At 36.8% G+C, this 60,948-nt stretch overlaps 1 protein-coding gene across 2 annotated transcripts; it reads left to right on the forward strand.

Annotated features, from left to right (window-relative positions):
* The first annotated feature begins 33,191 nt into the window (after nt 1-33,191).
* LOC134528822 (uncharacterized) lies at nt 33,192-58,348 on the forward strand. 2 transcript variants are annotated; one of them, XM_063362487.1, is made up of 2 exons: nt 33,192-33,409; nt 54,243-58,348. In XM_063362487.1, the coding sequence occupies exon 2, from the start codon at nt 54,367-54,369 to the stop codon at nt 57,817-57,819; it is 3,453 nt and encodes a 1,150-aa protein (XP_063218557.1). In that variant the 5' UTR covers nt 33,192-33,409; nt 54,243-54,366; the 3' UTR covers nt 57,820-58,348. The 2 variants fall into 2 exon arrangements, with proteins under 2 accessions (XP_063218557.1, XP_063218558.1); XM_063362488.1 differs by having other exon boundaries at nt 33,209-33,377.
* Nucleotides 58,349-60,948: the final 2,600 nt, after the last annotated feature.

Below are 60,948 nucleotides of genomic sequence, written 5' to 3' on the forward strand. Positions count from 1 at the left end.
GATGAATATTATTTTTATACATTTTTTGGAAGTAAAAATCGTTGTCCTATTATGATACGGGTATGATTCAAATCAGTGAAAAGGAAATGAGGATAGCCTCAATCAATTAAAAAAAAATTTTTTTTGAGAATATTTTTTATAAGTAATATTTATAAAGAAATATGTGATATTTATGTGATATAAAACTCAAGCTGACGTTAACTTTTCATTAACACATTCTTTATTTAGTTAAAAACATTCATTTAATTCATTATGCTCACCATTATATTTAAATATTTTTTCCCTAAAAATGTGAGGTTTTTAAAAGTGTCTTGTGTTCGTCTTCAATTATCAGCTAACACGATTGTGCAACCAATTAGGTGCGTGATAAAATTTGGGGTGCGGAAGACTGCAATACTGGAGGAAAAAAGAGGATAAGTACCATAACGGATAACTGCCATAACGACACGGAATTCTGCCCTATTTCCTTATACACTCCGTGGAATGAGTAGCTACAGCAGCATTGCTCTCGAAGTAGTTTATAGAATACTCGGAAGGTAGCGCTGCCAACCCACTAGCTGTTTCTCAGGTTAACTTTAAAGCCTACAGATACCTAATGCTTCTGACTGTCAAAGATACAATCACAAATCACTAGATAGATCGGGCACTAGTTTCCAACAATGTGTTATAAGTAGCAGCACTGTATTCTTATTATGATGATTTGTAAAAAACAACCAAAATTTGTAGTTTTCCCATTATTGCTCTTTTCCTCCAGTTTTCCGCGACGGAAAAGTACCATAATGGAAAACTGCCATAACTTTAAGGACAAAGGGGAATTATGCCAAAATTTCTTATACATTTTACGGAATGCAGAAAACGGCCTTACTCGTAAAATCGTAATGTAACTAGTTTCATAGAATTTACATTTTTCCACACTGGAATAATTGTAGATCATTATTTAATGAGTGCAAATCCAACACAAATATGCAAGGGTTTTCTTATGTAATGTTTTCATTATTAGGGTGATAGAAAACAAAAATGTTTTTAATATCCATATAAAATTATTTAAAATCTACAAAATGTATTTTTAAGATGCTGAAATGCGAGGAAAATATTTTTGTGTAGTGTAGAAGCAGCACAGGCACTCTAGGGGAGACATAGGCTCTTACATCGAATGTTGGTGGGCTTTGCACAAGCTTGCAGTCTTTAAAAAATAAACTCTGCTAAATTTTAAGTATTTTTTCTGTTAGGAAATAAAAAATTATTATTATGCTTAGCTTCTTTAAAACTGTCAGATCATATTGAAATTCAGTATTTTGTGCCTTACAGCAGCTGTCGCAGGTTACACTAGAGGAATTAGTAGAGACCGGAAATATTCGCGGATTCGTTTCACGATATGCTAGAATCCAAACAACTGTACATTTATATTGTTCTGTGATTGGTTTACAGTTTATCTGAAGGACCTATGCCAATGGGAAACATTCAACCAAAAAAGTATCGAATCGCAAGCGTCCCAGTTGACAAGTGTCGCGAATCAATAGCCAATGAGCAAGTGGCATTTGCCTGAGTATGTAGAGGGTTGCAGTAGCGGATCCAGAGGAATCACTACAAGGCTCTGAAGATGAGAAAAGATACACTATCGAAGTTTATGTACCGAGTCGTATGACACTATAATCGTATTTCAGAGAACATAGGTTCAAATCTCGACTGGTAATTGTCACATAATTTTGACGTGAAACGTCTTAAAAATCACAGCAAAACACATTGTACCAGAAAAGTCTGACGAAAAGATCTGTATCATCTTGCTTTAACATTTTTCTAAATATAAAGGCTTCGGCCTGAGACCCACTTAAGTCTTCCTTACCTAGACCTCCCAAATACACTTAGTTTTAATTTAGGTTCGGAAAAAATTTCTGTTCAGTGTAGCTCACGACTCAGATGTGATAGCGCGGTGATTCGTGTGATTGTGTATAGAGAACTGACAACACTGGGCAATACAGATTCTACGTTCACCAAAAAACATTAATTTTGATATTATGCCTTCGGTATCTCACAGGCCAATGTTAAACAGAAGTTTCGTTGAATATTAATTTAAATGAATATTAAACCACAATTTAGTGTCTGTTTTGAATTAAAATATTTAGTACGTAGTCAATGTCTCGTTTTTATTGTTTTTATTTTAAACCATTACACTAAAAGCGACTCGCTTACATAGAAGTTTCACTTGAAACCAACAGCCGTGTGTCTCGATACAGCCCCACCGATTTTTTTAATAGAAAATTTGTAAGATGGTTCTTTACTGTAGGTCATGGCTAATTCATTTGACATTGTCGCTCTACTGTGGTGTTGTGTTTTGCCGTCTATTAATCTGTTTACGGACTGGCAATCATTTCAGAATAAGAAGAAAAATGATATCGGAAATAGACTATTCCCCTGGTAAACATACATAAAAATGATTTAAAGGCTTTCATAAATTAATATTCTGAAATGTTTTCACTTAAACAGCTCATTACAGTATTTCTAAGTTATTTCTTAGTCATTGAGGCAGTTAAAATATAGGTCTAATTTCACAACTACTTAATCAATAAAACTTAAACAGCAAACGCAAATCGTTCTCAAGTAACGTATAACAAATATTCTGTATTCGCAGTTCACAGGTTGGAAATGCTGTGATTGTTTTTATCTATTCTTAATCGCAATTGTTTTTTATGTACATCTATATGTTAAAATACTCTTCTAATGGTGTTCACAGCACATGCTAAAAACATAATGCTGTAATTACAATACCCTGTAACCAGTAGCGGATCCAAAGGGGGGGCTAAGGCCTAAGGGGCTCAAGCCCCCTCCAAAAGCATCTGGGTCCACTATTGTTTTAGTGTTTGCCTTGATAAAGCCTAGCCTGAACTGGGTCAAGCCCCTCCCAAACCAAAATCCTAGATCCACCACTGGAGGGTTGTGTAGTCTATCCTAGAGGTCATCGAAAGCGCGAATTTTTCCGGTCTCTAGGAATAGGAAACCCTAACAAGGCAGGAAAGAACGGATGCGAGTGTGTCAGAATTAGGTGCCCAGAGGATTTCGTAAAAACAACATTTTATTAACAGCAAGGTTCTAACAAACAAATAGCTCATCTCGTTCTCGAACTGACATTGATCTTTTGAAGCGGCACCCCTGAGTGGTGGGCTTGAATACTCGTCGTGGACGGCTATAACACAAAACACACAAAAATTAACAATCTGATAAATTATCAAAGCAAAGTCGCCTGACTCGGCTCAAACTACGCCGCATACTTCGTCAATCACAAAAAAGTTTGCCTTAGATTTACTGGGTGAGCTTTACATAAAGATTATAAACAATTGAAAAAATAGAACAAAGACAATATTGCTGATCATGTACATAACTTATGTAATATCCGTAGAAGTTGGTTTAAAGTTTTAATTATGCCCATAAAAAGTTTCGCCGTCATCCAAATCATACGTATTCCCCGTTGTTATTCTTATCCCCGTCGTGACATGTGTTCATACAGCCACTTATCTTGTGAGGGTGGTACGTTTGCGGGTGTTCGTTACGTAGGGAGCTCTCTGTCGACGTCAGTGTTTGCATTTACGTGTGTGTTCTGTTAATTTTTCTGTAGCCCCCGCTCGCTCGCCTTCCTGGAAGTTGCCTTTGCACTCGCCTATTACGACTTCTAACTTGAGACTTGAATTCAGAGTTTTATGCTTCTAAAGCGACACTATCTTCCTTTTCTTGTCTCTATCAATGTTTATGCCATGTGGAGGTCTCACCAAGATGAAGTCCGTCGGGGTCACTAGGCGGCGACTCCACGATGTTGACAGCGTAGGGCGGTGAGCGGTGTCCGGGCAGCGCGGCGGCCTGCCTCGGTGAAGTCCCAGTTGATCTGCTCACTGTTGACTCGAAGCATTGCCCTTTTATACTCGCTGGTCTCCTTCCCAGGCTAGAGCAGAATAGTCTCGTACGTTCGGGGGAACGATGGCCGACTTCTCGTGGCCGTGCGAGTAGCATCGCTGATAACCAATCCAAATTCCTTTTCCGAATTTTTTAGTGTATTTTGGAGGGGTCCGGGTTAGGGAGGGACCTAGGTGCGTCTCAGGCCGAAGCCTATACGCCTAGTCATGCTGGGATTAGCCATGCAGGGAGAGGGTCGCATGCATCATGTGCTAGGAGGGGATTGGCCAGCCATGGCAGCGATTGGCGCCATGACTAACTCCCCTCACTCTTAAATCTAGACTATAACTAGAGATAGGTTGGGCCCAGGTAAAACCTGCATAGACACAGGGAAAACCCTGGGCACATTCATGCGGGATGCAAATTGGCATGCATTACGTGTAGGAATTTACAGGAGACAGAGGATGGTCTGGATGAAGTGTTGGACAGAGTAGAAAAGAGTCTACCATGCGGGGGTTGGGCACTTGGACTCGTGGTCCGCTTTTCCAGTTGTCCAGTACTGGATTTAGTGACCAGGGACGCAAGCGCCCCTGGTGGTGAGTGGTTGCACTGACCACTCACTCCGCCGCCAGTCAGCACCTAAAAAACTAAGAAACTAAAACAGAAAAAAGATAAATGACTTACAAACTAGGCATTTCGTTACGAAATATGCAAACACCCAACTCAGGGATGGACGTGCAGTGCTTAAGATAAAACTAAAATAAGAACTAAAAATATTTTCTTTTAATTTTTATTTTTAGATTTTTTATTATTATTTTAGAAATATATATTTTTGATGACTATTACTTAGTATCTAGGACTTATTACTAATTTACAAATCTCTAATATCTACTACTATACTACTAGTTAAATATAGAGTAACTGTCGGTGTATAAAGTTACAGGTGAATTAAGTCAAGACCTATTCCCATTCTGGCATTTGTTGCAAGCTTGCAATTCAAAATCCCATGTCTTTCAGAAACACAACCGGCACTGGAGGTGAAGCCTGCCAGGCGGGCCATGCCCATCGGACATATGGAGTCAGCCCTAACACAACAGGCAGTGAGCTCCCGGGAGACAAACCTACACCTGCGTGCTTCGGACCATTTTGAATTAGCTAATTATTCATTAATGTCTATAACTAATGTATAGTGTCCTTTTCCAGCAAAGCGGCGCACAACCGATGACGCCCGACCGCTTCCGAAGAAGCCCGACCACCAGCCGCAGCGTTCAAAGCCCCCCCCCCCCCCCCTCCTTGCTCCTGCGCGCTCTTGTGTTGCGCGGGCGGCGTCCACAGACGGTTAGGGGCACTGTCGATTCTGAGTGTGTACGACGGTACACACGTTACACAGCTACAACAAAAACACATGACATACCTACACTGATAGACAAAACACGAAACAAAACAACACACAGATAGATAAAATGTTCATGTTAAATAATATTGGTTACTTTGGTGTTCACAAAAATCATAAACAGAACTTTTTGCTTAAGTTTTTTACCAATGAATGTTTCTAGATTATTAATAACACATTTTTTAGTTACCTACTAATGGTTTTAAAAGTATCACTAATACTGTATTTGCAAGTTGGAATTCCTAATCCAAACCGCGATATTGTGTCTGATCCAACAATAATGGTAATAAAATGTATATAATAAAAAGTGAAAAATAATTGAACGTCTAATAAATAGAAAACGTAAATTTTAAAATAATTTAAATGCCTGAAATTTTATAAATATTAATATCAGAACCTTTTTCCGCATACTTTCAATTCTTTTCCTAATCAAAATTAGTTGATGCAGAGAAAGTTATAAATTTAATAAGACCTAAAGATCTTCATGTGTTGCTAATAGTATTATCTACATGTTGGTGGAAAAAAAGCTCGGCATCCAATATAATTCGAAGGTCTTAAAAGAGGACACCACGTTTAATGTCATTACTTACTATGTGATAATTCTGATTGATTAATTAATTAATGCTATCGTAATTGAGAGACGTTTCTTAACTTGAAAATCAGATCCGGACAGCTGAAATATCTTACTGAATAGTTTCACAAACATATTTCCCAATTATATATTTTTTTCATCAGCATCTTTTGATGATCAATTCTGATTACAGTTGGAATATCATTTATTAAATATTAAAGAGTAGTTGAGATAAACTACTACTTTGCGGAACACCTAATTCCATGAAATTGCATTTGCAAATTTGACTGTAAAGCGTCTATTTGTAAGATAATTAAAACATATATACCACGCATTGCTTGACGAGGCCAAAAATTGACAATTTTTTAATCATAAGATTATGTTGGAAAGTATCAAAGGCGGTGCTCATGTTGAAATAAATAGAATATTTTATTTACATCTGGATTTATACTGGTACACACACATACAGTATATATATAGTAAGCGCGTGTTAAAGACGATATTCCTGATTGAAAACAATGTGGATTTACAGGAATATGTGGTTTTTTACACTACAAAACAAAGGTTTCTGACTAGAATTTAACCGTCAATAATACTTCAAGAAAATATATACCGATAAATGGTTGAACACGCAAAATTTTTTAAATGTTTGTTTCAGCTTTATTTATAACATGTTGGGATGAAAATGCTACAGTTACTAAAAAATAAAACGCTACAAAACTAAAAAAAATATTTTTGCAAAACTCCGTTCCCCCGGAGAAACCCCCGGAATGGCCACCGCATGGGGAGCCCAAGAAAAGAAACGGGCTCCCCATTTGGAAGCCACCTGGAAGGTTTTTTTCTGTTCCACCCACCGTTTCTTTTGGTAGCCTGACTTGTTGCAAGGGATTGTATTAATAATTACCAGAGAAAATGCCACCATTTTGTCTGGGCAATCCGCCTTGGAGGAGCCGGGGCGCGAACCCGGGTCCTACAAGTCACAAGGCAGGCGCTCTACCCCAGAACCAGAGTGGTAGAGCGGATACTTGCAGTTTTCTTAACACTGACATGATGTTATTCGACGTGTTTACTGTAGTTTCGTGTGTCATTAACACGCGCAGTAACATCTAACCTCGGTAACGAACAAATTTATGTGTTCTTATGTTGTTCGTTCAGCGTGAATTGAGTAATTTCATAACAGTGAAATATAATTTATATAACTAGTCTGGCAATTTTTTAGTTGATTTCCTGCAAACAATTATACAGTCCCGCTGTACAATAATTATATAGAAATATAGATTAATAACACACAGACTAACACAGTATATGATTCCTAAGAGTACAGTTGCGACGTTTCGGGAAATATATTTATTCCCTTCTTAAGGCACAACAGACTGAGGTTTGTAATGACACACAGTTTAATAAGTATGGCGTTTGTACGAAACTACATTCTGAATTAATTTACCTATTATTTAAAATGTTGTTTGTCAGTGGAAATTTTATTTTATGAACTATACTTAATTTGTTGATATTCACATAGATACTGACTTTCTTTAAACAGATTTGTGTTTTATTTGTTTTATGTGTATATTTGTTTACACTTCTGTTAACAAGAAACAGGTATTAGTGCAGAGAAGCTTATTCAAATGAGGAACCTGTTTCTGTAACAATAAGTGTCAAGAGCGGAGTAAAAAAAGGGGGAAAGTAGGGTTGCCAGATTTATTTAGACAAAGATTTTTTTTTACAAAAATTACAATGGCAGGAATTTCAAAAAGTACTTAAGGGATCGTCGACTAACCTAAAATGTATTTTCAAACATTATATTTTTATAAGAGTTTCCGGAGGAGGGACTGGCTTCTGCCCTCCCCTTCCACAAATACTGTCTACACCCATGGTAAATGTGTAAACACAATCACATGTAGTTACACGCACTAGTACAGGATATACTCAAAAGACGTGAATTAAAATTTAGGAGACCGTAATATTTGATAGTTGTACTTATAATATTAGATGTCAATATTTTTCAAGACATGTGATAGTCTACATGGAGTACAATAGTCTGAAACTATGTATTTGTACTGTTATGCAATAATCGTACACTCACGCCTGTAGCATAAGGAATCACTACAAGGCAATCTGAAGATGAGAAAAGATGCACTATCGAAGTTTATGTACCGAGTCGTATGACACTATAATCGTATTCCAGAGAACACCGGGTTCAAATCCCTGCTGCCCATTGTCATATCATCTTAAAGTCTTAAAATTAACAGCGAAACATATAGGTACCAGAACAGACGAAAAGGTCTGGTTCATCTTACTTTAATATTTTTCTAACTATATATGCTGCGGCCTGAGACGCACTTAAGAGTCTTTCCTACCTAGTCCTCCCAAATAGGTAGGCCTACACTTAGTTTTAATTTAGGTTAGGATAAAAATTCTGTTCAGTGTAGCTCACGACTCAGACGTGATAGCGCGGTGATTCGTGTTTGTGTATAGAGAACCGACAACACTTGGCAGTACAGATTGTACGTCCCCCAAAAAAACATTAATGTTGATATTATACCTTCGATATCTCATTTCACAGGCCAATGTTAAATAAAATTTTCGTCGAATATCATTTGAAATGAATAGTAAGCTACCATTTAGTGAATGTTTTAAATTAAAATTTTTAGTACGTAGTCACTGTCTCGATTTTATTGTTTTCATTTTAAACCATTAAGTACACTAAAAGCGACTCGTTGACATATACGTTTCACACGAAACCAACGGCCATGAGTCCCGATACAGCCCCTCCGATTTTTTCTGTTGATTCCTGAAATAATTATAGAAAATTGGTAGGATGCTTCTTTACTTTAGGTAATGGCTAATTCCTTTCACATTGTCGCCCTACTGTGGCGTTGTGTTTGGCCGTCTGCATTGACCTCGCTATTAATCTGTTCACGGACAAGCAAGCATTTCAGAACAAGAAGAAATATAATATCGTAAATAGGCTATTCCTTTAGTAAACATACATAAAAACGATTTCAAGGCTTTCATAAATTAATATTCGGAAATGTTTTCACTTAACCAGCTCATCACAGTATTTCTAAATGATTTCGTAGTCACTGACGCAGTAAAAATATAGACCTAATTTCACAACTACTTAATCAATAAAACTTAAACAACAAACGTGAATTGTTCTCATGTAAAGTGTAACAAATATTCCGTATTCACAGTTCTCAGGTTGGAAACGTTGTGATTGTTTTTATATATTCTTAATAGCAATTGTTTTTCTTTAGATCTATATGTTAAAATACTCTTCTGGTGGTTTTCTCAGCACATGCTAAAAACATAATGCTGGAATAACAATATCCTGTGACAGCCCCGAAACGACAAAAACAACATCACAGTAAGGTCGTACCTAGTGAAGTTAGCCCACAAAAATTGAACCCCAACAGCCCATCAGAAACATTATGTGGGTATTAAAGATGTAGTAACGTAAACATATTTTTCTGTGAAATCATTCATGCTTAAGTTTATTTTATCGTTCTTTTGATAGACATGACGTAAAATAAAATTAATTGAATTGCCACATCAGTACTACACCTGATGGTGATAATCTGTCATAGAATTTCAAACATATGGTATAAATCATGCAATATTTTACTTACTTAACCGTTGGTGTCAGGGAATTGTGATTTTCGGTCACTAGACTGCATTTCATTTCAACTAGTGACCTGAGTTAACACATGAATTAGAATCACAAGACTTTGTATGCTGCTTATTTCTACTAATTCTTTCTAAGATAACATACATAAGTAATTTACTCATGTCGTTCGAGTACATACTAGGATTGTATGGTTGCGTTTTAACTTATGGTAGTTCTCTATAATGGCAGTCTTCCGTCGCCCCATAAAATTTTGTTTTAGAAGTTAATCGCCCCAAATTATTTCGGTTAAAGCTAAGCAACGCTTATCCATGTTAACCGCGAGCAAATATTTGGTGAAATTTGATTTATTATTAAAAAAAAGGCTTAAGTTTTGCTAAACTCTGTTTAAAATCATAAACGATAGTTGTGAAATTGGCCCTAAGAGAATATTTTATTGAAATATTGACAAAATACCACAATTACTGTTTGCATTGAAATTCTGATATTAAAAATGCAGTGAAATTTTCATTTCTTCAAAAATTCTCTCACTGCGTACGCAATCCCACACATTTCTGATAGTTCTATTCGGAATTTCGCCGTTCAGTATTGGGACTAAACGTAATTTTGACCTGCATCTTGCTTGCTCGCCATATCTCGTTATTTATCGTACGGTTCGCTCGCCTGCTACTAGTGCTGCCATCTAGTATGCGCAGTGTGAGTCTTCACGCAACTAGCGTCGCACAGCGGCTACGCACGCGACTTTAGCTGCAGGCGAGCAAACCTGTGGCGGGAAGCATATGATTAAACGGGATAGTAACTAGGGCAAGTAACAGGATCGATTACATGGGTAGAGTAAACGTGATAGCATCACTGGCCCTGGTTGCTATCCTGTTTACTCTACCATTATAAACGCTCCTTAAAAGATGAATTTTTATTTACACTGATGAAAAATATGAAAAATTTGCGTTATAAATGCGTAAATTTCTTCTCTCAGGAAACAAGAATCGGATTACTCGTAAGTATAAATATACTTGCTTACCATAGCGCATTGTTTGTTTGTTTGTTTGTTTGTTTGTTTGTTTGATTGCTTAGTTTTTAAACCAAGAATATTCAGTTTTCCTGTAACACTTATCTGTATTTATTCATTTTTAATTCTTTGTAAATAATAGTAAATGTAATAATGTGTGCATTTCCCAGTGATGTGAAGACATTGAGCCCAATGGCTTCAAAGGCAAAGACAAAAGGTTTTTTTAAAGTTTCCTTTTATTATATGTATATATTCTGTGCCATGTAAAAATTGAAGTGTAAATATGTAAAATTTTGGCAAAAGAGCAGGAAACTGCTGGTATGTCTAAATAACCATGCAAACCATGTATTGTGACAATTACGAAAAATAAAAACCTATTAATTGTTAATTGTTAATTGTTGTTGCTTACATATCTTACTAGATAATCTCTGATAGGCCAAGTGATCACACAATCACGACAATTCACCTGCAGTTCTGTTGTGCAACTGAATGCATAGCATATTTTGAACTGCAGTGCAAATATAGGTACATGTTACAATCGGATGCATTAAAATAAATATTATAAAATGAATGCATTTAAGTCTTCATTCACCTGTATTTATTTTTACGTGCACACTTTGCAATATAATAAAGAGCATGATTGTACATAGCGTAGAAAAATACCTTCTAATAATGTGTGCACCCATATGGAAGGTACTATAGGAATAAGACTTAGCATTGCTTATTATAATCTTATAGTCATAAAACATACACGAAAATACAAAAAAAAAACCTTTTAGTTATTGAGTTAAGGATAGTCCAAGGCATGTACGGCCTCGCAAAAATAATAAGCAAAACGGACTCCGAACCGAAGATGTGATCTTTGCAGGGCGAACTGCAGTGTAAAATATATAAATTAAGTGCCTATTTTAAAAGTGATTTGTTTTCGACGTGATAACGTCTAATAAATCGATGAACGCCGGCTACACGCATGAAAAAGTGTCCCGTAACGCACATTGTCCCGTTAAGCTGTGTCCCGTTACGCTCGTTGTACGCTTGCGCCACATCTATTTCTCTTCGACTCGATTGGAACAACCATCGATTTGACTTTTTCGAGGAACATTAAACTTGAAACACTCCCATTCGTTTCCTACTTTTCCTAAAATCGTCCTATCCTTAACAGAATAACACAGATTGGAAGAAGTTAAATATCAAACACGTATAAAATTTATAGTTAAAATAATCTCTTCGTTAAAGTAATAAACATATTTGAATTAATGAGTGCAAATAAAAGTAAATTTATCAATTAAATTATATATTTAATTTCACTCCTTCTTTGTATCCATACAAAATAGTGATAATTCAATAAAAATGATTCAATTTTATTCATAAAAGTATGCAATGATTTCATCAATGTTTTGTTATGACGTTGTCACGTTAAACTATCGTCCGCAAACCGACTTTACAGACAACCAATTTCTTCTTCTTCTTTCCTTAGATTTTGGGTGCTGCTGTGGTCGGCAGGTGGAGAGTGCAGCTACCTACCACCAGGGGCGCCTGCGTCTCTGGTGACAAGACACCAGAACTGTGATATGTGTATTTAATCATGATATTGTTTATAACTTTTATCTTACTATGTTATGGATTTAATTTTTATTTTGTATTGTATTGTATATACTGACATGTTCTACACCATTGAGCAATTGCTCATTCATGGTCGACGGAACGCAACTATAAATAAAAATAAATAAAATAAAATATGAAAGCGGACCAAGCGTCCAAGCGCCCAACGGGAAGCCTTCATTTCACAGACGAGAGAGCCACACCCGAAGCTACCCGAAGTTCATGCTCGCTTTTTTTTTCCCGTTCTATATCATATCTTTACATTGGCGTAGCTGTGTTCATAAAGTTTTTTTTTGGGGGGGGGGGGGACAAATAATGATTTTGATGTCATGTAAACCCGTTCCGCTTTTACTAAGACGGGGGGTCCGGGGGTCCTCCACCGGAAAATTTTTATTTTAAAAGTGCAAAATAGCGCTTTTTAAGCAGTTTTTGTATCTAACCAGTGGATACATCGAAGTTAAAATTATTATTGTTTCCTTAAGATAAAATTTGATGAGTGAAGAAATTACAAATAAAGTTGGGCAGAATAATATTATAAAATAAAAATATCACGGTCTAGAAAGTTGGGGGGGGGGGGGGGGCAGTCCCCTCCACCCAAAAAGTTCAGGGGGACACGTCCCCCCTGTCCCCCCCCCCCGGTTCCTACGCCCCTGTATCTTTAATGTAGCTATCCTAACCAAATCAACCGTCCACAATGTTTTAAAGTATTTATAATGTAGCTAACCTAACCTAATTGACCATTAGTTATCATGAGTTACAATGAACAAAAAAAAAACCGAAGATGCACTATCGGGCATTTGGCTCTCTCGTCTGTGAAAAGAAGGCTTCCCGTGCCCAATCCCCAACATGGTAGACGATTTTCCGCCCCGACCAACACTTCATCCATACCACATTTCTGTATCCTGTTGTTTTCTCCTGCACTATTGATACATGCCCATTGCGCAAGATATTGCAAACAGATTTAATACAGTTTTTGGACATACGTCATTGCAGTTTTGCAATATTTGTCATGGAAAAAATTAAATGATTCAAAATAAGAAGTTAAAATGTAAACATAAACCCACAGAGAAGAAGCCTGCACAACCCATTGTCGAACATATGGACCCAACGATGAAAATAAACACGTATTATGGACAACATACAGACGACAACACCGACAAACACAGTAGGTTTCCTGTGACAAAACAGCTGCGACGTTTCGGCAACTGGCATCTGTTCCCGTCATCAGGCACAAACCGAGTGTGTTTTTTTTTCTATTTAGTTTCATCGTTGTGTTCCATCTGTTCAACATCAGCTGATATTGTCTTTTTCTCTGTGGGTTTATATTTTAATATTTATTTTTTTCTCGCTAATGCTCGGCATGTATTGCATTTTTTTTGTAAGTTAGTTTGAAATAGGAACACATATGTGCTCTTCATATAACTTTATTTATCCTATATATCTCAGTTATCTATGTATCTCTCTATACTTCTATATATGTAACTTTATAGAAAAGAAAATATTAAAAATCTTTGTTTATAACTATTTATATTTTATGTATCATTTTACCTGTCAAAAAAATGTTCGAGATAAAAAGTCAGTAAATTGGATTAAATGACGAAAAAACTTTTGGAAATGGCTATTTACATGACTGAGAAATCAAAAACGTAGTTTTTAAAATATTTGTCTGTTTGTTTGTTCGAGCATCAATCGATGAACTTTTTTTTTAAATTAGAAAGGTCTTTGGCTAACTTAAAAACTAGGCTATATATAATTACAGAATTCTACCACTAGAGGGTAAAAAGGAAGTAAATATATTTTTAAGATAATTAATTATATCTATGAAACTAATCAAACTAATATAAAAATTGTATACCAAGAGTTAAGATGTTTACACTTAAAAAAAAAGAACGAAGAAAGAAAGAACGAGTTTATTCAAGAATTCTATTTTTGTAACACATTAAACCTAACTTTTCTTTATTTTTTAAAATAGCAAATAATAATACATCTATTATTATCCTGACCTTACAAAAACTTGGTGTGTCTTGTAGGAGATATCCTGTTAGGGAGGTAACCAGGTGCGTCTCAGGCCGAAGCGTATATGCATAGTCATGCCGGGTATTAGTCATGCAGGGAGAGAGTACATGCAGCCAATAACAATAAAAACCCGAAGAGGCACGAGCGAATATTATTCTGCCTGACTCAGGGTCAATGAATAGGAGGTTTCCCACCTGCACCAGCAGGCCTGGCGCACGACCTCGAAAGACATTTAGTATTGAGAAAGTGACCATTAACTTGAGTTTAGCAGTTGTAAACACACTTTCAGCTGTCTTGTTTTTGAGTTCCTTTAATATTTAGTTATTGGTTATAATATTATTGCAAGTTACTGGGAGTTAGCGCAGAGTGAGAAATGTACACTTCAAAGTGTTAACCTACTGATGATGAAACATTTATAATTAAAGATAATGTGACTACTACCGTTATGCAACGGACAGAGTAGTTCGCATACTATTTTAAATAATTTCACCACAATGATTGTCACTAACTCGTGAGTTCAGATTTTCAAACATATATTAGGTTGTCCTGACAAGATGGACTATCAGTAGTATAGAAATGTATGTCCGGGCATAGGGTTCAGGGTGTGGTGTCGTGGAGCCGATCCATCATCTTGGTTTGTGACGTCACGTCGGCCATCTTGGATGAACTTGACTATGAACTTCAACATTTGCCAAAATTGACTCAAATTGGGACAATTGACCCAAAATTCGTCAAAATGACTGAATTTTTGCGGTTACTAGGAAAACATTCTGCCAAAAAAAAATCCTAAATTCCTTATCTCGAGGGGAAATTTCGCGTTTCGAGGGAAAATTTTCCTATTGTTTCCCTCTAAATATTACTGAGGACTAATTTTCCTCACCAATGTTTAATTTTCTTCAATGAGGCTTAAATTTTCTCACAGAGGCTTAAATTCCTTTAAATGGCCAAAACTCAAGCCTCTGGGTCACGACCTTAATCCCTTCCGCCATTTCAGATTTTGAAATTTTTAATTATGACAATCTGTCCGCCATATTGGAATTGGCCATTTTGTTTTCTAGAAATTTACGTCATATTGGATTTCACTATTTTTAATTATGACATCATGTTCGCCATCTTGAAAATCCATTCAAAATCAGAAATTAGGAAAGCCATGAAGCAAAAGAAAGAGTATCTTCTAATAAAGCTTCCATTCCTTACGTCAAAGGAATTTCAGACCAAGTGGCAAGAATTTTTAGAAAGCATGAAATTCATACAATTCTCAAACCTATAAACAAGATTGAGGGGTATCTAACATCTGTGAAAGACAAAACTACAACCGAAAACCTAGTTGGTGTGTACAAGATTCCATGTTTTTGTGCAAGGTATTTATAGAAAAAACTGGCGACGAATAATCACGAGGGTTAAAGAACATATCAGCGACTATAAACAGGAAAACCCACGATCAGCTATAGCAGAACACTCCTTGGAAACCAGTCACAGCATTTATTTCGACCAATTCCACACCATAGCCAACATCCGACAATACAAGAAAAGATACATTCGAGAATCAGTAGAAATATTAAAACACCCAGCAAACATAAATAGAGAAGATGGCTGCAAATTAAGCAGAATATGGCATCCACTCTTCAGAAAAAAACATAACCTAGCTCTGCATCTAATAAAATACATGTCGCCTCTGGTTGGCCAAACAGCTCAGCTAGTCAGAAGAGAAGAGGCCACTGATGTGCCAGCACCCCCAGCCAATCAGTGAAGCCCAGCTCGGGTTGGCCAAACCAACAGGCCAACTAGACGAAAGGAAGGCTGTGACTGGCCCGCAGCAGCAGCAGCCAATCGGAAAACACTCCTCTCAGGCGAGAGTATTAAAGACAGAATAACTTGTAATAACTCAACCCTGACGATGGCGACTGCAATGTCGACCGAAATGTCGGTGATATATTCGCCTTGGACGCGGCTACAACCCAGAAGCAAAGCTAATTTAATCATAGCCATGTGTTACACAAATTCACAATATATTTTTAGTAGTACATATTACAAACTATTTGTTGATGCAAATATACCATCCCTCTACACTGGAACCACTCGTGGAACCAGCGGTGTTTACCAGAGTGGGCTCTGTCGGGAGTCCTCGTCCCTCGACATCCTCGGATGTTTGGCAAGATGTACCTGGTGAGGTGGAAAAGCCCTGTCTGCAGGGAACGGCAGAAGGTTCGGAAACTTCACCTGGGGCGTCAGCACTGCCTGAAGCAGGCATTCAGTTCGCTGAGAAGAACCAATGGTGTAATGGCAGTGGCCGGTCTGGGCACGGATCCGGCTCTGGAAAAAGCACTGTGAGCCCTGGGGTGCAGGAATCGGTGGGGTGTCCCAGGGGCTGGCCCGTCCCAGGCACCCCCTGCGTCACAGACTGCGGCAGTCACCAAGCTGGCTCACAGCAGACAGCAAGAGCATGGGAATCCAGGCAGCAGTGAGGGACGACCCTAGTTGACGCTGGGACTGCCCGCTGAGGTCCTCTCTACGACCCGGGTCGCACGGCGAGGACTCGCCCTGGCAGTCTGTGGCTCTGATCGCTTGGACCAGCGGTTCCCAATTTTGTTTTTCCACCAGGGAACCATATGATCGAATTCCTTTTGGCGGAACCCCAAAACCTTCAAATAACGTTATTTGACAGCTCTGATCGCTTAGACCAGATGTTACCATTTTTTTTTAGGCCAGGGAACCATATGATCGATTTCCTTTTGGCGGAACCCCAACGCCTTCAAACAAAGTCATTTGACAGCTCTGATTGCTTAGACCAGAGGTTACCATTTTTTTTCGGCCAGGGAACCATATGAACGAATTCCTTTTGGTGGAACCCAAACTCCTTCAAAGAAAGGTATTTGACAGTTCTGATCGCTTAGACCAGCGGTTACCTTTTTTTTCGGTCAGGGAACCATATTATCGACTTCCTTTTGGTGGAATCCCAACTCCTTCAAACAAAGTTATTTGACAGCTCTGATCGCTTAGACCAGAGGTTACCTTTTTTTTTCGGCCTGGGAACCATATTATCGACTTCTTTTTGGTGGAACCCCAACTCCTTCAAACAAAGTTATTTGACAATAATTGTGAACATTATAAACAAAATTTATTTCATTTACACCTTACTGTTAAAGACCCCTGATATCTAATTGCTTGCTTGTTGTAATGTTCAATGATAAAACGCCACAAGGTTTTGACAGATGATTTGGTGCAATATTCGTATTTCGAAGGATATTTATTTCCAGATGACACTAAGAGGTTGTAATGCAAGCATGCGAAATGTGCATACATGATCAAATACCAAAAAGACGTTAACTACTCGTTGGTGGTTGTAGTCGCTCGATCAGGATCGTATTATGTGTTCTCGGGTTCGGCGCGAGCTCGCAATTGCTCAGTTGATTGACGGCGGTTGGGGGGAAGACTGCCATATCGGAAATTTACCATAATGGCAGTATTCCGCCTGGCCTCTTCGAAAAAGGCGGAAAAGTACCATAACGGAAATCTGCCATCATAAGTTCAAAGGATGAGGCGGAATTCTACCATATTTCCTTATACACTCCATGGAATGAGTACAGCTGCTTTGCTCTCGAAGTAGTGTATAGAATACGTCGCTAGGTAGCACTGTTAACCCCATAACTGTTTCTTAGGTTAACTTAATTGTTACTCAATTCAGAAGTGATTTTATTGATATTTGAAATTAAGCGAAATCAAACTTAGTGAACTCAATCAATAAGAAGTTATTCTTCATATTCTTGAAGTTTTGGTGAGTTTTTATGTAATTGGTTTTTCCTTTTAAACGTATTTAATTCTAATATACTCTACTATATTCCCCATGTAATTTATCACCATAATTTTAAATAATTCAACTTATGAAGTAATAGCTGAAATATTAATTAAATCTACATTTAATAGTAAATACTAGATTCTTAATTAAATTTAAAAACATCCATTCATTATTTTCTAAAGTTTATTAAAATATTTAAAAAAAAATTGATTTGTTAAGATATTGACAATAAATACATTTAATGAAATTTTATTTATGGTTATAATGATAATTTAATTTTTTAAACAGTTTATTTTCAATTAAATTTGATTACAATACTTACCCACTTTAATTTCCTATCCATTTCATTTAATACTGTTCCACAGCGAAGCGTGGACGGGATTAGCTAGTTTCTATCATATGTTTAAAATGCCACGACAGTATCACAATCAGGTGTATAGTCATCTATACTACTGAGGTGGTAATTCAATTGAGTTTATTTTATATAATGTCTATCAAAAGAACAATAAAATAAACTTAAGCATTAATGATTTCACAAAAAAAAAAAAATATTTTTTACGTTACTACATCATTAATAATACCCATATTATGTTTCTGATGGGCTGTTGGGGTTAACTTTTCGTAGGCTGACTTCACTACTACCTTATTTCTTAATGGCTGTGTTGATGTTTTGTCATGTTGGGGATGTTACAGGGTATTGTAATTACAGCATTATGTTTTTAGCATGTGCTGTGAACACCATTAGAAGAGTATTTTAACATATAGATGTACAGAAAAAACAATTGCAATTAAGAATAGATAAAAACAATCACAGCATTTCCAACCTGTGAACTGCGAATACAGAATATTTGTTATACGTTACTTGAGAACGATTTGCGTTTGCTGTTTAAGTTTTATTTATTAAGTAGTTGTGAAATTAGACCTATATTTTAACTGCCTCAATGACTAAGAAATAACTTAGAAATACTGTACTGAGCTGTTTAAGTGAACACATTTCAGAATATTAATTTATGAAAGCCTTGAAATCATTTTTATGTATGTTTACCAGGGGAATAGTCTATTTCCGATATCATTTTTCTTCTTATTCTGAAATGATTGCCAGTCCGTAAACAGATTAATAGACGGCGAAACACAACGCCACAGTAGAGCGACGATGTCAAATGAATTAGCATTGACCTACAGTAAAGAACCATCTTACAAATTTTCTAAAAAAAAAATCGGTAGGGCTGTATCGAGACACACGGCTGTTGGTTTCAAGTGAAACTTCTATGTAAGCGAGTCGCTTTTAGTGTAATGGTTTAAAATAAAAATAATAAAAACGAGAAATTGACTACGCACTAAAAATTTTAATTCAAAACAGACACTAAATTGTAGCTTACTATTCAGTTCAATTAATATTCGACGAAAATTCTGTTTAACATTGGCCTGTGAGTTACCGAAAACATAATATAAAAATTAGTGTTTTTTGGTGAACGTACAATCTGAAATGCCCAGTGTTGTCAGTTCTCTATACACAATCACACGAATCACCGCGCTATCACATCTGAGTCGTGAGCTGCACTGAACAGAAATTTTTTCCGAACCTAAATTAAAACTAAGTGTAGCCTATTTGGGAGGTCTAGGTAAGGAAGACTTAAGTGCGTCTCAGGCCGAAGCCTATATAGTTAGGAAAATGTTAAAGCAAGATGATACAGATCTTTTCGTCAGATTTTTCTGGTACAATGTGTTTCGCTGTGATTTTTAAGACGTTTCACGTCAAAATTATGTGACAATTACCAGTCGGGATTTGAACCTATGTTCTCTGGAATACGATTATAGTGTCATACTCGGTACATAAACTTCGATAGTGCATCTTTTCTCATCTTCAGATTGCCTTGTAGTGATTCCTTATGCTACAGGCGTGAGTGTACGATTATTGAATAACAGTAGAAATACATAGTTTCAGACTATTGTACTCCATGTAGGCTATCATCACATGTCTTGGAAAATTTTTGACATCGAATAGTATAAGTACAACTATCAAATATTACGGTCTCCTAAATTTTAATTCACGTGTTTTGAGTATAACCTGTACTAGTGCGTGTAACTACATGTGATTGTGTTTACACATTTAACCATGGATGTAGACAGTATTTGTGGAAGGGGAGGGCAGAAGCCAGTCCCTCCTTCGGAAACTCTTATACAAATATAATGCTTGAAAATACATTTTAGGTTAGTTGACGATCCCTTAAGTACTTTTTGAGATTCCTGCCATTGTAATTTTTGTAAAATAAAATTCTTTGTCTAATAAATCTGGCAACCCTACTTTCCCCCTTTTTTACTACGCTCTTGACACTTATTGTTACAGAAACAGGTTTCACTTTTGAATAAGCTTCTCTGCACTAATACCTGTTTATTGTTAACAGATATACACATGTTATATACACTTGTTAACAAATATACACATAAAACAAACAAAACACAAAGTTAGTATCTATGTGAATATCAACAAATTAAGTATAGTTCATAAAATAAATTTTCCACTGACAAACAACATTTTAAATAATAGGTCAATTAATTCAAGATGTAGTTTCGTACAAACGCCATTACTGATTAAACTGTATGTCATGACAAACATCAGTCTGCTCGTGCCTTAAGATCTCTTTCCCGAAACATCGAAACTGTTATTTTAGGAATCATATACCGTGGTAGTCTGCGCTATCATCGTTGTAGTTTTAAAGAAAAACTGTTTTTTTTTCGCTCAACTGTTGCTTACGTGTTTGTCTGTGCTATCATTAATGTTTCTTCACATCGCTGGGTTCACCTGTGCGTCTATGTATAGCCGTTGTTTTTTCAATTTTTATCTGTTAAGTTTCATCTTTGATTTATTCTGTTTGCCGTTGTGCACCGTAAATTTTCTTTGCAAATGGAACAGAAATATTCATGTAACCTTAACTATTTATTCATTTACATGAAAATAACTGTATCACTACAAAATATGCTTCGTGTTTCCCCAGTACCTCCAATTTTTAGTTATTTGCAAACAGTTGTTTGAATAGCTTTCCAGGGATTAGCTGTGCATGTTAAGCACGGTAAAACAAAAGAAATCCAAAATTAATATAAAAAAATTGGCTGTCTGTAAAGTAGGTTTACGGACGATAGTTTAACGTGACAACGTCATAACAAAACATTGATGAAATGATATATCCAGAAGAAAAGGAAATATCATATTCGGCCTGAGACAGCCATAATAGGCATTAAAAATATTATATTCTTTAAGGAAGAATTTTTTTTAAATTTTTCTATCTTTTATATGATAAAATCTACATCTGCATACTTTTATGAATAAAATTGAATCATTTTTATTGAATTATCACTATTTTGTATGGATAGAAAGGAGTGAAATTAATTGTACAATTAAATTAATAAATTTACTTTTATTTGGATTTATTAATTCAAATAAATTTATTACTTTTGAAATGTTGCGTGCGCCGTACTTATTTTTACAAGTACAAAAAAATTTCGCAGCTGCCGGGATTCGAACAGACAACCTTTGGATTGCTGACCGCATGGCTACGAGGCCATATTTGTAAAGTAATAGTTTCAAATGTCATATATATTTATAAAAATTTTGTTCACGGTAGGGGAATAATATTATTTCGTTTTTATAACACGATTTTATAACAAATACGCATCCCAAATACACCAAACTTATTTATAATGTGTTACAATATTTTTTAAAACATTGTGCAAAAGATCCCGGGTGTAATTTGAATTATTATGTATAACTGTAAAACACCATTGTTGGTTCAAAACGTATTTGAATATTCAACATTACTTTTAAATAACCGTACCGATTCTGCTGAAAATCGGTGGATGACCATTAAATTACATAATATTAATAATTAAAACGACGAAAATATAATTGAAAAGTCAAATCGATGGTTGTTCCAATCGAGTGGAAGAGAGATGTCACGCATGCGTACAATGAGCAAACAGGACACATCCGTAGTGGGACATCCGTAGTGGGACACTTTTTCGTGCGTGCAGCCGGCGTTCATCGATTTATTAGACGTTGTAACGTCAAAAAGTTAACTTTTCTGTGGCTTTAAAACCAAATAAATAAATTTTTATACAATAACTTTATGCTTGTAAGCACACGCATATTTTAACTAAAACACTTTTTATATGTAACATTTATTTCCAAATAACTTTACCATCGGCAGTGCAAGCTCTTACATGTGTTTTTACTAGTCTATATTTCTATATAATTATTTTACAGCGGGTTTGTAAGTTTATTTGCAGGAAAGTAACTAAAATATTGCCAGACTAGTTATACAAATTATATTTCATTGTTATGAAATTACATAATTCATGCTGAACGAACAACATAAGAACACATAAATTTGTTCGTTACCGAGGTTAGATGTTACTGCACGTACTGCACGTGTTAAGGACACACGAAACTACAGTAAACTCGTGGAATACCATCATGTCAGTGTTAAGAAAACTGCAAGTATCCGCTCTACCACTCTGGTTCTGGGGTAGAGCGCCTGCCTTGTGACTTGTAGGACCCGGGTTCGCGCCCCGGCTCCTCCAAGGCGGATTGCCCAGACAAAATGGCGGCATTTTCTCTGGTAGGAATACAATCCCTTGTAACAAGTCAGGCTACCAAAGAAACGGTGGGTGGAACAGAAAAAAACCTTCCAGGTGGCTTCCAAATGGGGAGCCGGTTTCTTTTCTTGGGCTCCCCATGCGGTGGCCATTCCGGGGGTTTCTCCGGGGGAACGGAGTTTTGCAGAAAATATTTTTTGTAGTTTTGTAGCGTTTTAGTTTTTAGTAACTGTAGCATTATCATTCCAACATGTTATAAATAAAGCTCAAACAAACATTTAAAACATAAAAAAAATTTGCTTTTGTACAAAAATATTTTAATTGTGCATTCAACCATTTATCAGTATATATTTTCTTGAAGTATTATTGACGGTTAAATTCTAGTCAGAAACCTTTGTTTTGTAGTATTTTAGCAGGTTTTGACGAAAAAATATTTATAGCCACATGAATTTTATCCTACAAAACCACATAGTTTTCAATCAGGAATATCGTCTTTAACACAAGCTTTTTTTATATATATATCTGTATCTGTGTACCAGTATAAATCCAGATGTAAATAAAATACTCTATTTATTTCAACATGAGCACAGCCTTTGATACTTTCCAACATAATCTTATGATTAAAAAATTGTCAATTGTTGGCCTCGTCAAGCAATGCGTGGTATATGTGTTTTAATTATCTTACAAATAGACGCTTTGCAGTCAAATTTGCAAATGCAATTTCATGGTATTAGGTGTTCCGCAAAGTAGTAGTTTATCTCAACTACTCTTTTATATTTAATAAATGATATTCCAAACTGTATTCAGAATTCATCAAGATAAGATGCTGATGAAAAAATATTTAATTGGGAAATAAGTTTGTGAAAATATTCAGCAAGATATTTCAGCTGTCCGGATCTGATTTTCAAGTTAACAATTTCTCTAAATTACGATAACATTTATTGTATAACCTTTAGTCAAAAAAACAAATTTAATTAATCAGAATTATCACATAGTAAGTAATGACATTAAACGTGGTGTCCTCTTTTAAGACCTTCGAGTTATATTGGATGCCAAGCTTTTTTTCACCAACCTGTATATAATACTATTAGCAACACATGAAGATCTTTAGGTCTTATTAAATTTAAATCTTTCTCTGCATCAAAAGATTTTAATTAGAAAAGAATTGAAAGTATTCAGAAAAAGTTTTTAAATTAATATTTAAAAATTTCAGGCATTAGTGATGAACTTTTTATTATAAAAATTTTATTACAATTTTTGTTGTTCAGACATAATGACTCGGTTTGGATTAAGAATTCCGACTTGCAATTACAGAATTAGTGACACTTTTAAAAACATTAGTAACTATAAACTGTGTAAAAAATTATAACTCCTTTTGAATAATTCATCGGTATAACATTTGTAACCAACATATTTATTTTGTATACACCATTTTAGTTTCGGTTTAAGATTTTTGTGAAAACCAAAGTAACCAATTGGTTAACTGAACTTTATCAATCTTTATCTATCTGTGTGTTGTTTCGTGTTTTGTCGCATTGATGTGTATCAGTGTATATCTTGTGTTAATGTGTTTTGTTGTTATTTTATGTTATAATTCGTTTATAGGTGCTGTAAGGAACAAAAACTGAATTCCAATTAGTCTGACAGTTTTTATGAAGCAGGATAATATGCTACGCATATTAATATATTTTTATTTTCTAATATAAAAAATACTTAAATTTCAGCAGAGTTTATTTTCGAAAGACTGCAAGCCTGTGCAAAGCCCATCAACATTCGTTATGTACGAGCCTATGTCTCCCCTAGAGCGGCTGTGCTGCTTGCCCTGTGCCAACAAACTACACTACACAAAAATAGTTCCCTCGCATTTCAGCATCTTAAAAAAACATTTTGTAGACTTTAAAAATTTATTATAGACATTAAAAACCTTAAAAGCTGAGTTTTTTGTGTTCAGTCACAGAAAAAATTACATAAGAAAATCGTTGAATATTTCCATTGGTTTTGAACTCATTAAATAATGATCTACAATTACTTCAATTATACCAGTGTGCAAAAATGTAAATTCTATGAGGCTAGTTAAATTACAATTTTACGAGTAAGGCCGTTTTCCTCATTCCTTAGAATGTATAAGAAATTTTGGCAGAATGGAATACTAGGTGCCATATGTAATTTTTTTTTAATCGTCGTAATAAGAATATAGTGCTACCTAATAACATTTTTTGAATAATTTCTTTCTTCTCGTCCGCGATCTGGATATGATTTGTTATTGCAACTATCACCGTTTGAAGCGCTATCTGTAGGCTTTAAAGTTAACCTGAGAAACAGCTAGAGGGTTGACAGCGCTACCTACCGAGTATTCTATACACTACTTCGAGGACAAAGCTGCTGTACTCATTCCATGGAGGGTGTAAGAAAATATGGCAGAATTCAGTCTCGTCCTTTGGAGTTTATGGCAGATTTTCGTTATGGTACTTTTCCGCCTTTTGACGTGACAACGTCTAATAAATCGATGAACGCCAGTTGCACGCACGAAAAAGGATGACTCATTGTCCCGTTACGCTCATTGTACGCTTGCGCCGAATCTATCTCTCTTCCAATCGATTGGAACAACCATCGATTTGACTTTTTCGAGGCACATTAAACTTGAAACACTCCCATTCGTTTCCTACTTTTTCTATCATCGTCCTATTCTTAACATAATAACACAGATTGTAAGAAGTTAAATAGCAAACATGTATAAAAGTTATAGTTAAAATAATCTCGTCGTTCAAGTAATAAACATATTTGAATTAATGAGTGCAAATAAAAGTAAATTTATCAATTAAATTGTAGATTTAATTTCACTCCTTTGTATCCATACAAAATAGTGATAATTCAATAAAAATGATTCAATTTTATTCATAAAAGAATGCAATCATTTCATCAATGTTTTGTTATGACGTTGTCACGTTAAACTAAAAGTCCGTAAACCGTCTTTACAGACAACCAATTTTTTTTCGAAGAGGCCAGGCGGAATTCTGTCGTTATGGTAGTCTTCCGTCGTCCCATTGACGGAACCACGCGACCCTGCCGCGGAACACCTTTTAGGAACCGCTGGCTCAGAGCACTTCCCGAGGGGTCTTCGCCCCGTTGACGGGAGGACGCAGTGGTACGGCGAAACTGGACAGCTAGTAGGGTCTGGATGCACTTCGGGCAGACCACAGGCTCTCTGGGTTGTCCGAGGAGTCCCAGAGACGTGACAGACCTGTGATACCTCAAGGGCGGGGATTGCTTTAAGTCAACCATAGGTGGCGGCGATGCTGGGATGTGCAGCTCCTCCTCAGTCGCCCCTAGGTCGCCATGATACGGCCCATCAGTTTTCCGTTGGCCTAGAATTCCACGCCGAAGCAGTCCTACCCCTGTGAGGGGTCCCGCAACAGATGGAATGGCGTGTGATGAATGAAGCGGAATGTATTTACGAAATAGTGCACAATACGTGGAAATATTTATATTAGACATAAAAAAATATTTTCAGGATTTCCATCATTTTACAAAACTGATAGTATGTGTGTTTATGTGTGAATAAATAAAATACATTTTCATTCCCTACGACTTTCTTCTTGTCTTCAATGGCAACATAACTTACAAAACAGTACACACCACAGCTGAATAATAAATAAAATACCCTTGTAAAACATGTTATATGACTGATTTTATACTAAAACTTTTCAGCAATAAAATGAAGTATCATAATATAGCACCCAAAATTTTAAAAAAAAAGTAAACGTTCAAGTAACTTGCTACGTCATTTCATCGGGTCAGTTGTATTTCTGCAAGTAATAATTCTTTGGAGCTATTGTAATTCCGATAGTATATTTTTTGTCTATGCTAGAGCACGCAGGAGGGCTTCCGATGGTTTAGTGGTTGTGGGTTCCAGTTTGACCTCCGTAATTGGTGTTATGTGGTCGTTAAGAAAATGTTGATCATTATGTACGCCGGCCGTGTACCCATACACTTATGACCGTAAAAATTCGCGAATTCATTTCGCCATAGGCTAAAATACAAATAGTTATACCTCAGTGCTGCCTCTGCTATTGGCTCACAACTCACCTGGATGACTCTGGGCCAATGAGAAACGCCCCACCAAAGCTTTATCGAATCACAGGCTGCTACGTTGGGACGTCTCACAAGACAGCAGCATTTGACCGAGTGTAAGTAGAACTGTGGAGTTCATCCTGGAGGTCATTGAACCCGCGAATTTTTCCTGTCCCTACGCAATGACAGATAAAAGCCACGCGCGCTAACTACGCATTAAAGGAAAAAAATAAAAATATATGGCCACAAAATCGAACGGCTTGTTAGCCAATAGAAACGGCAAGAATTTGTGCCATGGCTAGAGGCAGGGTTTTTTCTCGCGGATAAATATCTGGACGCTCATTAAACGGCAATGAGGTATTGGCGCGCTAACGGTTTCTTCCTAGTAATTGATGGTCGTCTGCGAGAGAAGTCATTCATTGCCTCATTCGGCCGAGTCATTCATGACGCGTCTCCGTCCACAAAAAAAAAATTGGTTCTCTGTAAAGTCGGTTTACGGACAATAGTTTATCGTGACAACGTCATAACAAAACATTGATGAAATGATTGCATACTTTTATGGATAAAATTGAATCATTTTTATTTTAATAATAAAAGAATAAATACTTGAAATTATATACTAGTAATCTGATTTTTAAAATGCAAGAATAATTAACCTTTATTACCGAAATTATTGTTGTTGTAATAAGCAATGAAAACCACATTAACTTTTCACTTCACTTTATAAACAGTCGACGAAACAGTTCACGTGTAGATGACTTGTAATTAATTTTAAAAACTGGCGTTTAGCTATAAAGTTTAAATATAATTATAAACAAGTTTTCATATAAATAAACTGTAATCAAATATCTATCATCAATTATATGAATCACCATAATTTTTTAGTCAATTGTAACATAACCTATTATTACTGCACTCGCCGACAGCGTAACGGACACAGCGTAACGGGACACAGCATAACGGGACAATGTGCGTAACGGGACACTTTTTCGCACGTGAAGCCGGCGTTCATCGATTTATTAGACGTTGTCACTTCAAAAAAAAAAAAACAACTGGGATTGGTTTGGCGTCAGTAGGCATGTACCTGAAGAACTCGGTAACGAAACACTTTCAATGCTGCAGTGATTTAACGCACAGCTAGTCTGGAAATATATTATTGCAAAAATATAAATTCTCATAGTCATAGCGGATGCTATTAGTGCGTTGCTAATGTTATACAACTGTGTGTCCGAGTTTAATGCAGGAAGTGTTTGATATTTCATTACTGGCGAACATAAATATGTTATGCGTGAAAATACTACTACAGAGCGATTTTTTTTGTACTTTCACAATAGATTTATTTGGAAACCAGTTGTTAAGAAAATTTTCGTAAATTTTGTACAACACATTGCTGTGTTAATTTTTTTCATATATGAAATACTTTTTTTTTGAAAAAAAACCTGGATATTTCTTGTCTCCTTTACGAAAATGGGCACATAATTTAAAATTTTGATTGATATATTTTATACAAGCAAATTGTTTTAACTAACAAAGGTACTGGGACTACGGACTTCACAAACCATACATTCCCGGACAAGAATTCGAACCCAGTATTATTGCATTGGTTTATTTAGCGATAAAGCTGCTTTCATTTAAATGTACAAATGTATTTTATATGAATATTTCAGTTATATTAAAAATAAAATTACACTGTAAACATTTAATGTCTGTTGGAGTAGGCTACAGCTTATAAAGAAAGATACCGGGAATTGTTTACTATAGCTGATTTCGAGGGACTGGAAAAATTCGCGGTTTCAACGAGCTCTAGGATAGACTCCACGATTCTCTATGTACTCGGGCAACTATCACCTGGTCATTGGCTACCGACTCGGGACACCTATTTACTGCGATTATTATGATTCGATACTTCTTTTGTTGAGTGTTTGCCATTGGCTCAGAGTCCTTCAGGTAAATTGCGGTCCAATCACTGGCGCAGCATTAAGCTAAACGAGTTTGGATTCCAGCCTGTCTCGAAAGGAATCCGCGAATTTTTCCGGTCTCTACTGATTTCTGATGGTTCGAGTAGCAAATCGTAAATCAATGGTTGCGTGTGCGGAAGGCAGGAACGTGTCAACATTCGACACAAAGTTTACGCGTGTTTACCGACCTGAGTTACCGACGTCCGACAACTTTCGCCACGTCCAGCTACCAAGCGGTTCGTACTGGGATCTGGATTTCCTTGTCGTGATCACGCGCTTCGAACTGCAAGTCGACCAAGCCACGCTTACGCTACGTTAATTGTTTCGACTAACGCATTTGTCTGGTGTCATGAGAATGTTGCATTAACTTACAAAAACAATGTTTCTTTAAAAACATCATATGTTTTTGCAATGTATTACGCACCACTACTATTCCTTTTTTAATTTTTTTTTTTTTGAAAAATTTAATACTACCTAAATAATTGGAAATATGTCAAAACTTGTTTGCGAACAGAATTGCGTTAGCCATATATTAAATATGGATTTACTATAATTTGCATAAATTCTATTTGAAGCGCACCACTACTTTCTCACATTCTTCGATGTAATCAATTTTTTTTGCTCCAAATAATGAAAAAAAAAATTAAATATATATTAAATGTTTTCAGAACACAGGTTTTATTTAATACTTAAAATCGTTATAACCACCTGCAATAATGAAAAAGGAATGGAAAATCAACATATTTTATGAAGGTGATGCTATTTCATTATTTCAGAATCCTCGCAGGTTATTGTCGTCGTCAAAGATTTAAAAGTAAAAATCTTATCATTTCACTTTTGAAACAGGCTGTTTCTGACTACTTGACGAATTGGAAATATGACACAACTTTGTTGAAAGGCATGCCAAGTATCAAAAAAGTCCTCTTGGCTCGGAGATTCTTGGTCTACATGCTTGTATGTGGCACTTCAGTAGTCATAAAGAGCACCGAATGTCCTCTAGGTAGGAATAGTGATGGTTACATAATTTTTTCAGTCGGGCAGGTCTCGTGTGTACAGTCATTTTCTGCAGTGAGAATGATTGGTGTGACTTTCGAAATTAATATGAAAAAAATAAATAAACTGTTGCTAAAAATTTATTTTGTGTTATCGCTTGGATTTTAACATCTGGGACTGTGCTTAGTTCGAGCATCTTGTGTGTTGTACCAGAATGAGGCTTGACGTAGATTTTTTTCTAATTTATTTTCGTAGCGATTTCATTTTGTGGCTTATGGCCTGGGTTCAACTCTGGTAGATGCAAGGCAGCTTTTTTTTTTTTTCGGCCGCAGATGTTACATTCGTAGGCTGGTTTTGACGTGACAACGTCTAATAAATCGATGAACGCCGGCTGCACGCACGAAAAAGGATGACTCATTGTCCCGCTACGCACATTGTCCCGTTACGCTGTGTCCCGTTACGCTCATTGTACGCTTGCGCCGCATCTATCTCTCTTCCACTCGATTGGAACAACCATCGATTTGACTTTTTCGAGGCACATTAAACTTGAAACACTCCCATTCGTTTCCTACTTTTCCTATTATCGTCCTATCCTTAACAGAATAACACAGATAGGAAGAAGTTAAATAGCAAACATGTATAACAGTTATAGTTAAAATAATCTCTTCGTTAAAGTAATAAACATATTTGAATTAATGAGTGCAAATAAAAGTAAAGTTATCAATTAAATTGTAGATTTAATTTCACTCCTTCTTTGTATCCATACAAAATTGTGATAATTAAATAAAAATGATTCAACTTTATTCATAAAAGTATGCAATGATTTCATCAATGTTTTGTTATGACGTTGTCACGTTAAACTGTCGTCTGTAAACCGACTTTACAGACAACCAATTTTTTTAAATTAGCTTTCCATTTTTTTTATCGTACATTGAAGTTATCCAACATGTACCGGGTTATGAATTCAACGAATTTTTTTTTATGTTTCGGCAAGATGGCCGGGAAGCGTTGCGCTGTGTGCCGCGAGCGAACAACTGGCCAACCCCCCCCCCCCCCCCATCATAGACGCTTCTGCGTGGCTGGCGAATCTCTACGCGTGCAGAGTCAACGTTCATTTGCACGCACCAGCAGGCCAGCCTCTGTCTCTGGCCTGGAGATTTCTTTAATAAAAAAAAATTATGGGGTTGTCTGTAAAGTCGGTTTACGGACGATAATTTTACGTGATAACGTCATAAGAAAACATTGATGAAAAATTGCATGCTTTTTAATTTTTAAATATTATTTACAGTTTTTTGCAAATTTAAATTCAATTATTTGTTAAAATATAATCACGAACAATTAGTTAAAAAAGTCCGCTATAACCTGTTTGATATTATAGAAGATTTTCTCTCACGGTGGTTGGCCGGTTCTTGCACGCTCGGCTCAGGCGGAACGTGAAATTTTTTTCGTGCGTGCAGCCGGCGTTCATCGATTTATAAGACGTTATCACGTCAAAAACCTCTTTGTGGTTAACATGCTTGATTTGAGGTATTCAGGAAAAAAGGTACATGGCTACTTTTAACTTGGTATGTATTTGTAAACAACACATTTAACATTGCAAGGACAAACATGCTGCTGTGCCTGTGGTAGGTATCGAACCCACGACCCCTCGCTCTACGAGTGACTGTCACATCGCGTGTGCTATCTCCTTCCTCTTCTGTCCAGTTTCTTCATGTGATAATCGATGTTTTTTGATTTATTTTATCTGGAACCTAGACTGTTGTATAATGAGTCAATTTAATTAACTGTGTACTGCCTGTGATCGGGCAAGTACGGTAATAGAAAGAGTCAATCAATATATATTATTAGGAGATTTTATTGATGATTTATGGACTTTTTTCCCGAATTTCTAAGTTAATGAATACAGATTTTCAATTTGGAAGCCAAAATTACCGAAAAGATGGTGTATGCCACGATGATCTGGTAACAAATACGACTGCACTCTCACAGGTAAAAATTAAACAAAGTTGGTGGGTGCACACATTAGCAGATGTAAACAATATGGTGGATCCAAGATGGTGAAATCAAAGTTGCCGGAATCCAAGATGGCCACCGTGATGTTAAATTGGCTGAGATTGCCTTGGTATTAGTCAGTGGGTTATTGGAATTTTTTTGGGAAAGTTGCTGTTTATTATTAAAATTATTATATTCGTCAAGAACATAACCGAGGACTCCAAAATGTAAGATGTAAGTGCGGGTTTCATTAAAGTATTGTAATAAATTTCCCTAAAATTTATATTAGTTTTTATAAATATTTTATTATATTGCCCTTGCCGGGATCGAACTATGTCCATTATGTATGTGATTTATTTTTTTAATAATTTTATTAAATATATTTTTATATTTTTTTCCGAATTTTTGGATAACAATCACGTCATTTCAAGATGGCGGATATGACATCTTAATTTAAAATAGTGGAAAGTTCTAGAAAACAATAATAGTGAAAAGTTCTAGAAAACAAAATAACGGAATCCAAGATGGCGGCTGGTGTCAAGATCTAGGTCAAAATTCACGGTCAAGGTCATTTAATATGGCCGCCGCGACGTCAGAATACAAGATGGCAGTCGGCACCATGGCACCACAGCCTCAAGTATGGCCTCGGATCGGTAAAAACACACTACTCTTACGATAGTTATCGAACCAACTACATTCAAAAATATCTAGTTGGTTTTCATGCACCAACGTTGATAATTTCTAGCTCAAATGTTTATACAGCAATCTCTCCTAAACGTAAATATAATCAAAAGTTAAATTTTAAAGTACAGTACATTCTACAATCCCTAGTATTAATTTTGTAAAATTATAGTTCTGTGACTAGAATCTTGCGTAGATACAATATTTTACTTCAACTAGGCGTATATTGTAGACAGCGACACAGTTAAAAGAAATTAGGGAAGTAATCATCCCTGCATTTGCTAGATCCGTTATTTTTTGAAAACCACGAAAAACCGAAATCAGAATGGCCAGACCAAGATCTGGATCCTCTGGAATACAAGTATTATTTTTATTCTTATTTTACTACAAAAAATTAGGGCTCGTTATTGGTAATTTATGAATCATCCATCCTTCTGACAATATTTAGTGAAACAAAAGCGTACACGCGCGCCTTTCCTCGGGACTCGAACCCAAAACTCCTCTCGCCGAAAGCCAGGGTACGTCCTGCTGCCCCAATCAGGTCTTAAAAACGGAGAAACAGTGAAGCTTCCAGTCAAGCAAAAACGAATCAGTTTTATCGGACAAAATTATGTCAATTGTTTTGCAATAAACCAAAGAATTATTCACGTTGCTCTTTGAAAAGTAGGCTACGATTACGTAAAAAAAGGAATCGAACATTTTATCTAAGCGGTGAACTTTCTCGTGTGATGGCAACTTCGGTTGGAATTCCGGGTGGTTGGACGGCCTGTGTGTCTGACCACCCCCACCCCTCCCTAGCCCAAATGCCACAAGAAGAAGCACCGCAACGGTCGACCGGTTTGTTACAGGAAGCAAACAGCATGACTCGCTCTTCAAGCAACTACTCTTAACGGTATACGAATACAGCTCGAGAGAAAGAGGGAGAGGGAGAGAAAGAGGGAGAGAGAGGGTGAAGGAGGGTGGAAGGGAGGGAGGGGCAGGGAGAGAGAAGCAGGATCGTCCTCGGACCAGCAGCCAACGAGTTCTGTGCCGCGGCGGTCGTGGGTCGCATCAGCGCGTCGTGTGGACGCGTCGCATCAGCGCGCCGTGTGGACGCGTCGCGCGATTGCAGGGCGATCGAAGGGCGATTGAAGGTGATTGAAGGTCTGGCCGGACGCAGTTCGCAAGGATCCCGCAGCCACGCAACAGAATCCAGGTGCAACGGCATTTTTTTTACCACGCCGCGATGTAAGTAGACTGTGAAGCACATAAAAAAAAAAAAAAAAAGCGTTACGCTTTCATGTGCATTTACTTGTTTCAACATTTCATGAAATCGCCCTTTCTGAAACTGAAATGCGATCTTCACAAAATGAAGTACTATGTTTTTTTCGAATCAGTTTATAACATTTTGAAAGTGCTAATGATTCCTTTAAAACTGTTATTGTTTAAATATAAACAAAACCTGTGGCGCAGCTGTAGCCAACACGCTTTATTTGCAAAAAACATGTATAGTTAAAACATTCCATAAATGACTTTCAAAGATACACTAGGACAGTGAATTTCGTTCACCCTCCGCAACTTTAAACAACGTGTTTTTCAAAAAATCTTAACTAAACCGTCACTAATTTACAAATCAATTTTCACGTTTCAAAGATCTAGAAATGTCAACTAAATTTTCTTGTTTATAAACACATAATCTTTATATATATATATATATATATATATATATATATATATATATATATATATATATATTGGACGTACTATAGTTTTGCAAAGATTTCTTTTTCGAAGCAGAACGTATTAATACTAAGTCAAAATCAATAAGTAATAATCACATAAACAAGTAATTTCGTAATATTTAAATAGATAATGATTTTACACAAAATTAATCGGTTGAATAGACTTTTATAATAGTTTTTTTGTGTATGCTTTTGGATACTTAACAATACTGGCCAATTAAAACTTTTTTTTTATTTCAATCTCTTTCAATCGTTTACAAATTCAAATGGTTTAAACACTTAAATTTACTGATTTAATTAAATACATATGGCTGTTTTAAAAGATTTTTTACCTTAAAAATTTTTACGCCAAGTCATCAGAGACATACTCCAAGTGATTCTACCTTAAATGCCGTTGAACATTTATTAACTATTTCATCTAAACAAATTTCATTAGTTATGGGGCTGGGCTGAGTCTACGATTATTTATGATTGTATAGTAAACATTTCCGAATGGTTTCTACACTCATTTTTGCACATTAAACTAATTTAAATAAGAAAACAATAAAGTAGTTGTCGCAAGTATTCTTTTTATTTGCCAAATAATACATCCTTTATTTTAAGTTTGTTATTCGTGGGGTTTCAAAAAGGCCAGTATTTGCGTTTTTAATAGACTAAATTTTGCTGTACAAGTTAAAATTTTCACAGCTCATTTGAAAAATAAATTATTAAAAAAATAATTTACCACTTCAGTTCCACGTGTTAAAAAATAACTGTTCCCTTTGTGCAGCATTTTTAAAAGAGAAAACTCTGCACGGTCGGTAGGGAAAATCTAGGCGATGACTCATCAGAGCGCAACGAAAAGTGCAACGCTTTAGGAGTGGGGCATCAGTGGAGGAAGGGGGAAGGGGAATATCGAGCGCCCCATTCCTCGCTCTCGGACAAGCGCTAGTGAATCGATGCTACAATGATGCACACTACGATGCACTAGTCCTGTCGCACTGCACACTCGCTGGAAACACTCAGGCAGACTCAAAGACGCACATTTTGCAGACGTGATGGCGTGTATTGGAATCCCAATTTTCCAGTTTCTTTTTTTAACAATATCAATTTTACCAACAAAATTTTTTTCACAGTTTAATTCACACTTTGGCGTGATAAGTACAAACCTGACAGTGAAATGGCCATAAATTTGTCAAGGTTATTTAATGCCCACGAGCGTTGCTTCAGTTCAGCAATTTCTCTTGATTTTTCTTATTTATGCATTACAGTAACCAACAAATTGGAAATTGAATTGGAAATCAGGCGGAAAATTGTGTAGGATCAAGTACGCATTTGGCCAAATATTATTGACGCAAAAATACCTCACTATAAAGTGAAATGTTGATTTATATTATGTTTAAAGTGAATTATTGAATATTTAGAATTACCGTTAAAGTGGATAAACGAAGTGCGAAGTTTCACTGGTAACGCTCGTGGACACGCACACACACACACACACACACACACATACACACACACATACACACACCTACACACACACACCTACACACACACACCCACATATATATATATATGCTACATTCAAATATGAAAAATAAACATTAACAACCAATTGCGGAAATCCAAGCATACTAGGAAAATGTTATGTAAAGATAATATCGCCTGTTTCATGACGCCTGCAAAAATGATTGAATTCCACGCAGAGGTAAAGTAACGATGTCAAAACGGTCCAACGTCCGTAACTTTGCTAAATTTATAAATATCGGTGGCGGCAGCGACGCAGTGGCCGGGAAACTCCGTCTCATCGGTCCCGGGTCGCGACGCACATGACGTACAGCACATGATTTTCTTCTCCATCTCTTCTTGTTCATCTTCTTCTTCTTCTACTTCCACAGACGTGTATCGTCTCCAGCTGTCTCTGTGTCCGTAGCTCCGTAGCTGCGAGACGCGAGGCGTGAGACAGGTTCGCTGGAGTAGCGCGCGGGAGACGGTATTTCCGGGGCAGAGCGACGGGTCGTAGCAACGTCCGCCACGTTCTCGAATTGCGTCGGCTGCGTCGCGACCCGGGACCGCGAGACGGAGTTTCCCGGCCACTGCGTCGCTGCCGCCACCGATATTTATAAAATTAGCAAAGTTACGGACGTTGGACCGTTTTGACATCGTTACTTTACCTCTGCGTGGAATTCAATCATTTTTGCAGGCGTCATGAAACAGGCGATATTATCTTTACATAACATTTTCCTAGTATGCTTGGATTTCCGCAATTGGTTGTTAATGTTTTTCATATTTGAATGTAGCATCCTTACAAAAATAAACTGCTTACGAAACTAAAACATTATAATTTCTCTTACAGAATTTTTCGTTTCTCATGATGAAAGGAACACGTATTGGAATCCAAATTTTCAAGTAATTTTGCCCAATAATATATTTATCAACGATAAATGGAGCACCATGTAAAACATATTCTGGTGTGAAATTTGCTGACAAATTTGACTGTAAAATATCTATACAGTTTGTCACGGTAATTATTATACATAAGTTTTGTTTAATTCTAACAATTGCTCTGATGTTTTAAATTTATACATTACAGTATACAGAAAATTTTGGTTTAAATTGGGAATTAGGCAGAAAATTGTAAAACAAAACTTTCTTTTGGCAACTATTGTTTCTTAAAATTTCCACAAATTAATACAAGTTTAGCATAAATTTAAATCAATGAACTGAAATTTACCACGCAGACTTAAGATATAGAGTTTAATTATTTTTACATAAATTAAAATTTCGCTTCATTATTAGTTATTTGTGCGTAAAGAATATTTAGCCTAATAATTATTTAATTCTACGCAATTTTCTGCCTGATTTCCAATTAAATTCACAATTTGCTGGTTACTGTAATTTTTAAATAAGAAAAATCAGAGAAATTGCTAGACTGAAACAAATCTCATGGACATTAATAACATTGTCAAATTTATGGCTATTTCAATGTCAGATTTTTGTCACACCAAAGTGTGATTTAAATAGTGAAAAAATTTTCTTTGATAATTTAGTATTTGTCACAACGATACTGGAAAATTTGGATTCCTTTACATAAAACTACAATTATGGACACACGCATTTGCAGAGCCACACGGATGTGACGGTTAAGTCCTTTCTCAAGTGAGAAAAACATTGTGGTCTTTTTTCAAACAACCACTTGTATACTTTTGCAGATAAGGTGACACATTTTTTCCCGCACAATTAAAAACCTTTGTTCTTTAAACAATCGATTGATTTATAATTTCCGTGATGGTAAACATACTGCTGACTCGGACACGAAATTTAACGTGGAATTATTTAAAATAATGCTCAGAGTGATAATTGAACTGATAAATAAGACAGTTGCTTTTCAAATAACAACATTTCTGGACGCGAACCACACACATACTTTCTGCGCGCGCCACTAGAATTCTCTGCCTGAATCGTAAACGTTGTTTGCCGCCATCAAACGCAGATAGCAGCACGAAACAGCTAAAAAATTTTAAACTTTTTGAAACGGCTCCTATAAAACAACCGGCATTGGACTGATTTTCGACAAGGAATTTTTTTTAAAATATTTCCCACTTTTTTAAAATTCACTTAACAGTTATTACTATAAAGTTTACACACACGTTAGAAGTTAAACTTCTATTGCATTTCAAAAATATTAACTTGACCAATTTTAAATTATTACTTTAAGTATATGTTTTTTGTTTTGTTTGTTTTTTCTTAAACGAATTAAATCAGTGTGTAAAAACTAACAAACCATAACCTTAACCCTATTGGGTTAATTCAACATTATTTTTATATTATTAATGTTTGTTAAAAAGGTAAATAAAAAATCCAGTGACGAGATTCGAACCACGCCTCTTGAGGTTACCAATCGTGCGCTCTACAGCTGTGCTACCATTTTTAAAATTTTATTTATTTTTTTATGAATGTTTGGCTGGTTCGTGATTTTCATTACCAGCCAACCATCACCCCTTTATTTACTTATTATTTCTTATAGTTCGACCGTTTAGTGTGACAGTTTAATTGACGTAGGCAAATCCATGACAAATTTGAACGTTCACAAAATTAAACACCCGTGCTTTACGCGGGATTCGAACCCAGAGCCCCTCGCACCGGAATCAATTCAATTCAATAGGCTTTTATTATTCACATATTTCACTTTACAGCATTGGTATATACAACAAGACACTCCAGCACTCAGTGCTCTTTTGCCTAATCTATGATGGCAAATATTTACATTTCTAAATTGGTTATCGTAAAACATGAGCTGGATTAAAGGAAAATTTAAAAAACCTTTAGTACGGTTTTTTGGAACCTCCTTGGTTCAAAGTCTTTGCTTTGAGGATATGTCTAAATTACATTTACACTTGATATTATTTACATGCACACAGATCGCTTTTCTTTCACTGGTTGTTAAAAAATATAATTATGATATTTACACTGGCTCTAACATTAAACTATATACGTTCTTGGCTAAGACACAAAAATTTAACTTTATACATACATGGCACTGTGGTGGGCATCCATGTCAATTCCCTTTGGTGAGCACTGGAAGCCAGTTTACACCCGACTACGCTACGGAGTTCGGTATGCTACTTAGCCTCTTGGTAATGTAGAAGTAGACTACATGTTTTATAATAGTGTCAATGCCAGTTTCCTTAGGTATTTTAAAACTTGTGATTACTTTTTTGCTGTAAATATTTTAGTTCACCATGGTAGTCTCACTATCACGAAACTGAATTCTGTCCGGTTTTACGTAAAACGTTTGTTAAGTTTCGTGCGCGACCCCAGGGAGCCGAGACGTGTTGTGCCTTGAGCGCTGAATGCAGTGACCTTGAAGCTTCAACTGCTCTGTTGAAAGCGCGGGGGTCTTGAAGCTTGTGGTGGATCTATAGTCGAGAGCCGAGAGTCTATCCTCGCGACGACTTTGTGACGTCACAGCCAAAGAACATAGAAGCTAACAGAGGTTTCACTCCCAGGAGAAAAATTAATATTATTTTTTCTCTGAAATCAGCCACTCACGATTCTGACACTACCACCACACAGCTTAAAACTAAATGAATTTAATTTTGTCCAGCAAAATAGCACTCTCTGGGCTATGTTACAGATTTTTTTTGCTTAGGATCTAGGACTAGACAATAAAACTATTAGTTTTATTAAAATACTAGCTGCCCGACCCGGCTTCGCACGGCTATATTAATGGAAATAAATTAAGCTTCATCTCCCATTTACAGTAATGGTAAATAAAAAAAATTCCGTGAAAATTTATTACAATGCTGTATAATGTACCGGAGAGAAAATGAATATCACCGATGGTTACCCGACTCGTGCACGCAACGTACAACTGATGTACCCGTACTTCGCTACGGCAGTCTACAGGCAGATCACTCTTGCGCCGCTCATTATACATGCCCCTCCTTGTGGGTACGCCACTGCCGCGCGATGCCCGTTGCCATGGAGACGCAGAAGGCATGAACAATGCAAAATCCTGTTCTCATGCAGACAAAGTACCCACTGTTGCCTGGTTTTAACCACCCATGGGATCTAATTTTCGGAAAATGTCATCCTGCGTAACATAAGGAACATTACTGTGAAGTTTCAAGTCTGTAAAATACATATACTTGAAAAAAAGGACAATAAAAAACAAATTAAACACAGAGAGAGAGTAAAAAAAACAATAGTTTAGGTTTGCGATTTAAAGTGATAAAAAGTATTTAAATACTAATTGAACTCTTATGAGGGTACTGATTGCTTCGTTGTTAATATCACACGGCTGTTTTTTACTTGTATGGGAAAATTAAGAATGATAAGGCATCTAGTGCGTGGCAACAATGCTAATAGGCAATAGGAAATAAACTTCTATGCGCCTGCGGCATTGTCAACACACACTTCGTACGTGTACTGCATGTTGTATCTAACCCCCTCCAACGCATTTGATTCTAAATTGGACTTATAGTAAGGATCCCTAATGTTATTGATAATATAATATAGCATATAGCCTTCCTCGATAAATGTACTATCCAACACTGAAATAATTTTTCAAATCGGATCAGTGGTTCCTGAGATGAGAGCGTTCAAACAAACAAACTCTTCAGCTTTATAATATTAGCATAGATTATGTAATATTTATCCTCGTGTCTTGAAAGTAATGAAAAAAATCAAGTAGTTTCAAATGTTTTACTGGTTAAAAGGTATGCGTTCGTTAATGATTTTAAAATAATTTTATTTTACCTATTTGTTTCACGGTGACCTTATTTGGGTCTTAAAGTAAAAAATATATATTTAAATAAAAGCGTATCTAATACAAAACACACAAATTCACTTCTTTTTAAGTGGTGGCTAGAAATACCGCAAACATTTATGAACAGTTTTTTAATGATTTAATAGTATACTTACAGATTCAGATGTTACATTAAAACAAACATGACCATCAAAAAACTAACATATTTGTTTGTTTTAGAACATAAGTGTTTACCGAGGTCTACCGTTTCCACATGAGGCGTTACAAAATATTAAATCGTTATGTATTCTCTTTATAATTTTCAATAGCTCAGACATATGTGCGAAACACAAATATCTTTGACGAACGTGATTTAAATAAACAAGGACACAACCTGAGGGTGGCACATTAGCTGATTTTCATCTTTATCTAAAAAAACATTTTTAAAACTGGTCGCTCGACAGTGAAACTTTGTAAGAGGTAAATAAATCAGATTTAGAATGTGTGACATTACAGTTCGCTTACAAATCACATCACTGAAAATTAATTATGAATGAGCTTTGTATGTGGATGTAACTTCGATGTTGATATAAAGGGAATCGTTAATTTACAAAAAGATCTGTTTTTTTTATCATCGTTGGGTCCATCTGTTTTGTCACTGTGGTATTCAAGGTTGTTGTTTTTCTGTTTTTGTTACGTCTGTCTCATCATCGTAAGCCCACTGTTAGTCCGTGCCATGGGGTTTCAAGTGAAACTTCTAATGCGACTTCCAACAAGGTTGCGTTAAACGTTTAACGCTACCATGGAGGGGGTATGAAAGCACTGTTGCGTTAAACGTTCAACGCTCCTGGGGAGGGGGAATAGAAAGAGACAGAGCGAGAGTGAATGCGTGGCACTCGAACGCATGCGCATAGTATAATACACGTTACAGGCCAGCGCGAGCGTTAGCAACGAGTAGCGTCCAATATTCCAAGCACATGCGCGTGGTATTGTTGCTATGCAGCGAAGTAAACAGTGTGAGCGTCGTGAAATTAGCTGAAATACGTACTTGTTGGTGTATTTTATTGTTATATTTTGATTTATAATAGTTCATTATTTCATTTACTTGTTTTTTTTTAGATTGATTTGATACACATATAATTTAATAGGGTAGTATTTTTTTTATTTTCAAATTTAGTGGATAACAATTGTAAAAAAAATAGTGCGTAGAGTACCTCCACGCGGAAGAAGTGAAACTTCATAATGTGGAAATGAAAATAGGAAGGGGTAGAAATTGATTTTTAGTGAAATCATATTGTTTCTTTAAGACAAACTTTATTAACATTGCTTACAATTCACAATTGATCGCAAATTTTAATTATCGTTTTCGAGTGGAGAAATATCCAAATATATAACATTTACAATGGGATTATGATAACTAAAGTAAGATACGAAATGTTTGAGTTCTATTTTTTAAATATTTCTAGTGCAAGTTCGACACCATCCAATCGATCTCCATTTCCTATGTTCGTTAAAATCGTCGAAAATACATTTACAATGCTAATGTTAATAAAGTTTGTCTTAAAGAAACAATATGATTTCACTAAAAATCAATATCTAACCCTTCCTATTTTCATTTCCACATTATGAAGTTTCATTTCTTCCGCGTGGAGGTACTCTACGCACTATTTTTTTTCTGACTTTTTTCTTCCACGGATTCCTCTGTGATGTGCATGCATTCACACATTTGACATCAGCTGATCTTGGCTTGTTTTTTTTTGTTTATTAGGGTATTACTCTTCCTTGTCTATGCTTGTGGTTTCTCTATGACTTACAGGGAAAACCAGCAATGATGTATGTTTATAAAATTGTTTTAATTGTAAAAAAAATGTCTCTCCTAACATATTATTCAACGCACTGTGCTAAGAACGTCTGGACAATGAAACGTCTTTCCCTTTATTATGAACATAAGAAATGCATTGAGTATCAAAGCAAAAATTTATATTGACTGTTTCATATTATCAATGAACATGAGTGCATACAAGTCATTGCTAGGTATACGACAATGTTTAATTTGCCACTATCGGAGGAATATTGATTTTTATCTGTTAAATATACTTTATCACTAGAAACCCGTGAATTTCGCGAATTCAATGGCCTTCAGGATAGACTCCAATATACTTTACACGCTCGGGCAAATGCCAACTGTTCATTGGCTGTTGACTTGTGAGTCGTCTCGACTAGGTGGCCTGTGATTCGACACTTCTATGAGTGAGGGTCTCTAATTGGCCCTCAGTCCTCCAGATTAACAGAGAACCAATGACAGAAGCAGCACTTAGGTATATTTATTTGAATTTTAGCATAACACGAAATGAATCCGCGAAATTCACGGGTCTCTATTCATCACTGTTACCGTTTTGACAAGATTTTTTTTATAAAGGTTTGTTGACAAAAATACAATAGTCGTAAATATTGTTTTAAAATAAACTTAATAAATTTTAGGTATGAATAAATTTAAATTACAGTGAACATTCAAAATGTCAATAAAACGTTTGCGTCAAAATTGAATTTTTTTTTACAATTTATTTGTAATTTTGAGTTTCAACGAGAAAAAAACTTGTTTTAAGTTTTAATTGAAATGAATTACTTTGAAGTAGCAGACTTCCCACATAACATAATATAATAACAAGAGACCGGAATAATTCGCTAATTCATTTCGCGATAGGCTAAAATACAAATAGTTATACCTCACTGCTGCCTCTGTTATTGGCTCACAACTTACATGGATGACGCTGGGCCAATGAGAAACACCCAACCAAAGCTTTATCGAATCACAGGCTTCTACGCTGGGACATCTCACAAGACAGCAGTCAATGAGTGGGTGACATTTGACCGAGTGTAAGTAGAACTATGGAGTTCATCCTGAAGGTCATTGAACCCGCGAATTTTTCCGGTCCCTAATAATAACTCAAAACGACACCTTCCGTATTCTCTTAAAAGTTTTTTGCAATTGGTGCTTGCACTTAAATTCATATTTTAACTAATAAAATATGCTTGCGTGCATATACGCGGGGGGGTTGTGCGTTGCTCCAGGCATTAAAATATATTGTTTTGTCAGAGGTTTCGGTCAAATCAGAGTCAAAAGAACAAGGAAGTGTTCTGGTCATGTTAACTTTAAAATCACGGATTCTAAGCCGCCGGCCACACCGTTAAAAATTTTCACCTTATATTTATGAAAAGCACTGCTCAATCATTATTCCACAATCTTCAAAAGTTTTTTTTTATGTATTCGTAAATTTACAGGACCTGAGTTTACTTGCTTTAAATATAAGATGACACAGAAAAACGGGAAACAAATAAAAATATAAGACATGCAAAGAAAAAAAAAAATTTTATTGACAGTAATTGAACCATTACAACTTGCCTTTTAAGGTACAACAGTTCGAATTATCAATTATTACAAAGAAAATCACGTCGTGCAGATGGCGTCCTTGTCTACGTATACATTCTTCTGATCTGTTTATGTAGTTCAGGTTCCCCATTGACCGCTGCAAACTCTCAGCTGGGATGCCACGAATTTTGTCTTTATTTCTTTGTTTTAATTAATCAGGTGCCTTGGGTCGAGTCTTGTAGACCCGAATCTTGAGACAGCCCACGAGAAAGAAAATCACTAACCAATAAATCGTATTGATGATTTGGATTGTTGTTACTTAAAAGGCAAGTTGTAATGGTTCAATTACTGTCAAGAAAATTTTGTGTTGTTGCACGTGTTCTATTTTTATTTGTTTGCCAAAAAGTTCCCGTTTATATGCGTCAGACTGTATAAACTCACTATCATGGGCAAAAATCTGTAGGAATACCAGTGGGTGGACACGGTTTAACGTAATTATTGCAATTTCACAGTTACGATTTTGCAAGGGCAAGCGGGTCATCTCAGAGAGGGGGTTTTTGATTAAAAAAAGGGGGAATCTATGCTCATTCTCACCAGAATAATCTTGGGGTACAAACAAATATCACAAAAACTAGTTAAGTCTCCAGCAAAAACACTCTTCTCTCTCCCTCGTTTACAATGGAACACAAAATTGGGAAGAGGTATTCTGACACAGTTTTCCGCGAAGATTCAGTTTCTTGGAACAACGATAGATAATCCTCTGTTGTTTTGAGGAGTATTCAGCACTGAAAAATATCCCGCAATCATACCGTAATTTAAAACAGTTCGAATTCTAGGCTTGTCAGTCCTGTACCTGCTATTGGACATATCACCTTCATCTTGAAGGCTTTGGCCGTGTTGCGTAGTCAGACACAGCGAACGGTTCATCATCACCGAATTTGGTCACTGAATCAATCTATGTAGCTTTGAAGACCACAATTTATACTTTGAACTAGTTTTTAGACTTCGCATCATACTTTTACAAGAAAAGTTTCAATAAAAAGATATGAAAACGTTTCTTAGATATACAGAATGTCCATAAAAGAATTTCACAGTATCAATGGTATATTAAACAGTTTCATTTAGACCATATACAACAAATCATACATCAAATTGAAGGTAAACTAATCTAGTTTTTCTTACAAATGTCCAATATATGCACCTTTACCTAAAACGGCACACATCCAACCTGAAGTCCGATTCTTCCCACTCTTTGGTTAACACGTCCGGAGTAATGGAAGCAATAGCCTCTTCAATTCTGTATCTCAACTTTGGCACACCACTAGGTAGCGGCGGAACGTAGACACGATCTTTAATAAAGCACCAAAGGAAAAAAAAATGCATGGCGTTATGTCAGGTGAACGTGGAGGCCAGCGAAAAAGAGCTCTGTCGTCTCGACCATTACGACCAATCACAACGGCCAGGGACTTCGACGTTCAACCAATCTCGTACAAAGAGATTCCAATGGGAAGTGACTCCATCCTGAATTTACAGATTCACTTTAAGCAAATTGCAGAACACAAAACGCTTCACGCTCAGGAGTCGCCATTTTGCGTAGGTGGCGCTGCAGGCGAGAAAACAACAAAGCAGTACTCGCGCATCCGTTTAACTAAAACGGTTTGAGTTACTCTTCAGTTGTGACCTTGAATCAAATCTCTACAACGCTTACAGTTGACACTATTAAAATTTATAACTGGGACGATCTTTTACGGACATACTGTATTTTAAATAGTTTACAGAACTTATTAAATGTCAGTATGGCTGTACAAATATTATTTACTTTCACACCTACTAGCTGTCTCAGAATCAACCTATTGTCGGCAGTGGTAACTCTAAATAATTATTTTAAATAAGCTAAATGAAGAAAAATATGTTAAATTCCGTCGTGCACGCCAGTAATATCAACAATCCATACCCACCCGCCAGAGAATTCAAAACATAATCAAATGGAACGTCTATTCAGAAATGTACGTTTCGAAGGAAGTCAACATTGCTTTCTAACTTGCCGAAGCCATCAATCGCTCGCAAAACCGGTTCGCCCAACTCTCCATGTCACTTCGTCTATTTTCTACCTGCTTTCTACCTTAAAAACCGAACATTATTGGCGCAATTAAAACGTCTTTCTTTTCCGTGACTCCCACATTTTCAAGAAATTCAACCGACGTTCAGTATTCATCTTGATCATTGCTTTCTGTAATTAAAAAACTGGAGAAATTTAAAGGGAGGGGGTACAATTTTACTTCGCACGGTTTTAAGCACCAGGACCCAAGAGTGGTTTCAAAAGGGGAAGGGGGGTTCAGAGGGCCATAGTCCCTCCCTGGCACAAAATTTTAATTTTTACTAGCTAATGCCCGGTATGCTTAGCTATGCCTCTTTCATTATTATTTTTGTAATTTGTTTGAAGTAGGTACATATATACAAAGCATCCCTCTCTATCTCTCTGAATCTCGCTAAATATCGCTATACATCTGTATAACTCCCTATATATATATATATATATATACATATATATATATATATATATATATACATATATATATATATATATATATATATATATATATATATATATATACACCTATTTATATCCCTGTGTGTCTATATCTTCGTATATATATTTTTATGTTTACAAAACAGAAGACGAACACACAAACATTCATTTACACACACACACACACATATATATATATATATATATATATATATACCTATCTATATTTTTTCTATCATTTTACCTATAACAAGTGTGACATGAATAAATAAAACCAAGCGCGTATTCGAACGCAATGTTGTGTCAAAATTTCAAAGCAATCAGTGAATAACTCTCGGCGATTTAGGATTTTGAAAGAACGAAAATTTACATTTTTGACGTGACGTCTAATAAATCGATGAACGCTGGCTGCACGCACGAAAAAGTGTCCCGTTACGCACATTGTCCCGTTACGCTGTGTTCCGTTACGCTCATTGTACGCTTGCGTCGCATCTATCTCTCTTCCAATCGATTGGAACAACCATCGATTTGACTTTTTCGAGGCACATTATACTTGAAACACTCCCATTCGTTTCCTACTTTTCTTATCATCGTCCTATACATAACAGAATAACACAGATTGGAAGAAGTTAAATAGCAAACATGTATAAAAGTTATAATTAAAATAATCTCTTCATTAAAGTAATAAACATATTTGAATTAATGAGTGCAAATAAAAGTAAATTTATTAATTAAATTGTAGATTTCATTTCACTCCTTCTTTGTATCCATACAAAATAGCGATAATCCAATAAAAATGATTCAATGTTTTTCATAAAAGTATGCAATCATTTCATCAATGTTTTGTTATGACGGCACGTTAAACTATCGTCCGTAAACTGACTTTACAGACAACCCATTTTTATTTATGCATATATATCTATATATATGTATAGTTTGTGTCTATGTTAACTCAAATACTTTAATTCGTGTGTTAGATTTGTCTTTAATCAAAAGTTGTCTGAAACAGGTAAATAAACGTATCTGAGACCATGAACGTGTGAATACTCCAAGCCTTATCGACGGTCCTCCGCGCCGGCCAATGAGAACGCGCCACAGGAAGACGCGCGGGAACCAACCAGAGTGACTGCACACACGGAACCCCGCCGCAGACACAACTGCCAGCAGACGACAGGACATCGAGGAAGCGAGTGCAATGTTTTTATGTTGAGTGATGCACATACATCGAATGAAATGCCGCGAAAACGGAAGATGTTGGATCCATTTGATTATGTATTGAGCGATAACATAACGATTTCTAATCAATACATTTTTTTGACTTGACAACGTCACATAAATCGATGAACGCCGGCTGCACGCACGAAAAAATTGTCACGTTCCGCCTGAGCCGAGCGTGCAAGAACCGGCCAACCACCGTGCGAGACAATCTTCTATAATATCAAACAGGTTATGGCGGGTTTTTTTAACTAATTGTTCGTGATTATATTTAAACAAATTATTTAAATTTAATTTACAAAAACAGTAAATAATATTTGAATATTAAAAAGTATGCAGTTTTTCATCAATGTTTTCTTATGACGTTATCACGTAACATTATCGTCCGTAAACCGACTTTACAGACAACCCCCTTTTATTTTAGATGCCCAGTCCATGAAGAAAAAAAAACGTTTGAAGGCTAAGCAGGTAAATAAAAATTGAACTGAACTAAAACGAAATAATAAATGAAAGGAAAAGGAAAAACCAATGCCAAGAAAAGAAAGACTTCACAATCGTCATCCGATGAAGAAGACTATTTTTTAACTCTCTGAGTATTCCTTTACAGGTACTTCTCAGATTGCGATGATTCCCTCCTGCTCTTCTAGAATAAAGCCTTCAAGTGTGGCAACTCGACTCCGCCATCGCCAAGATACAGCTGTTCGGCAGGAAGTGGCTTGTGCCTGCGCGAACCCCTGGCCACCAGGAGTGGCAACTCGACTCCGCCATCGCCAAGATACAGCTGTTCGGCAGGAAGTGGCTTGTGCCTGCGCGAACCCCTGGCCACCAGGTGTGGCAACTCGACTCCGCCATCGCCAAGATACAGCTGTTCGGCAGGAAGTGGCTTGTGCCTGCGCGAACCCCTGGCCACCAGGAGTGGCAACTCGACTCCGCCATCGCCAAGATACAGCTGTTCGGCAGGAAGTGGCTTGTGCCTGCGCGAACCCCTGGCCACCAGGTGTGGCAACTCGACTCCGCCATCGCCAAGATACAGCTGTTCGACAGGAAGTGGCTTGTGCCTGCGCGAACCCCTGGCCACCAGGTGTGGCAACTCGACTCCGCCATCGCCAAGATACAGCTGTTCGGCAGGAAGTGGCTTGTGCCTGCCCGAACCCCTGGCCACCAGGAGTGGCAACTCGACTCCGCCATCGCCAAGATACAGCTGTTCGGCAGGAAGTGGCTTGTGCCTGCGCGAACCCCTGGCCACCAGGAGTGGCAACTCGACTCCGCCATCGCCAAGATACAGCTGTTCGGCAGGAAGTGGCTTGTGCCTGCGCGAACCCCTGGCCACTGCTGGCCGTTTGGTGTCACGTGAACACGCGTGGCGCGTTTCTATTGGCGCGCTCTCCAGGTAGACTTAGGTCGGTATTCCAAGACACTAAATTAGTCCAGCCATTCATTGCCCACAAGCAAAACTAAATTTAAATCAACAAGTAAATAACAGTAAATTATATCATCAAGATAACCTGAAACAACTGCTCAGCTTAAACTAATATTCACCCCCCCCCTTCCTACTTTTACACGTAAAGGGACGGCTAGACAACGCTACAATTTTAAAGTAAAATATAAATTCACCACATGTGATTAAATTAAAAATTTTTTTTCGGCCACTTGCATTCACCACTGCTTCGTAGCATTTTTAGAAACAGTGTTTACAAAAACGCCATAGCAAAACCCACAGCGGTCAAACCAGGAGGTTAGGGGTCGCACCACGCGACCTGGGACTCCTTCGCGGGTCTCGGGGTTCGATGCCAAGTCGCGGTACTCGGCCTCTAGGCCCGCGCGGGCGGTGATGAAGCCCCTGTCAGTAGGACGTGATTTCTGCTTGGGGTCGCTTCATCAAACGATTTATCTGAGCCCAAGACAACAAAAATGAGGGTTTAGTTGTTGAGTGTACTACACCTGTACCCCTACCGTATTCCTAGGGGAAGCCTTCATTTCACAGACGAGAGAGCCACACCCGAAGTTCCCCGAAGGTTGCTCAGCAAATAACTTTTTAATATGTAGCTATCCAGGGCTAAGAAACAGTTTATATGATTTAACAGTATTTTTAATGTAGCTATCCTAACCAAAACAACCGCCCACAATGTTTTAAAGTATTTACAATGTAGCTAACCTAACCTAATTGACCATTAGTTATCATGAGTTGTCCAAAATAAATAAACCCCGAAGATGCACGATCGGGCGTTTGGCTATCTAGTCTGTGAAAATAAGGCTTCCTGTATTCCTAGTGCACGATAGGACACGGCCAGTCCTTTATTTTTCAGGCAAGCTAATTCGGCGTATGCGCAGAGCTGTCTTTTTCGTTGAATTCATCAAGATGGCGGAACCGCGTCTGGCGCCATTAACTCGTACATAGTCACTTTCGTGATCATTGGGGGTCGCACCAGGCGTGTTGGTGTGCCGGTTGGTAGCGAAATTATCCTGGAATACATTCTGTACACTTTGATGGTCATAACACGAAATAATCGAAATTTAAAAAGTACTTGAGAAAATTATAATAACACCTTTATAATTGGCACAACGTTGCTGCTATCTCTAGTAAAGGATAAAAAATGGTTATTGTGGGTTATCCCTAAGAGATAGACATATACCATAGCGGACTTTTTTGTAGACCTTTTTAAGGTGTACAATACTGTAGTGCATTATTTTGACCTAACTCGTAGGGTTCAGCCAGCGTTTTCAATGTAAGCGCAAAAAAATGTGTTTATTTACAACACATTAGAAACCTCTAAAATTATCAGTGTTTCTCTACTATATTATGCATGTATTATACATATAAACCTTCCTCTTGAATCACTCTATCTATTAAAAAAAACGCATCAAAATCCGTTGCGTAGTTTTAAAGATCTAAGCATACATAGGGACAGACAGTCAGCGGGAAGCGACTTTGTTTTATTCTATGTCAGGATAACCATTACCACCCGCCTTCATCCTTTTAAAAATACGGAAAATATGGAAACTTGAAAACAATTAAAAAAATATTCAAAAAAATATATATTTTATATCGATTGCGTTTCTTTTTTTAGTTCCCTGGTCAATATAAAACTAATTTTAATAGTAAATAAATTTTGGGTTATGACATTAAAGTGGTCCCGGGATCAACTATAGGTGAGATATTTCATCATAAACAAGAAATAAAAAAAAACACAAAATTTCTACAGTTTCTACAGTTTCTACAATTTCTAAAGAATTCAACCCTATCACAAGTACACAAGTATATTTCTACTCTACTTCAGAGCTTTTTAATTCCCGCGTCTGCCACCCACGGGTTAAAGCGAGATGAGAAGCCACGCCATTCAACAGAGCACCGCCCACTCTTGCGTTTCGAGAATGTTCTCCACTCATCGCCGGCAGGAAGTTTCCGACAGAGCAGTCGCCGCGAACAGGCCTGTGGTCTAGATCATTCGAGTTATTTGGCCCCAGGCTCCGATTTACGAACATGAGTCGCACAGAAACCTTCCTCGAAAACACCTTTCCGCTTGGATATCTGCAGGTCATCAACTCATTACCAGTTTGGGAAGCCTAAGATGTACACAAAGTTCTGTCCCTTCCCAAACACGCCCGAATATTCACCTTCGGCCAACCTCGGGTTTATGTATTTATATTTCTCGGTTTATTTTAATGTAGCTATACTAACCTAACTAACCGTCCATAGTGTTTTAATGTAGCTAACCTAACCGACCACTTTTAATATTTGAATTAATTTTTCCTGCGCGATTTTTTTTCCTAACCTAACTAAAACTAAGTGTATTTTGGACGGGTCCGGGTTAGGGAGGGACCTAGGTGCGTCTCAGGCCGAAGCCTATACGCCTAGTCATGCTGGGATTAGCCATGCAGGGAGAGGGTCGCATGCATCATGTGCTAGGAGGGGATTGGCCAGCCATGGCTGCGATTGGCGCCATGACTAACTCCCCTCACTCTTAAATCTAGACTATAACCAGAGATAGGTTGGGCCCAGGTAAAACCTGCATAGACACAGGGAAAACCCTGGGCACATTCATGCGGGATGCAAATTGGCATGCATTACGTGTAGGAATTTACAGGAGACAGAGGATGGTCTGGATGAAGTGTTGGACAGAGTAGAAAAGAGTCTACCATGCGGGGGTTGGGCACTTGGACTCGTGGTCCGTTTTGCTATTTGTTCAGTACTGGATTTAGTGACCAGGGACGCAAGCGCCCCTGGTGGTGAGTGGTTGCACTGACCACTCACTCCGCCGCCAGTCAGCACCTAAACAACTAAGAAACTAAGACAGAAAACAGATAAATGACTTACAAACTAGGCATTTCGTTACGAAATGTGCAAACACCCAACTCAGGGATGGACGTGCAGTGCTTAAGATAAAACTAAAATAAGAACTAAAAATATTTTTTTTATTATTTTTATTTTTTTAAGTTTTTTTATTACTATTTTAGAAATATATATTTTTGATGACTATTACTTAGTATCTAGGACTTTCCTACGCAAAAATAAAACAAATTACGAGGTTGGCCGAAGGTGAATATTCGGGCGTGTTCGGGCAGGGACAGACCTTGATGTACATCTTAGGCTTCTCTTACCAGTTTAAGTAGACCAAACTTTAATATGTATGTGTGTGTGTGTATATATATATATATATATATATATCCGGAACTATTAGACCTACTGGCTTGAAATTTTGCAGGCATGTTTACTTTGCTGAGTAGGTATCAACTAAATACGAATTTTACGAACATTCATCCCTAATTGGGGAAGCGGGCTGATAATCTACAGCTATGGGAGTAACCGATGAAAAAGGTTTTTTTTTTTTTTTTAGCAAAATAACTTCTTTTTAGATTTTATAGAACCTTAGAAAATCAAAATTTTCACCATTTTGTTTTAACCATACAACCTCCCTCCACACTCAATTCCGAGTGAATATTCGTTGTGAAAAGAGAAAAGAATTGTTTTTTTTAATCACCTCTCACAAAGGTTCCGGGGGCATAAAAATGAAATATTTTTTTTTACGATTTGTCACCAGATGACCTACAGATCCAAAACTTACTTACTGATTTACTCATCGAAAATCCTCCGGAACTATAAGACTACAAACTTGAAATTTGGCAGGTATATTTCCTTTTATATTTAGACATCCGCTAAGAAATGATTTTACTAAAAAAATAATTCCATGTTTTTCAAGATAAAACTACAAAATTTTGTGTGGATGTTAAATATCTAAATTTTTCGTTTTTCAATTAGGCCTTTATGTCCTACTGACTTGAAATCCACTACTTATGTTATTTATATTACATAGACATGAACTGAGAACGAGGTTTTCCGAAAATCAGCTCCCAAGGAGGTTTATCTCGGGTGACGCCGGATACTTCTGCTGGTACTTTCAAAGTGACGCAAACTGACCCTTTCTCAGCTACAGTTGCTTCACCGAAGACAGCAGTCCAACTGGGTCCTTTTCCCATGTACTCATCTTCTTTCAGGCAGAGTTTCTTGATACTTGGTTCTTCAGACTGCTTCACTTCGTCTGAACTGTAAATTGTAGTAATCGATGTCTTCAAAACATGCTTGCTCCTCTGTTCCCCGTTTTTCGCATATTCGGTCCCAACGTAAGTTGTAATTTAAAGCTCTGTGTGTCGCTACCTCATCCACAAGCTGATCTATTACATTATGTCTGTTATCACCAAGAAAAGTCCAAATGTATTTTTACCCATTGAAGGTATATTTGAATTTCCACGTTATGCATATTTTGCCATGTACAACTCATTGTCATTTACCTGTAATGCACCGAGCACAGTCTTGGGTTTAATTTCACGTCCAGGTGGCGACGCAAACAGTTGCTGCACATCTGCTTTACTTTTAGAGTCTGTGCGCATGCGAATCTTAACCTAAACTCATTAGTCGAAATGTCCACAAGCCCTTTTCTCAGCAGGCAAACAGACTTCACCTTTGCATTTTTTTTTCGCATTTATTCTCAATGAGCAATACGAGTAAACCACAGATGACAATCATTGAAGCAAAACTTCACACGGAAAGAATTATTCCACCATTTGCTCTTCTAGTGTCTTCGTGAATCACAGGCAGATTTGAACGATATTTCAGAGTAGCTGCAAGGATGACTAGTCGATGAAAACGAACATCTCAGATAATGTACTGATGTGTCCTAGATAAATGGTTATGTGATTGTCAGTGTACTTATTACGTATTCTTAATGGCTTCAGTGCAACGCTGTTGTGGCGATATCTTCACTTTCTGCCGCGTAGCATGTTCTTTACAACTTATAATTTCTACCAAACTGCCTGTGACCTTTCTCACGGCTTAAATTCATAGAAAGGTGGATTTTTTTGCACGTTTTATTGTCTCGTTTTGTCGAGAATTACCTACCATTGTTCCAAAATATCTTTCCTCAGTGGCAGCAATGAAATCTGCGTTGTTTTTGGAGTCGCTGCCATCAGGATCCTCACTGATAGTACACTTTCCATGGAGATCGACATTGAAATTGTTGCTTCACTAACACCAATTTAATTCTAGAATATGAAACGAAGAGAAACCACCTGGATGCCCATATATATACTCGCAGTTACTGGTGTACTGATGTAACAGACACTTGAACACGGGAGTCCAAAACAACAACTCTTTTCATTAGTTTGAATTATTATTTTTGCTGTGGTACATCTATATTTGTACACTTAGAAGTTTTTATGAATTTCCGAGTAAATATTAGTTTTAGGATCAAAATCGAATTTGTAATTACGAAGAACACTATCGATGTCGAATAATGTACAATTTTCGTACATTAGAATGTCTAGAATTTCGAAAATGTGTTCCAATTGTGTATGTTAATGATGTTAAAAAAATATTTTTATATCATTGCCTATATTTTAAATTTAATTTTTGTTTTTTTATTTGTGTGTTTTGGGCAAAATAATGTGGTTTTCTAGGAAATTATCTAATTTTCTCTAACGTGTTTGTTTTTGTGTTTCAGGATTCCTTACCACGAAGCACTTGGTTCGACTGCTCCGGAAAAAAATATTTCCATATAAAATATTTTTAGCAAATATCTTCTTGAAAAGTAATATTTTCATGCACGTTAAAAAAAATATATTCAAATGACTAAACAGGAAAATGAAAAGAAGGAAGTTCTTCGCACAACTCCAAGCAGTGAATGCAGCCAAAATAAGTGCATGGCAAGAGAAAATGACCGATCAGACGTTCGTTATGTTTTTCATTTGCAAAGTCATAGATGCGTAGATAAAATGGACCAAGATACTACAACATCGGCGAGTGTCTATTCTACTTACAAACAAAGAATAGACTCTATGTTTGACGATTCACGGTCACAATCATCTTTTTATGATAGCAGAGAAGGAAGTTACAAATACAAGACATGTCTTTTGATTTCGGAAAGGCATTTAAAAATTTTACCAGAAGAAGAAAACAAAAGATGTATAAACAATGTTCAAGCGAAAATTGAGAAAATGTTCACTGAAATGGCGAAGACACAACGAAGAAAGCAAGATCGGGAAGAACTGAGAAATACTGCTGTTCTACATGAGAACTCTCTGACACAAAACAGTTTTGCAGTAGAGCATCTAGGTTATGTGCGATTACTTAAAAAAGTTTCGTCCCTCCAAGAGCTTCAAGTGCCACTGAAAGACTTGTATTTCGACTACTGTCGCAAAGTTGAATCCCGTCATGGGAACCGGTGGGGCAAAGGAACTTTAGAAATATCAAACCATGGCCTTAAAATAAATCACTGTGCCAAAGGCGATGATAAAACTGTGCAGCTCAATCCATTCAACACAATAGCTGTTTGGGCAGCAGTAAAATTCGTTTGTCGCAAGAAGCCGGTAGATCAGGGAGGGAAAGAAAGTAAAATGGAATATACGTTTTCTCCCCTTATTGCAGATCCAGAAGCTGTGGAAAGAGAATCTATGTTTCAAGAATTATCAGACTCTGAAGAACAAATGATTCTTTCTGCACTAAATGGGAATGATTTTAAGAACAATCCTCTTTACCATCAGTCACCTATGTTCATAGTTGTTATGAGAAAAATAGGAGTACCTCGCCAGTTAGAATGCCATGGTTTTATTTGTGCTTGTTCTGATGATGCAGTTGTCATTGCCGCAAATTTATATCAGGTTCTTAAAATTAATGTACAGAATCAACGCTCTGTCAGTAATGTTAGAAGTTTAAGATGTAAACCAGAAAATACAAGCAGGGAATTAGAAGCACTCCATAAGATTAAACTGACTATTTCAGATAAACACAATTCGTTTGTAAATGGAACTTTGGATTACAATACGAAGAAAGTGTGTAATGAATCGATTGAAGAACTTCGAAATCCAGAAATGAAAACTAAAAGAATGGATTCACATGTAGAAAACAAAACTAATAATTGTCACAAAGTAACACAGACATCGTCAGAATTTCCTATTCGGCCACCACGGCAAAACAAAAAATTACCATTACAAAATGGGCAGAGAAGAAAAAGAGATTTTGAATATTGTATATCATCAGAAATTTCAAAAAATGACAAACAGTATAGTTCTGAAAAACAGTTTAGTTCTGAAAAACCAAATGAAAATGTAACTGAATGCGCGGTTATTAAAAGTAAAAACATAACCTTTAAACCTTCTATGGATTGCTCTGATTCATTTTGGTACAGGGACTTGAGCAATCAAAAAATTGCTAGCTCTTATCATGGAAGTGAATGTGGAGATGTCCTTACTAAAATTGCTATTCCACACAGTAGAAGCTTTTTGAATGCAAACGGGCCATTCACTAGATACTTCCGTCAGCAGAACAGTGGAGAGAGTTTCAGCGTCTGTAATGCAAGTAAGGAAATAAGTCCCCTAGGTCTGAATGAACTATTTACAGAATTTCGTATGCAGGAAGGTCTTAATAGTATGGATGATATTCTGGATGCCATAATTGATGCTGAAGGAATGTCTTTCAATGATCTTAAACCACTCTACAAGGAATTCTTATTCAAATTGGCTGTAACCCTGACAAAAGATGAACTTTACCGAAGATCGAAGTTCATAATGAGGCGTCAAAAAAAGAAGCGTAAAAGAAGGAACAGCTGCTGCAAGAGTAACAAATTTTCCTCGGGAAGCCATGGGTTACGAAGAGTTTTCAGACAGTCGTTCTCAAAACTTAGGAATTCGAAAACAAAACTGACGAATTTGGAGTTCACTTCGGTGCTTTTTCCTTCCGAATCACTAGATAGTTCTCTTAGAGAATCACACTTAAGCACAACAACTGGATCGTTCAGCAAGAAAAGTCAGAGAAATTACTATCTGGCAAGTAACATGCTAAAGTCTAACTCAACCGATAGCGATTATTTCCGTATGGTACCTTCTTCAGAAAGAACCAATCAATCGTACATGAAATTGACAGATAAAATGCACAGCAATGCTAAAAATACTACTCGTTTATCCAGTGGCTACATGTCTTGTAGTGACTGCAGCTACGACAGTGAATCATGCACATGTTCGTCTGCAGAGAAGTGCTATTGCTCTCAAAAGCAAGAAAATGAGTACGAAACGCAAACTTCTTCAGATAACAAGATGTCACCCTCAGAGTGCGCTTGTGATACCGACAGTTGTTTCGAAAACGACAAGTGTTATTGCTCAGGTTCCAAAAGTCAAAATGTTACCAGCTCATACTCAAACGTGAATAAACCTTCGACAGTATGTTCGTCATCAAAATTTCAAATGTACGTTTCACACGGAAGTTCGTACAAAAATCCAGATTGTGAAAAATTATTGCCACCAGTATCTGCCGGGGTCGAAAAAGTTTGCTTCCCGGACGAAAGTTTCGGTCACAAAATTGTTGGCGGTGGTGAGTGGAAAAGGTATGATAGAAAAAAGACCACGATGAAAAAACCAAACGAAAAACCTATATGTAACACATGTTTAGATTATGGGGCTGAAAAAGATTCGGCCAGTCCGTGTCCCAATTTTAGAACCTACTGTTTGTGTGAGAGCGGAATCACGAAATTCCAAAAAAGAATGAATGTTTATGAGAGCATTCATGATAGTCGGCAAAATTTTTTTCTTACAAAGGGACACACGACTGGATTCAATGGTGGATGTGAAAAATCTGGAGAAAACTATGAACTAGTTGGAAACAGTGACACACAAACGGATTGCCTTACCTCCCCCGAACGGAAGAAAGTACTTGTGGTTTCTGCAAGGGATCAAATGGGGAGAGTAATTTATATGGGTGCTACATCACGAAATGGAAATTACTTGAGATCTGGAGACAAGTTCGTAGTGCCAGAAAAGGATTCCAGCGCATTTAAAACGTGTGAAAACCTACGAGGCCCGTCTTCTGCTTGCGAAGCTCTGTCAGTGAAGAAGTCGGCTGAGATAGCTGCCCTGTTTTCTGATGTCAAATCGGGCTGGACAACAGACAGATATACCGATTACGTTCCCCCTAAGACTAAGGACAGTAAAGTGTTCTGTAAACCGGAATTTTCAAGTACTGTTTTCTCTAGCAGAGTAAGTTATCATTTGAGTGATGACCTAGAAAGTTCATTAGGATATTTTCCATGAACAAAAAATTAGTTAAATTCAATACCAAAATAAATGTCACAAATGACTGAATTAATTGTTTTCAGTGTGAACTCGAATCAGTGAATCAAACCAATGCAGACTGAAAACATTTCTTCAGAAAATGGTTTCTTTGGATTTACATTATTTTGTGTTATGTTCCAAAGTAATGTCGCCAAAGAAAAATGAAAATCTATATGTATTACTTTTAATACTGCTACAAGTATAGAAATTTATATTGATTTAAAAACAATTTCCTAAAATTATAGTGATGAGTTGTAAAAGTGGTTTAAGAACCTGATTATTAAAATTAATTATTCATTTTTGCCTTGCAAATATCGATAGTTACACAATTGCCTTTATAAAAAAAATGTTTTTAACATCTGCTAATCTATATGTGTATGCTTCTAAATACTTAAGATAAATATTTATGTACCTTTTATATAAAAACTATAACATAGAAAAAAATTTCCATGCTCAGCTAATGCTGAAAATATGTTTTGTTACAAAAATTTAATAAATTTAAAAGTAATATTGATATAAAATGTTTTATTGACATAAGATGCTTTAAGTAAGAAAGCGTATCAAAAAAATTTATCCTAACAACAAAAAAAGTTTTATTTTTGAAATTGATTATTACATTATTAACTTGTCTTAAATTTAATTAAATAAAGAATTTTGCAAATTACTTTCAATCAATTTAAAAATAAGAAATCTAAATTTTCAAATGCTTATGAAGTATTGATAAATAATTGTAATGCATATTTTTCATGGAATTTATTTTCACGTGATAAATACTATGTGTTTTCTTCAATGAAGTAGTCAGCTGCTTCAGGCCTGTAACAAGCGTGCAAATCTCGCCTACAGTCCTGTTGTTTACACTCAAGCCTTTATTTATGAAAAGTTCTGTCTCATATTTTGAGTGTCTTCGCCAGTACAATTTTTTTGTATGCCTACTTCATTCCTCTACCTGAGCTTCGCCTTGTGGCTGGTGCTATTCATGATAAAATTTAGTTTAAAAATTATTATTGGCCAATACTAATTTCTCATGTGTTTGATTCCAAAAATCCTTATTACTAAGGAAATCCTCCATAAAATTTCTAGATTTATGACGTGTTGTCTTTTGCTATACCAATTTGCTTTTCCGATGTGTATTAGATATATCTTCATAGCTTAATTTTTCTCATTTCTCTATGACAATTCTCTCAACTTACGGTCACAAAGAGAAAATTGCACCAAAGATCATTTAGAAAATATTTACCAAAACGATTTGCATTTATCTCAATTCCCATACAAAAAAAGTTTCATTATTATTATAGAGCTAACATATTATGATTTTTATTAAATTTCTAAAAGAAATAACCTGTTGTAAACAAGCATAATTTTAAAATATTTTTCCCAATATATTTTGAACAGGAATGATCCTCATCTAGAACGGACAAACAGTAGTTATACAATCATATCATGAAATTGTGCTGTCCGATGAATATTTACAACACATATCTCTTTTCTATTTACGCACAGAAAGCTATAAAAAATTACAACAAAGGGATTTAGGCTAACTAAACTATAAAATGAGACTTGATTTTAGTTCGTCGGTTTCCGTGGCCAGGGTCACTAACGGCTTCTTGGATTCTCGTTAAGAGGCCATCTACGAGGACGCACCACAACGCCGAACTTACAATAATGCCGAATGCTAAATTGACTACAACGCCGACAGCTAGAAAACTGCTGTGTACCACAACGCCGAATTACCACAACGCCGAAATACATTAACGCCGAAAAAAGTCATTGCAGGACTACCACAAAGGTTAGGTTAGGTTAGGTTAGGCTAGGTTAGGCTAGCCTAGGTTAGGTTAGGTTGTGGTACATTTTTCAGCGTTACTGTATTTCGGCGTTGTGGTACACAGCAGTTTTCTAGCTGTCGGCGTTGCGCTCAATTTGGCATTAGGCGTTATGGTATTCGGCGTTATTGTACGTTCGGCGTTGTGGTATTTCGGCGTTGTAGTAACGACCCGCCATCTACTTGTAAATGATGATAGGCCAGATGCGCACAGCTTTGCCCTGCACGCCACATCCGAGATTAATTGCATCACACTCGCAAGCCTACACTAACTTGCACGGACGCCACGACACTACAACACGCCAGTTAGACGATCTAACTAACCCCGTCGTGCACCGATACGTGAATTGCACTACAAACCACACCATTCGCACCACACAACACGCAACTCGCCCGCTGACACCAGAGACTCCACGGAAGAGAGGGTTGCATCTTGAAATACAGCGCACAAAGCGAGTGATGGAAACTCAATCATGTTCGCAGGCTTTCACGGCCATTGTCTGAAGTAGCTTGGCTTCTGGGTTGTAGCCGCGTCCTTGGCGAATAATTCACCGACGTTTTCGGTCGACATTGCAGTCGCCATCATCAGGGAGCAGTTACCTGCTGGTAACCTACTACTAGGTAACTGCTCCCTGATGATGGCAACTGCAATGTCGACCGAAACGTCTGTGAATTATTCGCCAAGGACACGGGCTACAACCCAGAAGCCAAGCTACTTCAATGGAAACTCACGTTTCTGGTCTCGCACGCACCAAATGCCCCGGATGGCAGTGTGATTCTGTCGATCACCCTTGAAGATGGCTGCAACAAGGCGCGCCGAAACGTCAGGCCCATCATCATATGCAAGTAGGTAACCTCAACCCAGAAGCCAACGGCAGTTTATAAAGTGTTTTTCAGCACCTCCTAGACACAGCTTGGACCAGACATTTCAATATACTGTTATTGTGAGACACAAATATTGTGAGACTGTAAGCTTACGGAACTGAGGTAGGTACGGCAGCATGAGCATGGCAGAATCCACATGTGTCTCCATCGATTCACTTCGCTCGTTATTAATATGAGTATTGCGAGCAAATTGTTAAAATTCATTTGTACCAACGTTTTTACTACCAACATTTGATAGAACAGCATTTATATTGACATACCTGAACAATTTACACAACAGGAACTCACTCTAGTGAGTGATAAAACATTGGTGGCACTCGACATTGGCATGGAATAAAGTTGTGGCCTACATGTAGGGTTCTAAACATGAAGTATTACAAACCTGCATAGTACATGGAAAATAG

The sequence above is a fragment of the Bacillus rossius genome, chromosome 2 (genome assembly GCF_032445375.1).
Source record: "Bacillus rossius redtenbacheri isolate Brsri chromosome 2, Brsri_v3, whole genome shotgun sequence".
Taxonomy (NCBI): Eukaryota; Metazoa; Arthropoda; class Insecta; order Phasmatodea; family Bacillidae; genus Bacillus; species Bacillus rossius.

Coding starts and splice junctions, on each gene's coding strand:
- LOC134528822 (XM_063362487.1), top strand. CDS start 54,367: ATGACTAAACAGGAAAATGAAAAGAAGGAAGTTCTTCGCACAACTCCA.